This window comes from Dermacentor silvarum, chromosome 8, assembly GCF_013339745.2.
Source record: "Dermacentor silvarum isolate Dsil-2018 chromosome 8, BIME_Dsil_1.4, whole genome shotgun sequence".
Classification (NCBI taxonomy): Eukaryota; Metazoa; Arthropoda; class Arachnida; order Ixodida; family Ixodidae; genus Dermacentor; species Dermacentor silvarum.
This window is the reverse complement of record NC_051161.1, coordinates 93,144,799-93,216,729: the sequence shown is the minus strand read 5'-3', so window position 1 is coordinate 93,216,729 and position 71,931 is coordinate 93,144,799. Positions and strand designations below refer to the sequence as shown.

Sequence of the window (71,931 nt, the reverse complement as noted above, 5' to 3'; positions counted from 1 at the left end):
TCGTCGTCGTCAGCGCCCTCTGGTCCGCCAGCTGCCATCATCACCGTAGAAGAAGGCTCGTCCGGTTCCTCGCCCGTCAGACTGCTCCTTCGTTCCACGGCGGCCGTCACGAGCCTCCGAACTGGGCCGGAGTGCGCCAGCGCGTCCTCGGCCTTCGGGGAGCCCTCGTCTTCGTATTCCTCCCCGTCGTCATCCTCGTTATCGTCTTCATCCTCCTCGCCGTTCTCCTCCCCGCCATCGGGCGTGAAGAAGAACACGGCCCGGATGGGATCCCGGAACTGAACCCGTCGTTGGCGGCTCGATTCCAGGGGCGTGATGTCGGCCCGCAGCCGGGCGTTGGCCTCGCGCACTTTGCGCGCGATCTCGTACGCATCGGCCAAACCTACGATTCAGCGCCATTGGTCGGTGTGATCACTCAGGAAAGCACTCACTCGTACTCATACTGATTTCATAGCCGTAAGCGTAAGGGACGAATATTATGAGTGGACGTGAGTGTAGAAATGGGAGTGCCGGTGCTTCCCCAGAAATGCCTGACATGAGGCGCGTGTGAGACTCCTAGCGCCCTCTCACGGTGGTCGTCCGCTCGGCTAAGCACACTGTATATAGCTTGGAGCTGCTTAACCGAATGATCATCGGTGTTCGAAAAATCGAATCCCTCCGGAAAACATGGCTATGGATTGGTACTTAATTTATATATGAAAACAACCTATTTGGGAACACCTTCGATGAACTTCCCGTGTATTAAAAAAAAAAAAACTCCAGGTTTCCTTGCAGTTAAGTTGAAAGGGTGACCCTTTGAAGCAATCGCCACCCAGGAACCTTGAGCTTTACTGCCACATTACATAAGTTGACGGAAAATGGTCCCAAATAGGCCGTTCTTCTCATATATCAGTCAAATCCTGGGTGATAACTACGTTTATTGGAAACAGAACATTTGTTGAACTCCGATGCCCATTCAGGTACGCAGCGCTGAGCAGCCACCATCGAGAGACGCAACTAGGCGTTTCGCGTACCTTATGTCTTTATGTCTGACCTAGAGTAAGCGGGCGCGAGCCCACTTAATGTGACTGTCGGTGAGTGTAAGTGAACTCAAGTATAAGCCACTGGTAGATACAGAGGCGGATCTACTGACGGATATAGCGAAACTATAGGTTGTAGTACTAAGAACCGAGACCGAATAGCAAATAAATGAAACCTAAATTAAACGGTGGCGCACATGAAGATTTAAAAATGTACTTCCGTCGTGTCTTCGCGCTGTTCTAGTTAAATTTGGTTCTCCCGCGAACTAGGAAAGTGCACACCGCGTTCTCACGATGGGAAAGTGCTGCGCTCGTAAAATACTGACCCTTTTCGCGGAGCAGTTTAGTTCTAGAGAAACGAGCTGGCGCTTTCGGTGGGGTGCTGTGGGTGGCCTCAGCGACAACGCACGAATACAAAACCATTGCCGCTTCTGCCTTGGTTCTGTGCGATAAGCTGTCGGAATTATGCAACGGAATTTTCGCTCACGCACTTTGTTCCAATCATGCAAAATTGAATCATGTGGATTGAGGACGTGTGCAGTAGGTGACTGCGAAAATAGTGACTGGCAAATTAGTGTAATGGAATGAATCTGTGTGGCCATGTTCACGGACCGCTGCTGCAACTGTCCGTACGTGTTACTGGCCCTTCGAGATGTGCGGCTTTCCTCGAGGATACAGAAATTTGCTCATCCGCCAGCGTTGTTTCGCTAACCTTTAAAGAAAGGACTTGGGCCCCGGAACGTCGGCAAGTGTGAGTACCGCTAGTTAAACAATGACAAAGAGAGTAGCGCCGCTTCCCGTCATAGTAATTAAGTTTCGCGCACAGTATCTACACAAATCTACCAGAACTGGCACAGAAACATACACCTACTCTATCGACGACATGTCAACAATAAGTGAATGAACTCAGATTTGAATATACGTGCACTTTATACGCACAATTAATGGCGGTACTACACCGATAGCGCTCGAATGGTTGAAGCTGAATGTTTCGTGACGGTCCACAAGAGTAAGCGAATTACTAGCGATAATACATCTTTGCTACAAGGTATTACAATGTACAAAACAGCTACGTTTTAAGCCTTGTGCGCAGCAAGAACAAATCTTTCGGAACTGAGTACACCCCCATCAGCGATTAGGCAGAAAATAATCAGATAGCGACCGCACCGAGGAACGTTACTGAGTCAGAAACTTTACAAGCCGCTGCTTCAAAATATTTGCCAAATAAAGAACGAAGAGCAATACATACTAATCCTAATTCCATTCACGAGCGGAAAATTTGGATAGCTTAGAATACATATTTATCCCCGCTTTTAGGACAACCAGCATGTACGATGCTCGCGCCGTTTGGACATATTTTAATCAGCTCCGAAAGCGCTTTTGTATGTTCTGAAGCTGTGGCCAAAGCTTCGTGTCGTCCACCCAGTCACCATCTACGATATCTCCCAAAACAGAGGTTTGCTAAGCCGCGCCGGCGTCATGCACATATCCATTATAAACACCTAGGCAACGGAGGCAGTTGAGGCAAGCAATGGCAGCGTCACCACGTGATCAAGCATGGCAGCGCCCACGGAATCGCCGCCAAAATCGTCAATAGCTTAATTTGTCCCCCTTTTTTCCAAGCGATGAACTGCCTACCACTGTCATCGTAGTAGTCGTCGTCATCGTCCGAGCTGACGTCATCTCCGATCACATCGGGCACTGCCGGTCGCAGCCGCCAGGGGTCCGACAGCATGACCACGGCGCGGCGCCGGCGTGGCACCACACCGGCCGACGAGCATCACTGGGCACAAAAAGACGAGGGCGTTGTTTCGCTTATTAGTAAGCACCGACGAATTTAGCTGGTACTATGCAAGAAGAAAGTTAGGGCAGTGACAGAAGACAGGACAACACAAACAAGTGCTACCTTCCTTCCTGCCTACTGTCTCAATTTCCTTTCTTATTCTCTCTCTCTCTCTCTCTCTTCATCTTTGTTTTCTTTCTTTTTTGTATTTAATATTAGAATATATGTCACACCAACATGGCTAAAGCGTTACCCTAGCTTCCCAAGTTGACTCGATGACAGTTGAAATGTTCTCTATATGTGCAAATCGCAAGAAAGTTCGGAAGAACGCGTAGACTCTCCTAAGGACCCCAAAAATATTTAATTAACAGAAATGACCAATTATTAACACATGCTGCCATCATATTACGTTACATTGCAGTCTGGTTGAAGTACAGATCTAAGTGTGTTGGTTGATTTTGATAGTTAACACATGCTACCATCATATTACGTTACATTGCAGTCTGGATGAAATACAGATATATGTTGGTTGATTTTGATAGTTAGTTAGTTAGTTAGTTAGTTAGTTGGTTAGTTAGTTAGTTAGTTAGTTAGTTAGTTAGTTAGTTAGTTAGTTAGTTAGTTAGTTAGTTAGTTAGTTAGTTAGTTAGTTAGTTAGTTAGTTAGTTAGTTAGTTAGTTAGTTAGTTAGTTAGTTAGTTAGTTAGTTAGTTAGTTAGTTAGTCTCAACCTGAGTGCAAGGCTTTCTGCTGGAGGGCCGGTAGAGGGCTATACAATGGAACAATACAAGATAGACATATGGCCAATGTAAGTGCAACTGCTTCAGACTACTAAAACAAACAGTGCAATAATAAGTCTTCCATTGGCAATGTAACAACATACTATTTGAACTGAAAAGGGAACAATGATACTTTAATCATGCACATCGGCAAGTATTCCTGTAAACACTAACTAGCTCGTGCACCAGTAAGCGCGATGAACGCATATCTACTTCCCAGTATTTCGGGTGATAAAGAACTCTAACTGTCCTTTGGATAAAAAAATAATGCAACAGAGAAACAATGACTGCTATAAAAGGTCAACATGCAACGTATAGTATACATCACTCATGCTAAAGGGCTGATCGTTGCGAACTCCGATGTAGCAGCAGAGCAGAACACTCTAGCGAGCCTGGAGCGAGTGCCAGAACGTCACAATGCTCTGCGTTCCCACATGACCACCTCTGCGTCACGACGTCATGTCACACACATCACTCTGAAAACCAAACCAAAACCGGTTCGTACAAAAGTTTTTGAAGTGAATTATGTAGGAGAATCTGTGACTTGCCAGTATATTTTCTAGCCTTTCAAGCTCGAGAACCTTCATTTGACACAAAAAATGCAAATTCATAGATGTTCTGTCACTGCTCCATTAAGCTTGAATTTCAACGAACATAAGTACGCCGGCGAGCTCAGTCGCGCATTCCACAGTGTGCGATCTCTATTGGTTGCGCAAACGATGTAGTCAGCACAGCCACCACCCGCCCTTTATGCCATGTCTCTAAAGATCCAAAAGTAGAGCACCACTATATAGATGAGCCACACTGAAGGGGAGTGACCGGGGACTGTACCTCCCAAGAAGGACGCTTCCTTCGGTGTTTCATGTCACTCAGGCTTCCCGCTCTGACGCGACTCTGGCAGCGCAGTCACCTGGCCCTTGTATATTCAAGTAGGCCGGCTGCAGACTAAAAAAGAAGAAAAAAGAACAATCTTGAGATATGATACTGTTTTAGTAAACAGGGGGTTGTTTTCCCTTTTCATTTTCCCTCCGTTAACTCGCAACCACAGGACGCTACGTAATATAAAGCTATACTTGCAATAAAATATCAAAAAAGACGTGTAGAAACAATTAAAAATTTAAAAATTAAAAGACAAAATTTCGAGCAAGCCACATCATCGCTTCATTATCATCATCCTCACCAGCGAATATATATTCACTGTCGGACGAAGACCTCTACAAGCGATCTCCAATTTTACTACTGTCTTGCGCCAGTTGACTCCATCTTAAGCTTGAAAATTTCCTAGTCTCATCACCCCACCTAACTTTCCGCCATCCTCGACTGCGCTTCCCGTTCCTTCGCACTCGTTATGTAACTATAATGGTCCACCAGTTTTCTGTCCTACGCATTACATGGCCTGCCCAGCTCCATCTCTTTCTCAGTGTCAACTAGAATATCGGCTATCCCCGTTTGCTCGCTAATCCACACCGCTCGCTTCCTGTCTCATCATTTAGCGTTTGCCAAAACTGGAGTGTTTGAGGTGGCTACATGACGGCAATCTTAAAAGAAAAGTTACTAACTCTGGTTTAAGCCTCTAATCATGGATAGTTTCTCGTCGTGTCGTTCACAAGTTCATGGAGAGTACCCATGTCTACCATAATTTTAAACACCGCGCCTAATGTTCCGTCACTGGAAGGTGAAATCAGGGACCTTCCAAAGTATTGAAGGACCCTGGTGAAATCAAGTACCTCCTGAAGTTAGTGACCCAGTGTACATATAGCCCCGCTGCAGACTTGCCAGAGTGCACACTTGGGGCTGTTTGCCCTCCAGGGACACAAGTCCGTTCAATGTCTTGATCTTATCTGCATTTACATGCGAGATAGGCCTATTGTTGAGCAGTGATAACTGGTATCGTGAAGCTACAGAGTGGCTTCCGCGCGTCAAGCAGCCGCTGTATACACAGGATGTTTCAGTGAACGCTTTCAAAAATGTTTAAAGGTTGACTGTGGCAGATAGCACAATTCTAGTTCATGAGCTGGTCTACTCGAAGAGGCCGACATTACTTTCACGAAAAATTGAAATGCATAAGTGACTTATTAACAAAAAAATCGCTACTTAAGTTTTTAACTAATTACCCTACGGCCCATATTGCATTTTACAAATTCTAGCCGTGGAGTTTGCAAGGTGGTCCCACTTGGAACAAATACTCAGGATGACACCAGTGTCGAGAAATAATTTCCCGAACTTCGCGGAGAAATGCATCGGCGTTCCAATTACTTTCTTAACAAAACGTCGTTTTATGCATTCAAGCAGAAAAGTAACTGGAACGCCAACTGTAACGCTAAGTAACTAACGCAGAGGCGCCAGTGAATTAATTGAATTTCTCAAAGTAAAATGCGTCAGAAAAATCGTAATGTACGGCTTAACCACATAGCGTCGGATTGTAATTTGACTGTACGAGAAAACATAATTCTGTTACGCGGAAACTCAAACACAAACTCCTTTTCTAGCACTTCTACCATTCATAAAGCGGCGCGCCCCGCTCAGTTCCTTGCAACAACACCATTCAGATGGCAGCTCGCCTCCGCGCATCCCCGGTAGCGGTGGAGAAAAAAACTGTGGCTCCAATCCACGCTGTGAAGGTGGTTGGACAGCGGAGCTGTAAACGACACCCACAACGATTACCCATTGTGACGTCACGAATTCACACACGTGGCTCTACAAAGAGTGAAACCAGAGACAAGCGAAATGTACTTAACCACACCCTTTATTACTTCACAACGACATTATTTTCACGCTGTTCTTCTGGCGTCTTTACTTTCCGTGGTCTACCTATGGTAGCCTGGAATGAACTGAATGAGTTGCTAGACAGTGGTGACGTCACTACGTGATTTCTATGCTGTTGGGTACTTTTCCACTCGGAGTAGCTTACGCAACCGTAATCTTTACCGGGGAAAACACGCAGGAGAAGGAACGTGCTTCGCATTATTCGCAGACGTCATTAGCATACATTACAGGGTTCGCACTGCACACGAGAGTTTTGAATGACGTCAACCCCTTTCGAAACAGCTGCAAACCTAATCTTTACCGAAACGCGTCGGAGGGTGTTACCATTACGCGCCTTATCATCCATCATGTGGTTTTGATGCTTCTTCTGTGGTTTTTCTTTTGAAAACGAGTGCTGAGCTGTATGCTGTATGCCTGATTTCAAAGGAGATATGATGTTTGTTTTCAATTTTTAGCCTGGCGCTTTTTGCTTACGCCAACGACACGAAAATTTCCTTGGCTTGTAGAGGTATACAGCTTCGTTGTCAAAAAGCTGCAGTTGCCGGAAAGCGTGACAAGCGGTCAGGGAACTTTGAATGCTATAGAGTTCCGCTCTTAAAGGCGAAGCTTAAACGTCCACCAAATTCTTTCTTGTCGTTTTGCAGCCCGTCGCGCCAGCCTCACGTGCGCGCTCGCGCGAGCAAACGCTCATGGCGTGGTTTGTGCAGCTGGGAAGCATTGACTGAACGCACGGAACTATTAATTTTAATAAGCTTCCACAGCGTTGTGCGCTAAGTATAAAATGAAATGCACCACTAAAATGTATGTTTCGAAAGTGCGCGTTAACGTTCGATACAACGATGGTATTTCGGTGTTTGAAGACAAAGCGACGCGGAACTTAAATATATTTAGCGACGCATCTTAGGTACGGATAACCTGTTACTCATGCAACTCTTAAGTTTGCGACGAAGAGGATAGGCCTTGAGCTGATTTTTCCGTGAAGCTAGATTGTATGTGCAATGTTAAATAAATATAATTATTATGAAATAATTTAGTTTGATCAGCTTTCTAGCTGCACGCTATGATTCCTTGTACGTCCACTGTCTGCATTTTCAAGTAGCCCATCTGTAGAGGCGATATTAAGAGGGTGCGCCAAATAAAGATAATTTATAATAATTTATATTTACATAATTAAATTTTTAGGTAATTTAGTTTTTTACAGATACATTTAAATACGCTCAAGGGCGTGTTTGCGCGTTCAATGCACCCTTTTTTTTATTTTTCTCGCGAACAGTTCAGGGAAGTTAGTCTATTTCTACTTCCGCGAAAAGCGGTTGCCGTTCATGCTCGCACGTTTCGTGTTACAGGTAATCAATTATTTCTGGCTAATTACATCCTTCATTTCAGAGTTTTGTCATTCTTTACGTACGTTGCCAATTGAGCGTCAGCTTTGTTCTGATATAGCCAAGCATTGGTGGCAGTTATTCATCGAACAAATCATAATAATGTGCAAGATCGCTCGAGATTCTACACTCTTAATCTAGCTCCGCTTAGGTTCCGGCTATAAGTAGAAAACGTGTGTAAATATTGTTTATTTACCTAAATGAAACGGCGTTCCGCATAAAATCACAACTGAAACCATGCTTGAGTAAGCATGTGGGACAACGTTCCACACGCTTAATCATGGTTCCATGGTCACAGATATTTGGAATAGGTACAAATATGTGAAACGCTGTTCCGGATAATAGTGTTTACTTCATAAGAACATAGTTCTAGACTTTTTTTTTTGTAATGTGAATGTAAAAATAAAACATTGAAATATATGCATCGACATTTTATATATTTTGTAATTTCATGTGGAACTCTATTCCATTTTAGTACGTGTAAAATATTTGCGAACGTTTTTCATTTACGGCTGCAACCGGAGTAGAACGTACGGTAACGAACAGTGATGTCGCTGGGTATTTCCTACGCAGCTAGATGAATAATCGAGGGTGCAGCTATGCAAAGAAGCCTCGCGACGTGTAAGCACGTCCGGAAGCCCGAGCGTCCGGCGCTCTTCGGAAGATTTGTGAACGAAGTACACAATCAGTCGACGACACGACTGCGGCGCCGGTGTCGTGAAAAGATTCCATGTTTTGAGACAACAACAATAAGAATTCGAATCGCGGGGCTAGCGCGTAGGCCCGGAAAAACGCCGGCATACCGCTCGGCTGACAGTCGACGAAAGCGCCCAAAAGCACCGACTTGGGCAAATTCACGGGGAAGTAATAATGCAAAACCCACGTAAAAGTAAGACCAGTTTATTCACGCTTGAGAAATTCTGTCAGAATTAAGTGGCAAAAAGGATGCAACGTCGAAGTGATCGATTACTTTGGTATTATTGCAATTGTTGAGGAGCTTTCAAGACATATTGAAAATATGGACAATTGGCTGAAACCAATGACCTCTTTTTTGGTGTACTTGTAATCAGTTCTATTGTTTTTGTTGTTTTCTTTAGCGTGTCAGGTTTTCTTTACTATGTCAGGTTGGACGACAGGGTTAACTGGGTCATCGGGCGGTAAGAGAAGGAATGGATCAACTTCCGGCCTATACCTCAGATCCCTTCCAGAAACATTGGAACAGGCAAACAGAGGCATACGTAACCGTGTATGTAACTCGAGCTATAACTCGATGAATCTCGATAAACAGTTCGAGGCGCTCTTTAAGAAAAGCAGGTGACCCGTCCAAATATGCTGATCCATGCTTTAACGACCCACTCACCTTGCGTTTGCTGTGACGTAAAATCCACCTACAGCGTGCCGGTCGGACGTTCGGCCAGACGTCCGGGTTTGTTATTGTCCTGCCGGAGGTTGCTACGTCTGCGTGCGCGAACGCCAGTGCGCCACCACCACTTCCCGCGTTTATCTCGCGTAGCCCGTACGTATATGACACCCCGCACAGCGGCTGCCGATCGAAGCGTGGCAGCTGACCGCCTGCGTCCCACCACACGCTATGCAACTATACGAATCGTTCCCCGAGCAACGGGGTGTGCTCTTTCGCTCGTGCCCTGGCCTCTCCCTCTCAGTGTTCGATCCTTCTTTTTCTCTTCCTACCGCTCCTCCCCAAAGCCACCCGTCCTCCCACAAAAGTCACACACTCTTTCCTCCTCATTTCCGTATTTTCTTTAGTATTTTGTTATTATGTTATTTATTTATTTTTTCTTCTCTCAAAAGTTGGCGCAGCTGCCATATCGGCAAACTGACCAGCTGAACCGGCGCAACAGACGCGGAAGTACTGAATAAATGTTCATTGGTTATAAACGTTTAAATTATGGGTATTTTCAACGTTTTTTTTTTTTTTTTTTTTTTTTTTTTTGAAGTAGGCCGCGCTGGAGGCTGTGAGGGATGTCGTGTAGTAGTAGGCTCCAAATTAATTTTCACCACTTGGGATAACTTTACACGCACGCGAAGCACGGTATACGCGAGCGCTTGGAATGTGGTTGCCGCGCCAGCGAGTCGAACCCCCGACCTCGTGATAAGCAGCAGGACGCCATGAACCAGAGAGTCATTTCGGTGGGTATGCTGAAAAAACTGAATGACGCCACACGCGCACACAAAAAAAGGAGGGAAATACAAAGATCTGAAGACGAAAAAAAGAAAGACAATGTAAAGAAAAGTGGGACATAAGGGTTCACACGGTCGTACAAAGGCATGCGGCCAAAGTGATTCGGTACTTCGTGCGAAAAGGTGAGAACGACGTTCACAGTCTGAAACCTGACATAATAGCGAGCATAATCATGACATGACTTGAGACAATGAGTATGACTAAATGCACATATCTGCACGCGAATGACCAAATATTACTTCGTAAGACAAAACCAGGGTACAACGTCACATAATGCAGCAAGCAGGCGTTATCAGGAGCCAAACGTTAGCGATCGTGTTGCTGATGTAAAGTTACGAAATGGCAATAGCGAACATCGTAACACTTCAAAGATATTCGCGATTATTGCAACTCATGAAATGCACATTCACAAGTCATATCACATTCGCACTCATAAGGAGTTATCACATTCTGAAGTGGTTAGCAAAGCGCTTGATTGTAGCTCATTTAGCTCTTCTTTACCCCAGGGTGATAACGCCTGCATGTGTAGCGAGATGACGAAAGTGACACCTTGCGCTTTGATTTTGACTATTCGACATTCCTGTTTAAAGTTTCAACTGTATGACGTAATTGTTCGGGCTGTTTTGTGGGTCATTAGAAATGCATGACGGTTTTGGCATGTAAAACCCTAGAATTTAAGAGGAAGCTTTAGCTAGGGCTTACTGACCAAGTACATCGGAAAGGAAAAATCGTTTTTCCCGGCAACCACTGCACCAAATTTGATTAGGTTTGCTCCATATACACGAAAAAATTAAAATCTATAGTGACTGCTGGCTGCGAATGTTTGATTGAGGTCGCCAATGTTTTCATAAAGATTGACAGAAATCGCAAATTTTTGGACAACGAAACTATCAAGTTATATCGGTCAGTCAGTCAGTCAGTCAAAGCCGGCCAAAACCAACCAAGCTACTAGCACTGGTGGCACGGGGTCATACACGTCAACATTATACAGCGCAAAGGAACCTCAGGCCTATTTGAGGCAAAATATATGTACACAACCGTGACCCGTAGCGTTCACTTAATTAAGAATACGCATTGGACTGGTTTTTACGTTAGTAAATGAAAAACTGTCAGCCCTTCCATGGGGTGGAGATGGAAGACCAGCGAAGCTGTATACTATGGTGGGAATTGTGTATTTCCAATTACGACTATATTAAGTTGTGATGGTGTAATTGGTTATTAAAGACGATAGTCTTTCTTGGGGAACTTAAACGCTGAAAATTTGGTCTGTCTGTCTTTCTGTCTGTCTGTCTTTCTGTTTGTCTGTCTGTCAACCGATTCAGCCACCCGGCCAAAGTTGGAATACTTGCTTACCGCCCACACTACTTAAACTGGTACGGATGTTCATACTTGTGAACGTTATCGATCAAAAAGTAAATATTACGCATATCTGAGGTGCAACATCACTAGGTAAGTATTAGGAGGTGTGTTCCTTTAATAGAAAATACACAGATACGTAACTCTAAAGACCCTAGTTTCTTAAGCTGCGCTGAAAATGCCATGCTATGCGCGCCGACGAACGACGTCTGCCACGAAGGGAGGGAACCCTCTGCACAAGCTCGTGTTTCCCCGACTGCGCGCCGACGAGCGCCCTCTGTCATGGAGGAAGGAAACCCTCTGCACAAGCTCATGTTTCCCGATGTATTGCCAGATGGCGTCCATGTCTCACGCAGCGCCTCCTCAATTTTATCAATGCCAGCCAGATGCGGCCGATTCAACACAAAGGAAGCGCTGTCTGAGGCAGGGCAAAACATAAATGGCCACTTGACGAAATACAACACAGTCTACAAGACATGCCCAGACAACGCAGGGAAAAGGCCGACGACCAAATTGCAGCGGAGAAGCGCCGGCGTGCCGACGCTCGTCGTCTCAAGCGTGCCCAGGAAACGTCCGAGCAACGAGCCGAGCGGCTAGCGCAAGATCGTGAGTCGAGGCGCACCCGGAGGCAACAGGCCAGACCAGGATCAGACCAGCACTCATGTAGTACGGCCGGCAGAAGACTATCGTCTTTCGACGACATTTGCAGCGAAGCACGCAGATACGCGGCCATTTTTTGAACTATTAAGAAATGAGAAACATATATGATCCGGTGGTTTTCATTTATTTATGGGAGGCCGTCCTCGCTCGAGCTGACTTGAAGATCCAGAAGGGTCTCTTAGACCAGGCTGAGCGTACGGCAACGGCCACTGGAGTCCTGGACTAGGGACCCACCCTTCCCGCTCCCTTGCCTCTCTGTTCTTTTTTTATTCAATAAAGTTTTTCACCATCATCATCATCGTCATTTATTTAGTGACCACAGGGACTATGACCTTATGGTCGCTACGGTACACCGCCATAGGGTGTACGGCAAAGGTTGGCACGTTCTTCATAAACACGTCACCAACGCCGCGCGCATTCGGTGCGAACGCGGGCAAAACTCCGCCTTCATCGACAACAGTTCTGCGCGTTGTTGGTGCTGCTCCCCCTCCATCCCTCCCGTCCCCCCACGGCCTTTTGCACGGCGGAAGAAGTCGCGTTTGCTCTCCGCCGTGCGTTCGCTCCCCGTGAAAGCGCGCGTCCCTCGCGCGCTTTCACTCGCACATAAAGCATACGGCCAACGAGATTTTTATTGCGATAGCAATTATATGGACACTCCAAAGCAGATTTCTGCCGTCGGCGTCGCCGTCGTCGTCGCCGTTGCCGTGAGGTTCCGTATGACGTCAATGGAGATGAAATCGTCGCCACGCGCCGCCGAACGCTGTATGTGCGAGTGAAAGGGCGCGAGGGACGCGCTCTTTCACGGGGAGTGAACCCACGGCGGAGAACAAACGCGCGTTCTGCGCCGTGCTTCCTTAAGGGCTGCAGAAGTAGGCGGCTCTTTCCTCCTTTACAATCGCCATATATGTAGAGCAAACGCGCCTTCTTCCGACGCGCGAAAGGCAGTGGGGAGGTGACTTTTAGCTGCGGAACCAAGTGCCTATTTAAATCAGAGGCTCCGGCAACAGTCAGCAACTCCGCACGCATTTTGTGCGAACGCGGGCAAAACGCCGACGGCGTCGACATTAGTTCTGCGTGCTGCCGGTGCTGCTGCATGTCCAAGTTTATACAGCTGATAAAGCTACTATCATTACTCCATATAGCTCTCTACAAGTTTGCTATCGCAATTGATGCTTCGCCTTTCAGGTGAAACTGCGACCACTTTTTTAAAGACGATAGTCTTTCTTGGGGAACTTAAACGCTGAAAATTTGGTCTGTCCGTCTGTCCGTCTGTCTGTCTGTTTGCCTGTCTGTCACCCGATTCAGCCACCCGGCCAAAGTTGGACCACTTGCTTACCGCCCACACTACTTAAACTGGTAAGGCTGTTCATACTTGTGAACGTTATCGATCACAAAGTAAATATTACGCATATCTGAGGCGCAACATCACTAGGTAAGTATTAGGAGGTGTGTTCCTTTAATAGAAAATACATAGATACGTAACTCTAAAGACCCTAGTTTCTTAAGTTGCGCTGAAAATGCCATGCTATGCGCGCCGACGAACGACGTCTGCCACGAAGGGAGGGAACCCTCTGCACAAGCTCGTGTTTCCCCGACTGCGCGCCGACTGAGCGCCCTCTGCCATGGAGGAAGGAAACCCTCTACACAAGCTCATGTTTCCCGATGTATTGCCAGATGGCGTCCATGTCTCACGCAGCGCCTCCTCAATTTTATCAATGCCAGCCAGATGCGGCCGATTCAGCATAAAGGAAGCGCTGTCTGAGGCAGGGCAAAACATAAATGGCCGCTTGATGAAATAATGCGGTAAAATGAAATCTGTTCAAACAAACCTTCATGCCAGGACGGAAATGGTACGAGAACAGCATCACGGGTGGCCGCGGATCAGACCAGCACTCATGTAGTACGGCCAGGCAGAAGACTATCGTCTTTCGACGACATTTGCAGCGAAGCAGATACGCGGCAATTTTTATATCAGAGGCTCCGGCAACAGTCACCAACGCCGCGCGCATTTTGTGCGAACGCGGGCAAAACGCCGACGGCGTCGACAACAGTTCTGCGTGTTGCCGGTGCTGCTGCATGTCGAAGTTTATACAGCTGATAAAGCTACTATCATTACTCCGTATAGCTCTCTACAAATTTGCTATCGCAATTGATGCTTCGCCTTTCAGGTGAAACTGCGACCACTTTTTTTTTCTACACGCGGACATGACCATCGGAGACTGAGCCCTTAACAGCTTCGTAGTAAAAATCAATACGTTAGAAATTGTGTCGAAGAGAAACTACGCGTACAGTGGCTAGACTACACCGTTACTAGATTACTTTGAAAGATGTAATCTAGTAACGTTGTCTAGACTACGCGTTAAAAACAAGCCGACTGAAGCCGCGGCTCTGTAGCCGGCTTTAAGCCAACAGTAATAAAAGGTCCCAACAGATGCCGCGAGAGCAGGGCGAACGCGGCAAATTTGAATTGAATTCTGCAAAACCTCCATCGCATCCATCATGGGAGGAGTGAGAGGGGAGGGGAAGTGCGTGAGGGGTGGGAGGGGGAGAAGAGAGGGTGTTACGTATAAGGGGCGGCAGAAGACTATCGTCTTTCGACGTCATTTGCATCGAAGCAAGCATATATGCAGCCAGTTTTATTTTTATTCGTACGAAGCCAGTGGTGCTGCCGCTACAGAGGAGAATCAGACGAGCAATGCGAACTCCACGTGGCGCGTCATGTCACCTGACGATGTTCCGTATGTGCATCAAGGTTTTGCGCACGTGGGCGTAGTATTGGCATAAAACACGAGCATTCACGTAGTGGAGTAGGCTACCGACTACATTAGCCATGTGCGATTATTCGGTACCTTCGAATAACCCAGCAAACGATACCCTCGAATATTCGATCAAATACTATGTTTATATATATTCGCTTCGGCTCGATTTTCAGTGTTCGAAGCATTCAAAACGAACGAATATACATAATTTTCCGCATTTAAACCGCACCCCCAATTACAGCACACCAGAAATAAAAATAAAATAAGAAAAGCGCCTATAACCCCCGAATATGTGCGACATTCATTCAGCCTCATTCACAGATACACGAATTGTCCGCGTCTACGAGGTGCGTTCAATAAATATTTCCTCTGACTCACTTCTATTTATTGCAGGATGCTGAAACTGCGCATGTGTAATGACATAAGTCACTATATAGGTCACGTGGCCATGTGCAACTCTGAACTAATAACGGTCTTTCTTTTACAGGTGCTGAAGTGGTGTGAGGTGTGATAATGGATGCAGTTGAATACAGAACAGTCATCAAGTTCCTGTACTTGAAAGGCCGCACTCCAAGGGAGACGTTCGATGAGATAAAAGAGGTTTATAGGCAGGATATCCCCATCATATGATGTAGGGAAGAACTGGCATCGTCAATTCAAATGCGGTCGGACTTCGGTGGAAAAGGCTCCGATTGCAGGGCGACCCCACTCCGCTAACGATGAACACACCATATAGCAAGTGGAGGCCGCCATTTTGGAAAATCGCCGCGTAACCATTCGAGACCTAGCCCAAAATGTCAAGATTAGTGTGGGGTCCGTGGAAAAAAATCATTCAGGACCATCTTCATATGCGTAGGTATCTGTTCTCTGGGTTTCCCGGCTGCTCACACCTTTCCAAAAGCAGGAACGAGTCGAGCGCTCCCAGGCTCTTTTGACCATGTGCCATGGAAACCAGGAGGACTTTTTTAACAGACTGATTACACAGGATGAAAGCTGGGTCCATCACTATGATCTGGAGACTAACGTCCAGTCGATGCAATGGAAGCACTTGGACTCACCACCTCCAAAGGCACGCGCCCAGCCCTCGGCGGGCAAGGTCATGCTCACAGTCTTTTGGGACCAGCACGGAGTAGTCTTGATGGATTTCCTAGCAAAGGGTGCCACGATTACTGGGGCATACTATGCTTCACTACTGTGGAAATTGCGGGAGGCCATCAAAAGCAAGAGACGTGGCCTGCTCACCAAAGGTGTCCGCCTTCTGCAAGACAATGCCCCAGTTCACAACTCACATGTTGCCCAGATGGAAGCACGCTGCTGCGGCTTTGAAATTCTACCACATCCACCTTATTCACCCAACCTCGCACCATCGGACTTCCACCTCTTTCCAACAATGAAGCCATATTTGAATGGCAAGTACAGATGATGAGACTCTGATTTCTGAAGTCACAACATAGCTTTTGGAACAACCTGTCGACTTCTACAAGCGAAGTGTTTACAGTTGCATAAAAAGATGGGAGAAGTGTGTGTCCCTGGGTGGCACCTATGTAGAGAATGACTAATAAATCTGCAGAGTTTCGTTGCTCTCCGTCCACAGGAAGTGGGTCTGGGGAAATCTTTATTGAACGCCCCTCATATATCTTCTGTCAGCCGTTCTAGATGTCCCTTGGCGACTCTGCATGATGGCGAGGAGCTTAGCCCTAAAGTGGCGAATATCACCTCGAGGTATATAGTTTCACGGCCCTTGCTGCCGGGAAGCAACTACTCAAGTCGGAATTCGCATATAACCTGTACCCCCAATTTACTGCAATCTTTATAAAAGCGAAGCTTTCTGTCTCACTGATTCGTCCATGCATGTGCGCCGAAAATGCACTGCAGGAAAGCCAACTTACACAATCGAACTATATCTGTGCATCTGCGCACACAATCGTAGAACACTACAGTTTACATTCGCAGTTGTACCGATAAGAACAATGCGAACTGCAACGCCACGCTACCCAGACGAACTGTACATATCTGCATTGCATTACGCGCGTCACGCAATGCATTCCCGGCCGTCACCATGGGTAGGCCGCGGGTGCAGCGCACGGCAGAAGAAGAGGCTGCCTGTACGCGAACGTAAGCGCGAGCTGCGATCGTGCCCGTAAGGCAGATCCCGTGTATCGGCAACGGCAGAGCCTCTGATCGTCTACCACAGCGATCACAAGGCAATACTGTGCAAGTGTAGAGTCGTCCGTGAAAGTGTGAGTTTGTGCGTGTAATCAACGGCTACCTGATCTAAAATAAAGGCTATGCAACTTAACGAACTCTGTCTTCATTCAACTTCAACGTTAAAAAAATACAATCCTAAGCAAGCAATGAAATCACATATGCATCGCATCGGGTCGCTCAGCCTTTCTTGGGTTCGTTGCGTGGTCGTTGGCTTTGGACTTTGAATGAGTTTGCATGGGAGAAAGCTTCCCGTTCAACCATATTTCTCCTAAAAAGAGGCTTTAGTTTTTTTTTTTTTTTTTTTAATTTTTGTGCTTGAATAACGGTACGTGCAGTAGGGGTTAAGCTCGCGTGTAGACGGAAAGCATCAAGCTGAATCTGCGCAGCACAGCATAAACTGCCGGCGTCTGTCTGTCAGTCAGTCAAAAACTTTATTCAGGTCCTGAGGAGTTTTAAGCCGTTGGAGATTCCACGCGGGGAGCTCCTCAGGCCGAAACCGTAGGCGACGCCCAAGTCGGGACGGGAACGTTGTGACGCTCCGCCAGTTCTTGGGCCCTCTGGACGGCCTTGAGTTGGAGTTTGAGGTCCGGACTTTTGAGGGCTTCTTCCCATTCGGGCTCACTGGAGAGAGGGCCCTTTGGTAACGCGGTACATTGCCATAGCATGTGCGAGAGTGAGCAATAAAGTTCTGGGCAGTCTGGGCAATTTGCCGGGATGTCTGAGTTGTAGTGACCTAGTATATAGACCTCGTGACGGATACGATTCCGTTTGTAGCATTCGAAGCGTGGCCACCTGCGCGCGTTCGAGTTGGGCGTGCGGGAGCGTGTATATGATTCTGCCTTTTCGATAGTGAAAGGTGATTTCGGGGTAGGTGAGTAGTGGGTCATTAAACTGAATGTCTAGCCCCTCGGAGCCCGTGGGACCGTCGCGGCAGGCAAGTTCTCGCGCACGGTCGTGGGCCGTTTCATTGAGGTTATGGTTTTTGCGGGTGAATGTCTTTCCCCGTGTGAGCGGGGAACTAGGAGAGGCATCGTTTGCTCTCTTTTGAGCTCGCTAGTAGTATACGCGCTACGTCGATCTTTAGATACGTTGCCGCTTTCGTAGGCCCGAATTGCGGCACGCGAGTCCGTAAGGACATGGGTAAATGTGGGATCTGCCATGGCGATGGCTACGGCTTCTGCTTTAGAGCTGGTTCTGCTTTAGAGCTGGTGGTCGTTTTAACCGATGCGGATGATCGTCACGTTCCGTTGCCGTCCACGACTGCTATCGCGAAAGTCGATGTGTTGCCGTACTGGGCCGCGTCCACAAATGCGGTGGTCTCACGATCCGCATCGGTGCGGTCAAGAATCGCGCGGGCGCGGGCCCGGCGCCTATACCCACGTTGTGTTGTGGGTGGACGTTTCTGGAAAAGGGTGAGGTTTTGTAGCTGTCTCTAATCTCGCTCGGTAGGGTAACCGCGTGCTCGAGATAGGGAGACATTATAGCTGCGTTTAGGATTAGTCTACCGGCTTTGGACCGGTGGCTATGATTAGGAGCCCAAGAATGCGTATGTGGTTGACTCGCGGAATATGTTGTCCATCGTCCCTCGTAGATTTTTTTTTTTTTTTCAACCAGTGCTACGTACGAGAACGTCGGGACCGCGTGGTGATGGACACCGTCATTCTGTCGTTGCCTTTTGTTGTAACCACAGCGAAAGTTTTATCATCGAACGATACTAAATGATGAAGAATTCGGCATGTCGCACCAGTGCGCACCGGGACATCTTAATGCGCCGTTCCACTAATCATCGCGGCTCCGGGGAACCCCAGTGCGCATCGGTGCGATTTGTTGTTGGCGTTGTCGCCACAAAACATGGCTCGCAATTTTCGTTTTTCGAATTTTCGCAAGTTCTGTTTTCGCCAGTCGCTAAAAACCACGACCTACTGAGCTCGTGCAAAAAGCAAGGCTCTCTTTCGGTTTCGGTTTCCTTAAAGGTCACTACACGTAAGCTGATCGACATCGCGGCAGCCTCAGCTTCCACATTGGCCAACATGGCGACCGACTGGGAAGAAGTGAAGCGGCTTGCAGCTGATTTTCAGCGAGCCCAGCTGAGCACGACCGTGCAAAGGTGCCGACTCCAATCGCCCGCGATTCTGAGATCTTGAACATTTTAGTAAAATGCAGTTTCATTCAGTGTTCTTTGTGACACAGCTTCTTGCTCTCTGGTCTGGCATCGCGTGAGGCCGCACGACTCAAGTTCTCGGTTTGCATTTCCTCTTTCCTTGCGCTGCGGCAACTGCAGCTTCACTGCTACATCTACGTTAATTATTGATTGTCGCCTTTGTGGCCTGTTATTCTTGACTGGTGTGTATATCCGAAAATATAGGCGTGGTTCGCACTCCGAAGGAGTTTCGTTTCACGCGACGGAAGCAGCCGACATATGGTTCACTCAGCTGATAGCCTAATCGGTGCTGTCAGCGCAATATTGACGCAGGAATACGTTTGCACGGTCCCACTGCACTCGCCCCGCTGACTTGTCAATTCCTGCGCACTTGCCAATTCCTTCACACTTGTCGATTCCTCCACGCAGGCTGTCGGAGAGGAACTGCATCGAAATAGTGAAGAAACTGATTGAGCTGAAGCTGATCGACGTCGTCTTCACCAACGATGGCAAGGAGTACATCACTCCCAAGCACCTTCAGAAGGAGATTCTCGACGAGCTTACAGTGGCAGGAGGTGAGCGATGCATGAATGATGACCCTCCCACATGAGAATCCTCGAGCGTGCTTGCGTCAATCGGGATGGAACGAGATGCAAATCGAGCGTTACTGTACACGGTTATGTTCAAGCACCCTCGACTTAGATTCTGCTCTGCTACAGTCTCGCTTTGCCAGCCATTATCGAAATTCTCCAACGCGCTGGCACGCTCATTGAAATAGCAGACGCATCGGAAATATATATATATATATTTTTTTAGGTTGCGTGTCAGTGTCAATGTTTTACATTAATGTTCTCGCTTAATGCCTTGCACGAATTTCCAAGTGTGTGCTTGCAATCACTAGCACAGTTTGAATTAATGACACATTCCGCCCTCAACTAAATGCATAAGCTAGCGTTTCACTCAAAAAAAACAATTATGCAGAACGAATGCACATATTGGGATCTATATAAAGCAAAGCTTTCATGAAGTGGTAAATCAAATGCAGTAAGTTTGCCCATTTCGTTTCTCCCTCTTTGGTGTAAAGGAAAGTGCCGTGTGCACATGTGCTGTCATGCACCCGTGCTTGCAATGTGACACATGCGGCGATCATCTCAAAGTACTAGCTGGTGTTGGCACGAAAGAAGTAAACATGCAATTATGGTTAGAGGATCAGGCCATTTTGCTAGAGAACTGAGGTTCTATACTACCATCGGGCACGTGAATGCTTTTCTTTTCTTTTTAAAGGGTGAGCAATTTGACTAGACAGCAGCAGCCACAGTCAGGAAAGTCTGGTAGGATCACAAAGGAAGCTTCACTTTAAAGCGCTATCTACATTCTTTTTACTGTATCAGGGGCGCATTTGTAAGACACAGGTTCTATGTTCTGAATGCTCTAATCATGTCTCTTAAACGGAAAAGCAGCAATCATAAACATCTTGATGATGTTTATGATTGCTGCTTTGATGTTAAACTGCATTGCAGCGTCTTGCTTCAATCACATAAAGTAAATTCAGTGGAGGCCAACCTTAATGAGGAACTCTAGGCAAGAGTATTGTGTCTTGGAAACAAACAAATATGAGGGGGTGAGTAAATACAAGCATATCAAATTGCAATATTATGCGCTGCGCTGCTCCAAAAAAGCTGGATTTTTTGTCGTTAGAAGGCATTAAAAGGGCATGTCCTGTGGCAAGTTGTCCTCTCATGAGTCATTCCATAGTCAAATGGCCTGTGGGAAAGCCGAGGCATTAAATGCTAGAGTTCTGCCAGCAGGTGTGCATAAAGATGTATTGATTGTATGGTCTTCGTGACCTGTGACCAAGAAGTGAAAACTAAGGTAACATTCAAAACAATCGACGGGCTCAGTGTATATGCCAACATTGAACCAGAGGACAGGAACGACCAGTCAAATGTGCCAGTGGGTTCCTCACATGCTGTTTTTGCTGATGTATAAGCATGGTGTGGGAATTGAAAAAGATGCAATGCAATGTCTGTGATTGGGGATAGGTTGCAGAAGTGCGAAAGGTTCTTGCCTAAGAGACAAAAAATCACGCGAAGGTCATGTCTAAAGAGCAAGAAAAATAGGGAAACAAGAGGCTTGATTTGTACACTTCCAGGGCTAACACTTTCCCAGGGCTTGAGTAGCCTGATTGTTATAGCCAGCAGATGAGGAACATCTATTGCCATGGCCGTGAGCAGTGCTAGCTAACACTCCCAGGGGTATTCTTGTATACATACACAAATGCCCAATAAAGCGTGTGGGAGGATGGCCACTGGGTGCTAACTCAGTGGTAGAGTCTGCATCTGTAATGTGGAAGAGTTTAGCTCCTACCTGTGGCAGGCTGTATTTTTGCCTGCTTTCATTTCCCTTTTACTTACCCCTTATGACATTCAGTTCAAAAAAAGAGTTCATTTTCCTTATGCTTCCCTTGGCATCATTATTTATTGGCTTGCATGTGGTCATATCTAAAAGACCTTATGAAATCCACGTTGACCTTAAACAGTCAATTAGAGATAAAACTCAAAGCAGTGAAAAAACTGCTGTACGCCTAATGGCATACATAGAGAACTAGTCTAGCTTGTCACAAGCAGTGCATGTGTAGTGTGCACTTTAGGTGCAGTTTTTCTTCCCAAGTGTAATGCACTGTTGTTTGGTGTGCAGGCCGTATCAACATGGTTGACCTGGCCCACATTCTCAACGTCGACCTCTGTCACGTTGAGGCGAGGTGTGCTGACCTGGTTCGGACTGAGCACAGCCTTCAAATTGTTCTGGGACAGCTGATTGACAGGTGAGCCACTACGGTAACAATAGCTGTAGCAACGGATTCCAGTTGTCAAGTTTTGTGGAGCAGAGTTCCCTAGAGGACATCTACATAAAGAAGTTTCCACTGCTGCTTTTGAAATCTTGAACACTTCAGTATTGAAATGTTCTACAGATGGCACTGTCACATAGTGTGGTAGTGATGCAAGGAGCGCATTTAGTAAACAGAACTGTTACTAATTAGCTCAGGATGTGCGTTCTGGTCTGCTAATTTCGTTAATGGGGCACCAATCTCAAATCAATCTGTAACAGAGTTTGTGGGTGTCCGTGGTGTCCTTAAATTGTGCTCACTATAAGCATCCAGTGCTGTACCTACTACGAAGTGCACGGTGGAACTGTGAGAATTGTCATTCCCATGTAAATTAGTTTTTAAAAAGGCAGACAAGAATCACTCAGTCTTTTGACAAAGTACTAAACTTCGAGCATACCAGGCATTTTCGCTTTCACAGTAGTACTTGTTTCTGGCAGTTTTTTTTTTATTTCACTGTAGGAAAACTTGACATATTTTGTTGGTCTTGTGATTCAAATTAACGATTTTTACATATATTTACACCACCGCTCATCTATTTAAAAAATGAAAGAAGTGTTTTGGTGCATCGGTGCAGAAGGGTGGCACTATGAGTACCAAATATTTACAGTACTAACTTCCTGAATGTTGGGCAAAATCGAGCTGAATCCCCAGTAGTGCTGTGTTCTCTGTGAAAGTTGAGCAAATTTAATTATGAAGCTTCCATGAAGGTCATCTTCAGAACAGCCTGAAGCTGTCTCATGTTTGCGTACTGATTAAAGATGTGATAGTAAACACTTGGCTTTCTCGGTGGGCATAACTGAAAAATTACTGCTAGTATCTTCATTTTGTTAACATGCACACCCACTGTGCATCTTTGCAAAGAACAGTAAACAGCAAGCCAACTGACCTTAGCGTTATGTCCATCAGCAACATTCTGGTCTTTTTCTTGCTACTTTGCTATTCTCATTACTTGTAAATGCAAATGCAAATAGTATTGCAAGCTCGTGGTTTTCAAATGCCGAGAGGTTTTAAAAAACCAGAAGGCAAAATTAAAACAGCAGAAAGCTCTGAATTGAGTTAGGGCACCCCTTCACGGTGGTCTGCTGAAACATGTTTTTCATTAGGCCTAGACACCCCCAAAAATCGAGGGCCTGTTTAAACAATGGCATTGAATATACACCGACACCTTCTGGACTGAAGCAAGGCTACATGAAGCAAAAGGCAGCGCCACTTTTTGTTTGGAATCAGCAAGTCAGTCGATGCTGTAAATTTTTACTAAACAAACAGTCATTGCCTCGAATAGTGTCGCAGTGCTTTCCTCACTAAACCCTCTTTGCGTGTGGTATCATTGCATGCTAATGTTACGAAATAGCAAAGTTCCGTTTCTCACAAGGCTGGCCTTGCATTCTGCATGTGCTCAGTGTGGCTTTACTATTTCTTTTCCTTGCGTGTTGCATCTTTCTTCTCTACTATCAATTGTCTTCAACTGCTGTGACATCACAGGTCCTACCTTGACTCACTGGCCGAAGACATCAATGAGAAGCTTCAGCAAGCAGGCCACATTACGTTTGGGGAGATTACCAAGCAGTACGACCTGCCACCAGACTTCCTCGAAGACGTATGTCATTTTTCAGCTTGTTTCTCCATTTGGGCTTATGCAGAGAGTCCGCACATAGAAGTTGTCGCACTTTCCTGTGTACTGTATTCCCTGGTCTTTAACCAACACTCGGTAAATAGTCTGCAAGGATGAAGTTTACTTAATTTGTTGCCTACCCTGAGCTGAGGCCTTTTAACCCTTTGAAGGTCGAATTATTTTGAAAAAAACTTTCCCAGATGGTCAAATTACTTTATTGCGGATATTGAATGTACAAAATGTATAAAGTCGGGAATAAATAGTGAAAAAAAATTAGAAACAGTATTTTGATGTCGGCATCACTCAGAACTTCAAATGTTCAATACTATTTCAGAGTGTGTTATTCCTTGAAGAACGGTTCTACGCACAGCGCCTTATCGCAGTCTGCACACCAAAAACGTGTGTCTGTTCTCCTCTTGGGGAGACGAGTTGTGTTGGCACACACATGACATCTTCTCTGCGTGCGGCGCCGCTTTGCCGTGCATCTGAAGAACTCCACGGAAACTCAGTAAACAAGGAGAGCGAGAATACCTCGTGAGCGGCGGTGATAAACAAGCTAAGAGCAGCGCCAATCAAGGTAGAAATCAGCTTCCGCCGCATCTGCAAGAGAGTGCCGACAAAGAGAAAACTCGCGTTTCACGCGCCTTCGTTGCGATCATTCCGCGGAACCGAAACCGCGTAAGCGCGTTGCCTCAGAGAGCGAGAATACCTCGTGATCAGCGCTGATAAACAAGCTAAGACAGCGCCAATCAAGATAGAAATCAACTTCTGCCGCCCCTGCAAGAGAGTGCCGACAGAGAGAAAACTCACGTTTGGCACGCCTCCGTTGCAATCACGCGGCGCAACCGAAACCGCGTAAGCGCGTTGCCGCAGAGAGCGAGAATACCTCGTGAGTGGCGCTGATAAACAAGCTAAGACAGGACCAATCAAGATAGAAATCAACTTCAGCGCCACTGCAAGACAGTGCCGACAGAGAGAAAACTCAGGTTTCGCGCACCTCCGTTGCAATCACGCGGCGGAACCGAAAGCGCGTTGCCGCAGAGAGCGAGAATACCTCGTGAGCGACGGTGATAAACAAGCTAAGAGCAGCGCCAATAAAGGTAGAAATCAACTTCCGCTGCCCCTTCAAGGGAGTGCAGACAAAGAGAAAAATCACGTTTCGCGCGCCTCCGTTGCGATCACGTGGCGAAACCGCGAAAGGGGTGTTGCCGCAGTCTGCGCGACTGATTTCTGAAACTAGAAATCAGTTCTGTTTATCTCCGCAAGAAGGTAGCACAAATGTCAAACGCTTCTTGTAAGTCCTAAAAGGTGGCAGCACCTCCCGGTGAGCATGCATCGTCATTATGGCGCTAAATTTCAACTGGAGGATCGAAACCGTACCCGTACGGCAAAGACCTTGCGGGACAGAAAACCGCCGCCGTACAGATACGGCAAAAACCTTCAAAGGGTTAAGAGCTGGCCTTGCTGGGTGTTTCACTGGGTGTATTGCCATGGTGAAAAAGGTATTGGGTGATTTGGACTTTGTTTTTCTCCTCAAAGCACAGACTAGAAGTGAGGGTTTTCCATAACCGCTTCAAGCCTTGTCAAAGAAGTTGTCTTAGGTACTTAGTCTGCATCCATGAAAGTCTGCACTGCATGAAATTTTAATTTGTAAACAAGTAGTAATTTGCAAAATATAGACCAAGAAAGTGTGGTACCCCTACGATCAAGCCTTAATTTTCTGAACTTCAGTTGAACACAACACTGAATTTAACAAACTCTTTATGCACCCCTAGACCACATTCATAGCCATGCATTTCTTTTCTCAAAACCACAAAGCTGCTCAAGGAGCATGATTAACCTTCTTACCACGACACGACTACAAACTTTGTTGTGTTGCATTGACATGTCCTATCGCATGGCAACAGAAAGCAATCAAAGGGCTGCTAGGCTAGTTCCCTACACCAGGTGTTGCAGTGATTGCAGAATCCGAAACTAAGGCTTGTGTTCTGCCAACTGAGCACACATGGAAGTATAAAAGGGCAGTGCTAAACAAGAATAATATTTTTGGGAATGTTAATAATGTTGCTTGGGAGGCAGAGAGTTGCGTACATGCGCTACTCGCGATGGAGGAGAGACGACTGGCAGCACAGCAAACAAGGATTTAATATATACAGAGACGGTATAGGCACAAGGCGCACAACACTAAAACCATAACTCAGCCAAAAATGTTCACTCGAACTCAAACACCAAATTCAGAATGAGTGCAAACTACCAAAAAATAACCTATCTCAGTTTCGGAGCCTAGCTCCGCGTTAAAGGCGACATAGCGACATAAATGGACAGTATGTCGCCAAGAGTACGGTTAAACCATTCCGTCAGACCATTTGTTTGGGGGTGAAAGGCGGTGGTGCTGCGGTCTATAATGTTGCATCGATGAAGGAGAGATTTCAATGCTTCAAAAAGAAATGCGCGCCCTCAGTCACTTAAGAGCTCACAAGGAGCGCCATGGCGTAGAACGTGGTGATGGAGGATGAAGGGAGTGACAACATGGGCTGTGACGACGTGGGCTGTGACCGCTGGGAGGGCAGCGGTTTCCACATAGCACATCAGGTGATCGACCGCGACTATGACCCAATGGTTGCCAGCAGCGGTATGAGGGAGAGGACCATATAAATCAATCCCGACACGGTCAAAGGGGCGGACCGGGCGTGGAAGTGGCTGCAACGGAGTGGCTGGATGAGGAGCCAATTTGCGACATTGGCAATTGGGGTACAAGCGAACGTATTTGCTGACATAATTTACATGCCCTGCCAGTAATATCGAAGTTGAAGTGGCGTGCGTGTAGGTCTTGGACACACCGCCATGGCCAAACTGCAAGTCAGCGCGAAATGAAGTCAGAAGCACAGCGGCAGCAACAATCGCTCAGCTAGATCGTCGAACTGGCCGCGCGACACGAGATGGCGACAGCGCTTGCTAGTGTGCCGATCTTCTTCTGGCCCCAAGACACGCGTTGGCGATGGGACTTTCCAGTGCCACTCTTCCTTCTTTCAATACTGTTTATTTCTCCTGCCATGCCATGCCTTAGTGCTGCGTTTAAGAGAACAGAATAGAGTGATCTTTTTTTCTGTGTCTCTCTGAGTAGAAAGCTTGCAAAGCAATAAATCAAAAAGGCAAGACAGCAGAAACTTGAGACAGGTTTCAAGAAATCACAACAATGCCGTAGATCCACATCTGACATAACTGACATTGGCGATGACTGTTCCTTACGCTGTTCAGGTGATCCACTCGCGACTGGGAACGGTGATTCAAGGCCAGGCTGATCCGCATGACAGCCGGCACATCTTCACCGATGCCTACCTCACTCGGCACAAGTACCGTGTCCGGGGTGCGCTCTCAGCGGCCATCAGGTGAACACTTGTTATTTGCCGAACCACCATATCACTGAAAATAGCATGTGGTCGAACCTCATTAATAATTTACAGTAAGTTTTAATTAATTATGTGTATAAAAAAGTAAATCGAAAGTGTTTCGTGCTGATTTGAGAATGTAATGAATGTATGCTGCTAAGTAATATCAGGTATAATGAAAGTGTTTTCGTGTAAAATGAAACTTCATAATAACGACGTTAGTCTGTACGAGGTGTGTTAGGGAATACTTGCAGTGAGTGGATTGTCAAACACAGCAGAGATGACTGAGAGAATATCTTTATTTCTGTTAGTTAATCATTCACACTGACAGACATACAGTAAAACCTCGATAATTCGAACTCGGTTAATTCAAAATTTCGGTTAATTCGAAGAATTTGAGTGGTCCCGTCATTCTCAATGCAAATTCTACCGGATAATTTGAATGGCCCGCGCGGCTCTATTCGGATAATTTGAAGTTTCCGGCTAGTAGCAACGTGCGGCGGTTAGGTTAGGGCTACAGTCGCCAACCGATTTTCCAAGCTCGTGGGGACAGAAAAATAGTCCGGAAAACTCGTTCGGCCGAAAAAAAAGTTATTAGTGCAGCTTAAAAAAAAACTCTAATAATGCCCTGCCTCATACTACGCTTGGAGGGGATCGACTTGCTTGGATTTGCGCAGCAATGATGTCGTCTCCGTGTACAGTCGACACGAACGTCACCGCGTTGGCGATCTCCGCCAACGGAGTTCGCCATGGAGATCCAAGAAACTAGCTTCGCACCGCTTAGCTCTCGCGAAGGTACAGGAAGTAGCGCCGATCACTGAGACATGGGTCTCCGAGACACCTGCTCAGTGTACACGCCACGTTCAAAATAGCAACCGAAACTTGAGAGAGAGAGAAAAAAAAACTCACTGAATTAACAAGCGTGGTGTCAGCGCGCACGAACGAGCGTGGCCGCCGCAGCGAGCGAAGGTTCGTGCAGTCTATCGCTTCAACGGAAACTGAGCGGCGAGAGCACAGCGCATGCAACAGGCACGGCCGCTGGATAAAAAAAAAGGTTTTTTTTATCCAGCGGCCGTGCAACAGGTCAGAGCCGTCTGGAGATCGCTTTCAATACGGTGCGCGCGAGAAACCGCTCCGGCGCTAAGTACGCAGTTGTTAGAAGAGTAGAAGTCGCGCCCCCCTCACTCCCATGCCCCCACGGCCTTTCGCACGAGGGAGGAAGTCGCGTTTACGCTCTGCCGTGCGTTCGCTCTCCATGAAAGCGCGCGTCCCCCGCGCGCTGTCTCTCGCACATACGGCGGGCGCGGGGCGATGATTTTATCGCCCTTGGACTTTGTATGGAACCTCAGGGCGGCGACGCCGACGGCGAAAATCCGCTTGAAGTGTCCATATAATTGCTATCAGGGCCGTGCAACAGGTCAGAGCGTCTGGAGATCGCTTTCAATACGGTGCGCGCGAGAAACCGCTCCGGCGCTAAGTACGCAGTTGTTAGAAGAGTAGAAGTCGCGCCCCCCTCACTCCCATGCCCCCACGGCCTTTCGCACGAGGGAGGAAGTCGCATTTACGCTCTGCCGTGCGTTCGCTCTCCATGAAAGCGCGCGTCCCCCGCGCGCTGTCTCTCGCACATACGGCGGGCGCGGGGCGATGATTTTATCGCCCTTAGACTTTGTATGGAACCTCAGGGCGGCGACGCCGACGGCGAAAATCCGCTTGAAGTGTCCATATAATTGCTGTCGCAATAAAAAAAACATCCCACAATAAATGGTTACAACGATAGTGCTGAGCACATATTACTAAGAAAAAAGAAAAAGAGCAGTACTCTGGAGCGTTTTGTCAGCCAAGGAAGAGCGGGCATGGCCTCCGAAACTGGAGGATTGCACGAGCTCTCTATTGATAGCGCGCGTTCCAATCTTGGAGGCTGTACAGCGAGCCACTGGAATCCAAGCCAGTGCAAAATCCAACATGGCGGCCTCCAAGATTGGGTAGCGCGGCTCGGAAAGAGCGATTTAGTCCGCAAAATCGAACTTTGGGGTCTCAATTCGTCCGAAAAATTGGGTGCGAAAATGCATGAACTCAATGGGAACCCTGACGGTGCATTTTTGAAGTCCGGAATATCCAGGAGTTCCAAATTTTTGGAGTCAAGCACCACCACGCCCGCTTTCGCGGCAGTTATCGATTCCGTGAACATCGTCCGCAACTTTGTTGAGTGCAGTGCGGGTGATATTTGTATGCTACGTTTTTTGAGCCAGCTGGAGAGCATGGCACTAGGGGCGGCGAACCAGCGCGCCAAGTAATCCCGCGTCGGTGATTACATTGAGTAATTTTTATCGGACATGGCAAATAAAGGTGATTTCTTTTTGCGGCAAGTTCTTGCTTGTTTTCTTTTTTTTATTATTCATTTCGGTTAATTCGAAAATCCGCTTAATTCGAAGAATTTTCGCGGTCCGGCGACCTTCGAATTATCGAGGTTTTACTGTACATTCGATAAATTCGAACCCCCTATAACAATATTCAAGTGCCAAGAAAATCCCATTGCTATAGCAGATAATTGTTATAACCAAATTACAAAAAAAATCGGAGGGTACGAAAATTCTAAAAATGTATTTAGGCAGAAAGAACCACAGTCGAACTCACTTATAGCATTACCATTTTTAACATTATTCGAATATAACAGTAAGCAATTAAACCACCCTGAATTTTTGTTTGTGTTCTATGGTAAAATAAACCACTTACTGCAATGTTCTTATGCTGCATTATTGGCTATAACAGCTAAGTCTGGCTATTGGGTGTCTGTGGCAAAAAGAAAAGGAATCCGAAATCCTGGAAAAGAAAAAAGAAATGAACTCGAACCGGTTTGCCACCCCCACCTTTGTGCGCCTCTCCAGTCTCCCCTCCGCCGTCATCGGTGAGGAGGTGGAAGGGAGACAGGAAAGAGATGCAACGAAGGTGTGGGGTGCGTTGTAGAAATAAGGGTGTGGCAAAGCAGCTCCTGTTGGTATTTTTTAATTTTTCGTCGAAATGCAACAAAGGTGTGCCCTGCAGGGGGAGGGGGGGGGGCTACGCATGGTCACACCACGGAGGTCACTTTTGTCACACCACAAAGGCTGGTGTGATAAAAGGGCTTGGTTTTCTTTTCTTTTTTTTTTCAGGGGTGGTTCGAGGACTTTCTGTTCTTTTTCCTTTCGGATCACACACCCCATAGCCAGACGAAATTGTTATAACCAATAACGCGGCATGGGAGCACTGTACTAAGCTGTTTATTTTACCATAGAGCCCATTATGAAGTTGACGGTGCTTTGGCTGCTCATTGTTATATCCAATATATTGTCAAAACTGGTATCGTTATAAGTTAGTTCGACTGTAATAACAACTGCCTTGATGGATATAATAATCTAATAAACTTCATTATTGCATTATTCATTATTTAACTTCATTGTTGGAGTACCCGTGATTATGCTGCTAAAGCCAGCCAGCTTGCGAAGCATTCCTGTTAGATATCCTATGGCTAGCAATCCTCCGGGTAGCACCAGTTTAGGAAAATGTGTGCCCAGAATGTACAGTGAAATGTCTTGTGGCTAATAATAGTTTTCCACAATGCAATTACCAGCTGCAGTTCTTTCTGCAGTATTTCCTAAGCCGCCATATGCTTTCTTTTCTTTCTTTTTTTTATTGCAGACAGTCAGAACTGGTATACTACAGATTTTTACAGAAATAACAGAAATTGTGACATAAAAAAAAGGTTTTACTATATTAAGGCATGGGGAAAAGGATAAAAATAACAGGTCATTAAGCAATTTGCCACCTAATCATGGTGAGTGGTGCCATTCATGGCAAACACAGAAAAAATAAATGACCACTGCCTCATTACAAGATTAAAAATGTCTGTGATTTGTTGATAAGGTGGTCTGTAGCAAACTATCCACTGCTAAGCAGCACAACCCATGCTCGAAGCAAACTTAGAAATTGCATGTCACTAGTACAATTAATTGTGCCTATTAGCCGCTCAGGGCAATTGTCTTGCACTGCTGGCAATAGATGCCACAATAAGCACTGTGAGGTAAGTTGATTATGCTAGTCTGCTATGAATTTATTGTACTTTATGTAAATACAACACACTTCCGTTAAGTTGACTCCGGTTAATTCGATTTTTTGGTTGATTCAATCCGAACTGAAGGGCCCGGCCAGCGCTCATGCATTTCTGTGGGCCAATATTTTCGTTATGTCGATCCTAAAATTTTTTTGTTTGTCTTCGCCAAGAAAATTGGGCCCAAATAGCCTGTGCGGTGCAATTGGATACAAAACCAAAGCTGCATTTGCAGCGTTCGTATGCTTTGCCGCATGACACCGCTGTACTGCGGCGAAGCCGAGTTCAAAAAAACTGCTGCCCTTGTGCAACCTATCATAGATTCTGGCCCATTTGTCTTATCAAAAATTGAGTGCCAATTACATTTCTACTTCGAAGCTCTAGTGACATTTATATGTTAGTTTTGTACTTTGTACAGATAAAAAGAAGGCACGTGCTTGATTTGAGGGCATGTTGGAATAGGGCAAATAACTGCCATATAAATCAGGGCGTGTTTTGGCTTTCTTTTTTACATTTTGTTTAATTCGACCCACCGGATAATTCGATCAATTTCATCGGTCTTGTCGGGGTCGAATCAATGGAAGTTGACTGTATTCTAGAATGTGCAAATTACGGCTTGTGCTTTGCACATTTCGTGTTCTGTCGAGCCACCCACACATGTAGCTCCTGTCTCATATGCTATGTTCTTCCAAAAGGAAATGACACTTTCACTGTCTTAATTTTAAGAAGCAGACACATTTTCATAGTCTGAGCTTGTTCCTAACAGATCCCCTTCTTTCCTTTCTGATCATGCACCGTACAGGCCTGTGACCTTGAGCAGCCTAGTGAGTGCATTCAACTTTCCAGACAAGTTGCTGTACGGTGAGTGCACCTTTTTATTTTGTTGATGATGTTTCATGTTCAGTAGCTGGAATGGCAGATGAAATACTATGCTTTGTTTCATACATACCATACATACAGCGGGCTTCTACTGTAACACTATACTGACGATACGACGCCATCGTGATGCTCGCTTTTCGTTTCCGATGCCTCGCGCTTGCGCGAAACGACACGCGTCCACGCATCCAGTACCTGGTGTGACATTCCAAGGATGAGTGCTTCGACGAAAACGGAAAACTTGTGCGCATTACAATCGAGGACGCGTTAGAATCGAGTAATTGTGGTAAGCGTTTTTTTTTTTTTTTTCGAATTTTCGTGCCGAACTTGCATATAACGAAATCCTCTTTATAACGAAGTTTTTCGGGAATTTGTCAATTTCGTTATATCCAGGTTTAACTGTAGCACAAAGAGCACCTCGAAGGTGGTAGACATAGTCAAATATACCATCACGACAATTATCAACAAAAAAAAACATTAAAAAAATAACGACATAATAAATCATGATACAACAAAATGTATCAGTGCCTTTGTAGGATGTTATTTTTTCATTGTAGAAGTTTAAATTACGAAAGAGTTTAAAGTGGTAGAAAGTGACAGATTCATTCTCAGCTGACTACCACTTAATTCTCATGAAAAACTCGGCAACAAGTCGTGAGTCAGTTGTTTGAAGGGCCGTTTTTGAGACTTGTCCCCGTTGCTTGTGCTGCAGGCATGATTGAAGAGCTGCTAAAGGAAGGTCGTCTGGCGGGCACTCTGGTTGGAGGCCGGTCAGAGCGTGCCTCGTACGTCCCGGACCTGTACTCCCGCTCGCAGGCCAACTGGGTGGACGCCTGCTACCGACAGAACGGGTTTCTTGGTGAGGAAGATTCCTTCGCGCAGTTTGAAATGCGGAGTGCATTTCTAACGGCACTTTCAACTCGTTGCATTAGCACACTATTTAGCGCTATAAAGCTCTTGTTACAGCAGCAACTTGGCACAGTTCTGGCCTCCCTGGGGCCTCACCTGCCAAAGGAAGGCATCGCTCCAAATAGTTCGCAATGAGTGTGGCTGTCACATTCATTGTCCGTCATCAGAGTGGATATATATTAGAGACTTTTAGATTCTTTCTATGAGTATAGCAGTCTACGGAATATCTATGATGTGGAAGTAACAGTGCTGGTAGCGGCAGGCTCTTTCAGTTTGCTCAACTGCAACGCATCTGAAACGTTTTTGCGTTTCATTCTCTTCCCGTCAAACAAAAAGAAAACAGCCAGTATACACTAGTGATTGTGCTGCTGCCAGTGCCTTTTTCACCAGTAACAAGTAGCACAGAAGTCATCATAGCCGTAATAGTTTTGTGCACTATCAACATTACAGGATGGCACGACCAACACGACTACTCATGTCCACGTTGCTGGAACCAACACCGCAAGCGAAATTGGCAAAAGCTTGGAAAATGTTGTGGAAAAAATTTGTTGTCATGAAATTTACAAATATCCATGAAACATGCGGTTTTGTGGCACAGAAATTCTAGAAGTCTGTGAGCCGGCACGTGGCGACGACGTCATGATGACATCGTCAGCACGCGCATTGTGTCAAAGGCATCTATTTTGCAAGTTACCGCCAGCATGGGTGCATGTTCTGTGGCAATGTGTGCACCATCCGATTTAGCAAAATTATCATGATGATTTATCATTAGCCTGATGATTTTGTCATTGCTTATTTCTTTGCCAACGACGACATGATTGCCTGTTGGTTGACAAGGCAACCTGTCAGGTTGCTTTGTTCTCGTCCATGCTTTGACTCACAGTACTGGCAGGATGCATTGATTATGTATTTATGTTTTCAAACAATATAGGTCAAGAAAAAAAAACGGTACACGCTCTGACCGATGAAATTCATTATGATTGCTGCAATAGGTTGCTGCACTCTTCTGTGCAGAGTATGATGCCATGACGAGGCTGGGAATCCCAGACCCCAAGGCCTACATCCGTCGACACTTCAAGGACGAGCCACTCGTGTTCCTCAAGACAATCTGCATTGGACAGATGCTGCTGGCACAGGTTGAAGCTGCCATTGACGAGGCTGCCGCCACAGGCTCCTGGGTGGATGTCGCGGTGAGTGCTTGCGTCCTCCCGTTTCATTTAAAGCCTCTTGCATCGTTGTCAGCATCAGCCTTGCAGCCTATCACAGGATAAAGGCATCACTCAAAGTTCCACCCAAAGGCATCACTGCACGCGTCAAGCACTGACTACGAGTGGGTCATTCACCGAATGTACCGAATGCAGGGAAACCTCGATATAACGAAGTGTACTTGCAGCGAAAAACTTTGTTAAATCGCGAATTTTGTTCATTTGAAGTTTTAAAGTTTCAGCAGTGAAAATAATTCCACAAGCTCACAGAACATTCCTGGTGGATAGTATCGCGTCAGTAATCATTTATAAACAAATCGCAAGAAGGTCGGGCCAGGATTTCGTGGTTATGAGCGCCAGCACTCGCGGTACAGATCGTGCCGAGAGCAATGTATCGGCGTGGCTCACGGAACTGAGATTAGCATTTTCCACCACACGGCGCTGTAAATCTTAAATACCATGGCTGATCACGTTCTCGCAGCCGTCATCAAATACAGTGCAGACCACATATAACGATACCACATATAACGATATATCGGTTATAACGATGAGTCGAGCTAAGAGTATCAACTTATGCGTTAGGGCTATGAGAAAAAAAAACATATATAACGATATGTTATTCACCGCATCTCGGATATAACGATTGACATTTTGCTTCTGGGCGGTGTTTTTCACGCAGAAAAATCATGAAAATTGCATTCCTAAATTGCCCTTAACCGAGACGGGGCGAAAAGTTTGCCTACGCGAATTCGTATCTGCCGCCATTACTGCGCAGCGCATCCCGCCCGCGCGCCGATTGCGAAAGCCACGGAGAGCACCGCAAGTTGGTGCAGCATGCACAAGATGGCGCCAGCTGCTTCGCGCCCGCGTCACGGGCGGTCGTGGGAGGAGGGGGGGAAGAAAGGCAATAAGCGAGGGCAACGCCTCCTCTGGCGAGGGGTGCCTGCGCTCCCTGCCGCATGCTCTCTCAACGAGTGTGGAATCGCACCGTGGAAGGTGTGGGAGATGCGCCCTTTGAGACGAAACTGACTTCGCAAGACTCGGAAGAAGTACGAGCTCAGGCAGTCGATGATATCGACGATTATGAAAACCGGGAGCACCAGGATCATGAAGCCTAAAAGCAGTGGCCATGTCGATCAAAGAAAAAGGCTGGCTTTGTGCGCCAAGACGAAACTCCCATGGGTGAAACTAACATGGTGGAAGCCACTGACATTAGAGTTTTAGATTAGGGGCCCTAATGCTTGCATCCCCCTTATCTAAAACTATATTATCAAACTCTGGGAGCACGTCTCTACTGAGGATGTAATGGCCGGGTGGTGCTTCGATGGAGGAGCTTCCGAGTGCAAATAGTGCTGCCTCGTTCTACGAAGAGATGTCCGACGGGGCGATCGTTGTCGCGACAAACGGCGGTGTTGTGCGACGGAGGCGACGACAGCAGCAGCAATGACGACGAGATGGACAATGGACTGTCTTTGAACTGACCCTGAGGTTCAACCAAAGTGCAACGTCGACGATCGAGTCGCTCATTGAATTCATACATGCAAAATTATAGCCGCCAGTGTTCGCCCAGCAGATGGACGCGATGCAACCGGCGGTTATGAATCCAAAACTTCCGCGAAAGCAAGTGCAGATTTCTATTTCAGCGTGACTAACGATTGAGACGCTATTTAGAGGTATAAATAAAAGTTTTATTTTTCATGGCCTACTTTCAACAACGTCGATTTTTGTATCACAAGTGGCAGTTTCGGTTTTGGGACTGCAAAGGTATATTCGGCGTTTTTTTTTTTGGCAGTCCAGATATAGCGATGATCGGTTATAACAATCGTATTTCTCGTTCTTCTCGATATCGTTATAAGTGGACTGCACTGTAGCACTTAAAATTATAAAACAAAAGTGCTAGAAGCTATTCGTTCTGAAAAAAAAGCTTCTGCCAGAAAGATGGAGCATTGACGGCGATAGCGAAAACACAACTGCATGAAGTAAGGTTCATAGCTTTATCGATGTCATGTGGGCTCAAGCATAGTTGCTGTCGCAATGCAAGCGAAGGCTTTGCACCGTGCCTCGGCCACTTGAGATGACACGACCGCTAACACTAGATGTGCGGTAATAAAATGCGCATGAAGGCACCGACCATCTCGGCTCGTCCTTTGCGCTTGTTGAAAATTACCTTAAGATATGGCGTGCGGCCTGCATATGGACAGCCATGTGCAGCTACAGCAAGGGTTGAGGAGAGGAGTCGTTTGGGGAAAAGGTGGATAGGGAAAGTCTTCTTCCCACCTCTAGCGCATGCTTGATCACGTTACCGTACGCTCGCCCCTTCCCCACCCCCTTTGCGCTAAACGAATCGTTAGCTCTGGTGTTTCTCTGAGCACTTCTAGCTGCCGCGGCCGTGCTGTTTTCCTGCATACTGCGTCCCGGCGCAAGCGCTTCGATGGCGGTATTGTTGCTCGAACTTTTCATGGGGAAATACGCTTGCGAATAACTTTTTCCTCGGCCGACATTATTATAGTTTTTTGCTAGATTTACCAGCCATACAGGCTCAAAGTAGATGCTTGAAATGGCCAAAAACTTCGTTATATCGAAGTCGTGTCACGAAAGTGCTTCGTTAAACCGCAGAAAAAATACATGGGTTTCAATGGAACTAAGATTGGGAAATAAAATAGTTTGTTACGTCGCAAATTTTGTTAAACTGAAGTTCGTTATATTGAGGTTTCACTGTATTTCAAAAACCGTATGATCGAGAAATCGAATGCTAGATGCACTCGATTCACAAATTGAATTATTCAAACATTTACTATTCGATCCTAAATCAGAGATTCAGGTATCCGCATACCCCTATTTTAAACCCTAGAAAAAAATACCAGCAGGCCTCAGCATAGCCTAAATATTTAGGTATGATAGCTTTTCTACAAACCAGTTTCAATTTCAGCTCCCAGGAGCTCTATATGTCACGACACAGGAAGCGCTTCGGTCACGTGGGAGCAGGACACGACGACGTTCGGGCACTCGCTGCAGTTCATGCTGTCATGCTGCTACATTTAGTCACGTTACAAGTAGCAGCATCACAGATGACAAAGCAAGTCAGAACGAGTGCCAAGACATCGATATGTCCTGCTCCCACCTTGCTGTCTCCTGTATTGTGGCATACACAGCTCCTGAGAACCAAAACCGAAACTGATTCATAGAAAGCTATTATAGTAGTTTATTCAGTCTGCGTTGAGACTTTCCGGTATTTTTCTGAGGTTTAGGTGTCCAGGACCTTCGTTTAACACAAAAAGTGAAAAGTAAACAATGCCTTGTCAATACTCCTTTAATCACCATCAAAAGTGGAGAATCGAAAGCGACAGTATGTTGTGAGCCTGCAATCAGGCTTCCAAACTGGCAGCATCTGTGTACAAGTGTATTGTTTGGAACAGGTTTGAACTTGGTATGCTGCTTTCAGTGGTTCAACTACCTATGACGCTGAACAGTACCCCCTCCCACACGTAAGATTGGTCAGTCTCGGCGAATCTGTGTATGACGTCTCTCTCTCTCTCTCCTTTTCGAAGCAGTGGCAGGAATTTGTGTTGTGGTGCATTAGAAGACACTGTCAAAGCCTGCTGTGACCTTCACTTTTCTCCCACAGCCCCTGCTGCCTTCGGTGTTCAGTGCCGAGGATGTGTCGGGCATTGTTCAGTCGGTGCTCAAGTCGCGACCACGGAATGTGAGCCAGTCGGTGCAGCAGCTGCTGGACACCATCATCGTCAGCGATGCCTTTGTTGACAGCTGCGTGCACTCCTTTGACCCACTCATGACCGCCAAGGCCGAACTGGTAAGGGGATGCTGCATGCAACTGCTACCCCTTTCACACGGCTACCGTGAAATCAGCTGCAGACAATTTTGAGTGAGAACTGCTTGGAAGTAAAGTCATATGACAAAAGCTAATTAGTTAGTTGTTTTAGTGAACTACCTGTACATTGCAATTTGTTGTGCAAGCAATGTCCGGTAATCCACCTGAACTCTCCAAATTGCGCTATATGCTGCATGCAATAATTTAAAAGCTCCGAATTCTAAAAAAGCACCTGGCGTATGCACCTGCACATTCTGTGGCCTGAACTATAAGATAGGGCCTATGAGCAAGGACTTGTATAATTGGGACGAAAAGAAACCACTGAAAGACAGACATGCTAAGCCCCCTGAACAAACTAAACGTCTTTTCTAACAACCACTTGAAATGTGCTCCAGTCGTTAATAACACGAATGACCAATTCAAGACCAACAAATGTTCACAAAATTTATAATATTATGGCTCAAAAGCAACAGAGTTTGTTCGATGGGCTTGAAGGCAGACACAAGAAAGGGTAGTCAGCGTATTCAAGCGGAGCTTGTATTGCCTCACAGGTGTTGGTGCCGTTGTAGGTGTGACCGCAAAAAACCCGTCTCACGCAAGTCAAGGAAAACGGCGGGAAAGGCTAATAATAGACCGCTGGTGAAAAACATGAGGCGTGCACCCGTAACACGTGATGGGAGCACCCAATCAGGAGCAGGCATGCGCTGGGGGAAAGGCAAGGGAAGGGAAGGGCCTCGCGCACGTTGCGCCGGGTCTCCTTTTCAGTGCACACTTGGCAAACTGATGGGAAAGCCTGGCATTGTTTGGTCAGCGGTGGAACAGGCTGCTTTCGACGAGAAACGCCATCAGCGTCGCCAGGAGCAGGCTCGCACTTGCCATGCAGAACCTGCATTCAAGGCAGCCCAAGCCCAGGCTCGGTTATAGCAGCCGGCAGCGGATCCCACGTTAATCCCATCTCCTTCCCGGTAGGAGAAGGGCTAACAAATTTTTTCTCCACTTCTCCCTGATTCAATACGTCCATTACTTTTCTACTGCTGATACGGGCGCATGTACTGTAATAATATGATCAGTATCATACAATAGGATAGGGCAATCAGTTACTCAAATGCTGCGTTCACATACATCTCCGAAAGAAGGAGCGCTCATATATTTCCATGTAGCATTAGTGGACACCCATTGGAGAGTGCCTGCCTGTTTAATTGTTTAGGAGTTACATTAACCCATTAAGGCGCCATGTACAGTAGAACCTCGTTGATACGATCCCGTTGCGTACGATTTCCTGGCGTTAACGTTTGCAATCGAGAACACAAAAAAATGACCCAGAAAAGTTATGCTTATTTTTCCCCTGTTCATACATTCCCGGAAAATGATCTTTCGGCACCAGCATTCAGTACATTGCCAAACTGTGATTGTATGATACATTTTCCGGCCGCTAGATCCTATGTAAACATTAAAATGCACGAGGCTCAGACGATCGAGAACATTAGTTGCCCGCTGCAGCAGCTTCACCGCAATACTCGCCTGCCCGTCTCTCGTAAAAATGCCGGCACGCACTCAGTTTCTTATTCCGGTACCAGCAAATCATTTCCCGAGTTGTTGTACGTTGCATTCACAGCTATCGCCGCCAACCCTGTTGCGATAAGCATCTTCACTTATCTGTTTTACAGCACGTGGGGTGTAGTGCCGTTCATAGCATACTACACGCTTTTAGTAGGTGATCACCCAAGCGCACCGCCGTTCCCTGCTGCAGGCAGTGGGATGTGAGCGCCACGTTTTGCTCCACCGGCATCCACCAGTTCTATTTCATTTCGGTTTCCCTTCTCCTATGCAATAGGATAACAACAATACGCATCTTGAGCTGCTGAAGCCTCACTAGCGCGACGCGCGTCAGCGCCTCTTGCTCGTCTCGCAATGAATCGCGCAACGCTTCACATTATGTAGATGTCAACTACAGTTGAGTCTCTGAAATTTTATCGCGATATCAATTATATGGACACTGCAGGTGCATTTACCCCGTCGGCATTGGTGTTGCCGTGATGTTCTGTATAAGGTCTAAATGTGATAACATCATTGCCTCACACCATATGGTGTATGTGCAAGTGAAAGCCTGCGAGGGTGCGCCGATGATGGTGGCTCAATCTCGCGCGCAAGGGAGGAAAACGGGGAAGTGGCGAACCGTCTTCCATCGTGCGCTAGATATCGGGAGGGGGGGGCGGGGGGGCGGTTTTACTTCGGCGGCGGCTGTGTATGGCATGGCCGTCACCTTCGATTGCATGAAAAAAAATTTTCTGATTATAACTACAAGTAAGCATGCTGAATGCATTCGGCACTTGTTTAGAATAGCGCCTTTTAGCATACTGCTATGCGCACCGTCATCGTGTTAATTCCCATCGCGCAACGCCCATCGCCTGTGAGATCTGTACTACAAGTCCCGGGTTTCGATAGGGCACATATTGCGGAAGCGGAATGGCCAGCGCTCTATCCTGACATGTAGCAAGCATGCGATACGCTGCGCGGAGGCGTGATATGGGCATGCAGCGGGGAGCTGGAATATTTGCTAGGGAGGTCGCGTGGACTGGCATTGCTGCTGAGGATCAGCCCATTCTTATTGCAGCTGGATTCTATTGTGCAGTCGCCCCCATCCCCTTTTTTCGCACTATAAGTGCACCCTCGCAGTCCAAAAACACGTGCCCCTTGCTACTGAGAGGCTGGCTTTCCCGCAGGGCTTAGGCGTTCAGTGGGTGAGCCCTCTTGAAAGGCGAAATTTTGCCAGCAGCATGAAGTCATCAAAAAATTAGGCACAAAATCAGACACATATTTCTAAATTAAATAGAAACACTAAGAACCATGTTTGCACCCACACAGCCAACAATATATTCAAATTGTTTCAAATATTCGTATCGAATCGAATATTAAAAATTGTCAAATACCTAGTATTTGAATCGAATATGGATATTGAAAATATAATCGAAAATATTCAGAATTTTCAAATATTGGCGCATCCCTAAGCATATTCTTTCAAACATGTACGATTGAATCAACACAGGTCACCATATGAAAATGAAAACTTGGTCAGTTTGAACGTTAAGGCTCCCAGTGAACCCCGGTTCCTTCGACTGTCTTGCTTTCTGCATGTTCTGTAATAGCAGCATATGTGACTAATACTGTAGGGAAAATTTGCGCTCAGTGCAAATTTCGTGCAATTTCAGGGCGAGTACTTTAGAAGAAGAAAGTGCCAAGCAAGTATTTACCTCATGCACCAGGTTCTGACCTGTCCACCTCCTTTGTTTTATTCATTCTCTTTTTGGTATATAAACATAATGCGAGGCAGACAAGCTGTACATGTCATGCTCATAGAACCCTCTGACAAATCACAAGTTGTGCAAGAACTGCTAAAGTCATTTTAATCATCAAAAAACTGTGATCCCTAAATAAATGTGTTTCAAATGGCATGCACAGTGGGCACCCCCCGCCGTTTTGGTTTGATTCTGAACATGCTGTGCACGCGTGTCACTTCATTCATTTGCTCCGTACCAGCAATACAGCACTTGCCAAGTCTTTGTAATTGTCTACAAGTTTTCTGAATCCTGGCTACGCTCTTGTGCCTCGCAAATATGACCCATGACCCACCAAAAACTGGCCTATTGCATGCTGTGAACTTATCATCCAGCATTTTTTTTATTCAAAGTGTTTGCTTTTTGTATAGCAGCTGCACCACAGTCGACATAGCATCTTCATCTGTGGTTGCTGCAACGCTGCCGATGGGTAAAGTGTGTGCATTGTCTTACATAGTGCAGGCTTCTGATATACTGCAACCGATGCAGCTGCTATCAACCATATCATTCATTTTCCTAGTTGAACCTTTGACCTGTGCCCTGGCTTCATTTCAGTATAGAGCACAAATTAGATTTTCAGCTTAGTAAGTGTCAAAATTGCCAATGAGCTGCTGTAGTATCACGCAGTTTTTTTTTTTTTTGCAGAGAAGGGTTTAGAATTCAGTAAAAATGATCACTTTCTCCAAACCAAAAATTTAACAGATGCAAGTGTTCTTGAAATCACACATTGCTATCTGCATAGTATTGCCAAAAGAGAAGGTAAAAAGTTCAGATTTCACGCAGTTTGCAATGACTTCACTCTGTTCTATAGCACTACCAAGACTGGTGTAACAGTTCATACAACCTCTACAGTGACCTTGACAAATTGTGCGAAGGTCGTGGGTTCAATCCCGGCCGTGGCATCCACATTCTCATGAGGGCACAATACAAGAACGCAGTGTACCATGTATTGAACCCGAGGTGGTCAAAATTAATACGATGTCCCCCACTACAGCATGCCTCATAATCGAATCGTAGCTTTGGCACATGAAACCCCAGAGCTTAAATTTATGCTGTATCACTAAACAGACCACTAAGCATTAATCCGACAATGAATGTCATTGTGTGAATGGTCATGGAAGTGTAGACCTTACTTTTAAGCCTAAAGCGCAGTGCATTGGGCTATCTTCGGGTGTAGAAGCCTTTGCGGCCTGTCCCCTACCCTACCCTTAGGTCGCTCTCCCTATTCTAATATTGTCCTGTTGGCAGATAGTAAGAATGTTGTGTGTAACTCGAGTAAGGCCCCATATGTATTTGCAACACATTGATCTTCATATTTTTCCCCCATCTTGCTGCAACAACGTGGCAGGACTCTCAGAAGGGCGTGGTGTTCCTTGAAGCTACTCCAACAGCACCGCAGTCACACCACCGCCAGGCAGCCACTGCCACTCCCACACCAACTGCAGCCGAGGACAAGCAGGACAAGAAGGATGAGCGCCGCAAGAAAGCAACAGGTACTGGTCTTAAACAAATTCACAGACAGTGAACACTCAAGTTTCAGCTGAGAAATCCAAGTAATGGCAGGTCTATGCGGTCTGCTCGCACCACTGCCTACCTTTCTTCATTTTTGTATCAAGACATCGCAAGATTGGTATGGCCGTACCCCTGACTTTGTGCTTCATTCTAGTATTGGCGAGTTCATAGTGACGATTGAGCAACTGTGCAGCATTTAATGCTACTGTGGTAGCCTGCCCTTCATGTAAAATTCTTTCACTGGGGCCTTTGAGGTGTTTTCAATGAATAAGTTCAGCACTTAGCTGTGTATGTGTTAGGAACTAGTTGGTTCTCGTGAAAGTGCAGCCACATTTTTGGGACCCTGCAGGTTGTATTGATGACGCAAATCCAATCTAAGGATCCATTTTATTATTTATCTTCTTTTTCTTAGTCATTCTTGAACATTTTCTGGCTATATGATTCCAGTGTGCACTGCAGTAGTAAAAGCATTTGAGTTGCTTCATGGTATGTTCACGTCAGCTGCTGAAGGTATAGTACAGTCAATGTCTGATTTTTTTGGACTCCCTAGGGGCTGCAAAAGCGTCTGAAAAATTGGGCAGTCAGAAAAAATTAATGCATACTTTTTACTGCCCCCAAGGAGTTAAATCACTGCAGGAACGTCTGAAATAGCTCTGAAGGCCTGCCATTACAGTTATTAGTTGTATCGGTTTTTGTATTGCGGCAGGAGACAGCGAGTTCACGCCTCCTTAATTAATACAGTGGCCGCCTTCCAGTCTTGGTATGCTTCACCGCAATACAACGCGTATGCTTCACCGCGTAGCATTGCTGTATTGCGGCGAAGCTGATTTTTGGAAACCAGCATTATGCAACGCTTGACCCTTGCCGTGCTTCAAAGCCATTAGGGAGGATGATAAAAGCAGAGTCCGCACCATTGCTAACAAAAGTGAATTGTTTCAATGAAAAGCACAGCATCAAAATTAATTAATTAAACATGGACAGAAATAGAAGCCTCAGCCTACAGCCTATGTTTCTTATGGGGGACTTGTTGAAAGTCCTGGCAAACTTCAACAGTCCGTTCAAAATGGTGGTTCTGTACTGAGGCTTCACTTAATACAACACAATGTCACTCCACTACTGTTTCATTTTTTTATTGAAATGAAAGTAGGAGAAAGAGATGTAGTCGCCTTATAATGGTGACAGCTACTTTTCACGTACGAGCAATTTCAAAAGCTGTACAGTTGACTTCCGTTAATTCGACTTCGGTTAATCTCATTTTTCAGTTAATTTGATCCAGACTTAAGGTCCCGGCCTGCACCCATACATTTCTATGGAACCAGGCTTTTGTTATTTTGATCCTGAAATTAGTCATTGCCGGATAATTCGAACTTGGCTGACCATCGCCGTGCTTCTACCCAACCTAATGGTGACCACAGTTGGTGACTCCCCTAGTGGCAGTTTCAAACACATGTCAAAAATGTTTTGTCGAAAATGCCTATTTTTGGCCTAGTCTAGGATGATTTGCAAGCAAAAATGATAGCTTACAAAGAATTATTACAGTATTTACCCGATTCTAATACCACCTTTTTTTAAAAAAATTCATTCATAATTTGATTGGCCAGTGCAATCCGATACTAAACCAAACCACATTAAGGGGGTTCAACCGTCAAAGCCAGCCTAGCTAACGTCATTGCCATCACAAGATGTGGACCATGGATGGCGACAAAACGAGTTTTCTTGCATGGCATGACGACAAATATGATGACGCGTCGCTTTCATACAAAATCATATTCAAACGATACATCATTTTACATGATATGCTAGCAGCAACAAGTTGTGTCATGTGTTCTTGGCATTCTGGAGAATGCTTTGCAGCATGAACTAGCGAAGTTGTTAGTCTAGGTGTGGGCCCCATTCCGTTTTGCGATTGTTACAGATTCGTTTGATAATGCAGACGCTATGGACCGTACAACAGACAACATGTAGTGTCTCACAACAGGCAGCGATCAAGTGCTTTCCTAGAGTGATGACGATGGACGTTAAGTAAATAAATTTCTATTCTGTAAAGTTTAAGTCCACTGGTTGCGACTTTTTCGTATTGCTGGTATCGGAGGCATGCTACGTTTTTCTTGCTAAAATATGAGGTGCGTGTTCAATTTGTACTTTGTTTAGGAGTTCTAATGTCATTTCTTTGTTAGTTTTCTACTTTGAACCAATAGAAAGTGGGTGTGCATTTTATTCAGGGGCATTTTAGAATTGTAGCAAATACTGCCGATCAAGCAGCAGTGTCTTTCACTGTTTTTTCTGCCTCTTGTTTAATCCCACTAGATAATTCGACCAATTTCATCAGTTTCTTCAGGGTCGAATTAGTGGAAGTCGACTATGTTATAATATATGAAAAAACATCACAAGCTCAGGAAATAAACAGTGGAGAGATCTAAAGAGAATAAATGCTGTCCCGATATAGCTCGAAATACACAGGAGCATATAGATACAAAAGACAAAGGCAAGTTGCCACCAAGCGCCATACCGAGTCCCAAACAGGCGCGTGAAACGGTATGCAGTCAAATTGAGCAGGCCCACAGATGAGGAAAACACAGGGCAAAACAGGTTAAAGTGGGCTGCATCACACAAGACTGACACAAGTACATCTGGTGAGAATGGGTCACACAAAACTCTACTCATGTCTTCACGCAGTGTCACGAAGCACGCAAGGGAACAAATTTCATCCGCCTAACAGTAGCGGGCATCTACGAAGGAAATTCATGCTATAGTTGTTGTTTTTTTGTTTTTCGTGAAACTTCCTCCACCTTGCAGATTTCTACACAACTTCTTTGCCAAATTCACGGTCCTTGTATTTCAAGTGAGAGATTAATTCGCGCTCGCTCTGCGATCTGCTAGCCTGCTGGTTCGCTCGGATGGTAGAGCCATCACTCTGGAAGGGTCTTGGCCCTGGGTTCAGTCCCTAGACCAGGACGAATATTTCTTCATCTTCAAAGAGCTTTCCTTTGTTAGATACCCATACGGGATTTCTTTGTAGGCTCCTGCTACCGTAGGGTGGATGAAAAATTTCTACTTTTATGAAACTCCCTCCATGCTGTATATTCCCACAAAACTGATCTGTCATATTCAGTGTCACAGAGCACTTTCCCAAATTGCTGAGTACATTGTCTGAAATGGTGTTCAAAACACATTCGTGCAGAACGAAGTACATGTTTAGTGTGCCTGCTTCCTCAAAGAAATGTTCAAGTACATTCATTGTTTTTCCCTGGGCTGTTTCAAATTAGAACTATTGCTCTGTTTCAAATTAGAACTATTGCTCTCATACACCGGGCAGGGTACCCCTTTATTTTTATTATTTTATAAGCTAACTACTATTTCTCTGTTCCCATACACCTGCAGGTGGCAAGTCAGGCGGCGGGACACAGGGTCGAGAAACCAAGACCAAAGCCGTCAAGCAAAAGAAGCAGCAGCGGCGCGGCCGCGGGGGAGGCGACTCGGACTCGGAGGATGATGCTGGAGACGGACCGGGGCGTTCCCACCGCACCCAGCAGCAGCAGCAGGAGCTGGAGTTCATGACAGTGGACGAGATGCGGGCACAACTGGAACAGCTTCCGCTGCTCCGTGACTGCCCACCGGAGCTGAGTCAGAGCATTGCTGAGAAGATCCACAGGTGAGGCAGGCTGCTGGCTTCCTGATAAAAACTTGCAAGTTTCAGCTAACTTGGGAAGCAGTGACAGCAGTAGCATGCTTCTGTCCTTCATCAACCACATGCTGAATTATACAGTAGAATCTCATGAATTTGAGCACCAAGGGGACCAAAATTCTATTAGAATAAAACGTAGTTAAAGCTAGAGAGAGAACCTCTGAATGTAGCTCCCAATCAATTGTGCAGTGCAGTGCGCAAAATCAAAGCACTCGCTGCGCTCACATTGAAAAAATCTTATCTTTCCTCCATCAGCATGCGACATGTGCCAGAAGAAGCCGTAGTGTTGTATAAAGTCTGAGTGTGGTAAGATTGTGATTGTACGCTACATGCTGTTGTTTGCTGTGGGTGCGCTGAGCATGGCTGTCTGCACGGCTGAGCACATACGCGGGCCATGCGCCGTATCTTGGAGGTAAACTGCGGCGGGTGCAAAGCTGGGCCAGCCAAGATGGCTGGTCACTTCACATGCACTGTCTCGTCCCACGCACCTGGTATTTGAGGTCGTGTAATCTCAAGTGTCGGACGTGCGTTGAAGCTAGAGGCAGCCCGAAGCATTTCATGCCCGGGCTCTTCATCGTGCTAGCATTGTGACGACGAGTGTTCGTGGTCATCGAGTGAGATCTGTTCATGTTTGCCTGTGTGCACGTGACACCATGCTCGTTAATTTGATTAGTAAGTGAATAGTTACCGCAACTCATATGGCCAATAAAACTACGAACATTACTTTGTTTAGTTGTTTAAGGCTTTGCTGTCACTATCAATGTCTCTATGGGTAAAACTGCAACCTTTATTTTTCCTCCTTTTAAGCTGCATGCGAAAGGGGGTGCACGCTGCTCTGGCTGCTCCGGTTCAGTCTGTTCCCCACATGTCTTTCCTCACAGTTTTTTCGGGGGGCACGCAATGCTACAGTTGCTAGCATCGCATCGAACACCTTCGCCTTTGGCTAAAGTTTGTCTGAAAGCTGTTCCACGGAAGCGGCAATTTTGTTGGAAATATCTATTGCGTTCGAATTCACAGGTTTTTTCCTTTTCAAATACATAGGACTTTGCTGGGACCAACAGAACAGTTCCAATTACAGTCGAATCTCGATAATTCGAACTCGAAGGGGCCCAAAAATTTGTTCGAATTAAAAGAAGTTCGAATTAATAGAAGGACGTATTTTTGAAGTATTCGAGCACCATAGCAAGATGAACTAATGGTGCGAGTCGTGAAATTTCGCGACACGCAAGCGCATAGCGAGTTGCGCCCACGCCGGCCAACGCTCAGTTCCCGATAACGGCAGAAAACAAAACTTCAGGGAGCCGACGGCGCCAGCGGAGACCGTCGAAGGTGAGGGAGGAGGGTGCCAGGAAAGCGGATTTGGCCTCGGCAACTCCGCCGCTTCGGTGGCAGTGGCTTTGGTGGCTCTCCTCGCCCTCTCTCTCAACTCCCTCGCAGCTTCCTCACCTTCGACTGTCGCCACCGGTAGAGCCAGCTCGGAGCAATTTAGCCCGCTCCTTGAAGTTTCGTTTTCTGCCGTTATTGGGAAGCGAGCGTTTGCTGGCGTGGGCAGTTATTTGGCCGGACTGGGCCTCTGCCGCTGCATGAAGGGGTCTCTCCTAAGCTTTTGCTCTATGGTGGTGTTGGAAAAATGACGCTCGGAGGCGCCGCCGTGTTATTTGGTGGGCTGCTGAGAGCATTTTCGGTCTGCGGTATGTTCGAATTAACCATCACAAATGCTTTCGCGTTCGAATTACCGAGCGTTTCACCCATTGAAATACACATAACTTTGACGGGACCAGAGCGTCAGTTCGAATAAACCGGCAGTTAGAATTAAGCGTGTTCGAATTAACGAGACTCGACTGTATCTGTCAAGTTGTAATTAAGAGATTTCGAATTATCAGTGTTTCATTGTTCTGGCGGTGTGTGTGAGGGACATCATATTCTGAGCGTTACCTAAATAGGAGTGCCAGATATGTGTGACCCTTCAAACTAAACCACTGGTTTGTTCTTACCGAAATTTTGCAGGCATGGCACTTCGCAGCAGGTTCAGTTTAATGCCATGTTTACATGTATTACCTGCCTTCTTCATCTGCAATAAATCAGGAGTGCGTGTTGTCTGCAGCGATGCCAAAAAAAATTCAATTTTGGTATAATAGAACTGCGGCACCAACTGTTATTGCTACAGTGAAAGGTGTCTTCATAGCAATGACAGGATGGCACCTCCATTGCAATGCGTAATGAAATCAGCAAGTTGCCATTGCCAGCAATATGTTCTGCTGCCGTCTCGTGATGACCAGGGCAATAATGCTGGTTGTAGGCTGTTGTGAATGCCGCATATGGGACTTTGGCTTCGTATCCGATTGTCTCAGAACTGACGGCATGCATTATAACTGGGTAAATGGGGTAAGCGTTTCTTAGAGGCCTCTTCAACTAACATTATGTAACATTTTTAGTGACCGGTCCCAACCTACATGGCATTGTGCACTTTGCTGTGCTTCACATGCCCTCCTTCCTTGCACATGCAGGCCATTGACGCGCAAGTACCAGGAAGTGGCGCGGTCAGTGTTCCTGGCGTCGTCCAGTGCGTCTGGCGCGGCGCGACGCAAGACGTTTGCCGAGCTGCAGGAGAAGGTCTCATCCCTGCTGCTCAGCATCCAGCAGTTTGACCGGGGAATCAAGGCTCTGCCTGCAGGTCAGTGACCTCTCTTCATGTGGACTCATAGATCTGCCTGCAAAGGATATCGCAGAGAAATCTAGCGCAAATTTCAGCAAGGCAGGTCAAGAAGAATCCTCTCCAGGTATGTACAGGTACGTACATACCTGGAGTTGTGTACAGTCATACCTTATTTACATGATTGTAAGTCGACAGCCCCACATCACATGTCGGCAAAACAAATTAAGAAGGGCATACCCATGGGCGCATTCCGCCTATTAGTCGCTGGACTACTCGTCCTCACTAGTGCTGCTGTCGTCATCGCTGCTGCAGTCCCACAGCATGTCGTCGTCCAGCGAAATCCCACACTTCGCTAACGACCACACCACGATATCACGTGGTATAACCACGCATGCCAAACTGCATACAGCTGTCAGGAAGGCTCCCTCAGACGACAGGTTTGTGTACAAAGGTGAACGTATAGAACAGTGAGGAAGACCTACGAGTTGCAGAGTGTGGGGTTAAACATGTAAAGAAATTTGTTGAGTGCAAGGTAGGAGTGGTACATAAGGTCCCTCTTGGGGAGCATTATACATAGGACAGACTGGGCAGGTGCCTCAACAAAAAATGCTCCAAGAGCGCAACAACCTGTGTAGTAGAGTGGTAATAGAAGGGAATATTGCTCCCCGCTGCTCTAGGTGCCAATGTACCCCACAGTTCAAAGACACAGCAGTTTTGGCAAGCAGCAAAGACAGGCTTAGAAGAACAATTGTAGAAGTATGCTTTCGGGAAAACCTGGAACTTGCGTAAGTTCACCGTCGATCACGCTCACAGACGGGCAATTGTCTTTTCTGGGCAGCCAGAGAAGAAATCAGGAGTGCGCACACAACTAAGAATTTCGCTCTATCAGTTGCATTGGATAGGTAATAGATAAGATACACGTGTCAAGCACAGTTCGCGCATCACTCTTTGTGCATGGCGTGGTTGCCCACAATGTTCACCCCCTGTATGTTTTAATAAACAGTTTATAAATGCACTTCGTCTGCACTGTTTTCGCCCCTGTGTATGGTTAACTTTGCAGCACTGCTTTATAAGTACAAGTATGATATTCCAACTAGCCCCAACACCACCCTTTATTTATTCTGTTCCTTAGATTTTTCTAAATAGGGTATCAGTGGCTTCTGTATGAGTCGAGGAATTCCGTAAGACCAACCTCATTACTCTGCCTTACCTAGAACACGAGTTGCGAGGTTCTGAATCTGAAAGTCGAAAGAGTGTTTTTCTGGTGCTTAACTTAGAAGTTTTAGTTGCTCTGCTTGTTGTTCACAGCGGAGGAACTACAGTCCCAGCTGGCCAAGCACCTACTGCGGACACTGTGCTCGGACTTGGTCAACTTGGTGGTCAGCTACCTGGCTGCGGAACATGCCAAGGAAGCAGAAACACCAACCAGCATGGCCCCTGAGGTACCACTCCTGATGGCGATGAACAATTTCAGCGCTCAGAGCATAATAGCATCAACAGTGCATAAAGCCACCAAAGGGGACCTATAACACTTAAAAAGCATGAGTAATGCAAAGAATAAGTTTAAACCTCCTGAAAGGGTGTCAAGTCTGACCAAGAACATTTTTTTTATATACTTTTGCTTTTATTTTCTACTTATGGTGCTCAAAACTTATAGATATATGTAATTTTATTTGCTTATTTAAAATATTAGGGCCATTTTGTTTTTCTCATTTTGCCCTATACTTATGGAAGCATCCCTTAGTTCACTTTCTGGAAACATTTGCGAAAAATTGGTTTCTCAGGTTTCACTAAGGAGGGCATCAACGGCTTCTGCATGACTAAAGAAATTTAATAACTCCAACTGTATTGCTCTTTCAACCCTAGAACAAAAGTTGCAAGACTTTGCAGAAGACTTCCAAAATTACACTGTTCTAAACTCCAACTTCAAGGTCTCACAAAATCTGGTGCAGATTGTTTAAAATTAACATCTATGTTCAACCAGTTTGTGAAGGCTTACGGTGAGTTTGATCTGTCAGAAGTCTGAAGTGAACACGAGGCCAGCTTGTATTTGGAATTGAAGCGCTGTGCTTCACTGCACTGTCACGAGTCTGTATGTATCATTACAAGTCATTACTTGTTGAAGAATGGGTTGTCAAATGCATCAGTTGTTTGCTCAGACATGCAAGTGGCATTTTATCATAGCTGTCACACTGTAGTCTGAGCAAAGGCTTGGCAATGCTTATTGCCGTGCAATTTAAAGTAACGAGCTTATGCATGTCCAAACAGGTGCGGCAAAAGCTGATCCAGAAGCTTCCAGGTGATGTCAAGGGTCCTGTGCTTAAGCTGCACCAATCACTGTCAGCCAAGGTAGGCAACACTGAACCTTTTGCTGATTAACCCACCACAAGAACCCAGTGGCTCAGGTGTTGCGATGCTCAGCTCAAGGTCGCGGGATTGATCCCAGCCGCGACGGTTGCATTTCGATGGGGGTGCAATGCAAAAGCGCTTGTGTAGTACAGTGGAACCTCATTGATACGATTCTGCGTAATAAGTTTTTCGGGTTGATACGTTTTGCTTTTGTTTCCAAGCCAGTGCGCCCCATAGGAGCAATGTATTTTCATGATGTTGATACGATCGCATTTTCACCTGAAATTGGATGATACGACTGCAAACTGGTATTTCTGAAACTCGTAGCTTTATATTCAAGTGTACTATATTAAATTACATTCCAACGACCCACGAACAAAGTGTTAAGGGCCGGCGACACTAGCGGAAAAACGCGCGCCATAAAAGCTGCCGCGAAGCAGGTTTTTCGTGCTGTGGGAAGGATCGGTTTTGGCCCGGTTTAAATTGCCACGCGCCCCAGCCTCAAGCGAAGCAGTCCAATGAGAGCTGCCCCCTTCAGCTTCAGTGATGTACACACGGGAACGGCCGGTCTGGAGTCGAGCTCTTGCTCTTTCAAGAAGGGAGGGAGCGCACGCTTCCAGACCGGCCGTGGCGCGGGAAACTTGTGTCATGCGGGCCCGCCCAGCCACTACTCTCGCACTCGTAGTATGTTCTGCTCGCGTCAGCTTTTGCTCGCGCTTGCTTTGGTTGGCTTTTCAGCCGAGATCCTCATGCGGTCACATGGCTGATTGAAACGCCTGCCCTCATTCGCCAGTCGTATCGCTCATTGTGTCACGCTGCTCTACGGTATTCCTTTGCTTCGGAATTATTGGCCTCGTGGTGCCGTGACCTCCGTAGCTATCTCAAGGAACTCGTTAGCTTTCAAAGAACTTGTTCACGGACTTTCGAAAAAAAAAGTTCAGCGAAGACTGACGAGCTGTTTTAAGGTTGCTCAATTGTGCGTGTGGGGGGGGGGGGGTGTTGTGATGCTGCTCCGCATAACACGCGTGTTATGCGGAGCAGTATCACTCGACCCCACAGGAAGCTTTGCAAGCCAGTTTGTCACCAAGTAAACCTGTTTTCTTACGTTTTGGGGCTTGCTTTGGATGATACGATTTTTGGATGATACATTTTATTTTCTGGTTCCCGCAAAGATCGTATCAACGAGGCTCCACTGTACTTAGATTTAGGTGCACTAATCTACATTTAATAGGGTTCCTTAATGTGCACTTAAAAAGTGGTGGCCATAATTGATCCGGACTCCCTCCACTCATAATTAATCATGCCTCATAATCATGTCAGGGTTTTGGCTCATAAAACACCTTAATTGAATAAATTTTTTTAGATACATTTTCGAAGTTGTGCTCTAGCACCTGTTTCTGCTCTAGCACCTGTTTCTCGTACGTAAAAAGATTACACCTAGCAAGTATGGAGGATTGTAAACACTTTAATTTGGCACTAAAGTTGTTTTGAAATGCCAGACCTGGTATTATTAACATTATCATGATGGTACGGAGCAAAATTTGCTGATGTGTGGCAGTAAGTATGATGGTGAGGCTCATAGAAAATAAACAAGAGTGCTGCGTGCTTTTTTTATCACTGCTTTCGTGTGGCAGCTTCAGAGATCACAAGAACAGAGTGGGCCAGTGTGTCATGACAGTGTGATGCATCTGTCTCCTGGGTACTGAAATTGCTTCGCAGAATGAAGTATTACAGTAAATTATTTATAGTGCCCCCATGCTTTGCAGTATTTGTTCTAGGGACTCTAGGGCTTAGAGGGCTTGGACCTTTATTTAATGAAAAATTTATATATAAATGTCATAAATGTCATGCCAGTACTGCTTTAAACACAGAACAGAGCAATATGCTGCATGACAGGGGTGTGTATAGGTCGCGAGACAGAGTTCTCGGACTGTCTCTTTGTTGTGGTTTAAAGGCAGTGGCAATGAAATTGTGCGGAGCCTTATTTTCAGTGGTGTCGCCATAGTTTCATATTTGGACGCACAGGCTTTTCAGAAAGGTGTCTGCATTTTGCCACAGCAGACTGCTTTTGTTTATTTGTGCCTTGGTGCCTCATGAAACAGCCAAATGCTGCGTATTAAGCATGTGTTCTTTGCTGGAACAAAATGTTTAGGTCTTATTATTTGGGGCAGGAAGCTAAGCAGTTTATATCTTGTTTGAATTTATAAAGGTTTACGTGCCGTCATGATAACGAGTGGTTTACTAGAGTAACAGACTGCCAAGTGATAGGACATGCTGTTGAGGGTGGTGTGATGGTAAGAAATTTCCAGGCATAGGATGGAGTAAAGTGATGCAAGATAAAGATGGGGGGGGGGGGACTGGAGATTGCTGGCAGACTCTTTCGTCATGCAGTGGAAATGAATGAATGATGGGGATGATGAATCGTGTTTTTTACACAAAAGTGTTTGAACATTCAAATCAAGAGGTAACTGGAGCATTTTGTTGCACACCAGACACTGGAAGACTTCCTGGCCGATGTGGACGTGGTTTTGGGACCAGGCGTGTGCGACATGATCATCCGCTCCGACAAGAAGAAGGAGAGGCAAGTTATTCTTCTCCATCCATCTTCTTCAGTGTGTGTACTAAACCAGCTAATTTCTAGCAGCAGAAGATCATTTCAGGCGAGAGCGTTTTTGGCACTTTGTTACAACAGCAAGCTTGGCATTGTGCCAGAAATGCTGTCGCCTGTAGATACTCATGCGTTCAGCGCTAATCTCGTTAAAATGAAGGTATCCCCAGAAATGCTCACCTGAGAATATACTCCCTGAATAACCAAACACCTCAGTATGCTGAAAATTGGAGACAGTGTTGGGAGCGATAAGGATGATGCATGGGCAAAATAGCAAGCGCTGAGGATAATTACATGGATTTTGGGAAGTTGTAATAGTTTTGGCAATTGCTTTGAGAGAACGACTGGCTATGGCACGTAGAAACCTTGTGTAAGTAATTTTATCGTCTTCAGGTACCATTTAAATCAATCCATGTGATTTAGTTTCATAGCATTTCTTGCATCTTCAGAATCGTGAAAAGTGTACAGCTACAGAATGGATTAAGAATTTTCAATTCTTTAGTGAGTAAAGTCAAGTTTACAGAATGTGAACTCCATGCAATAATTCTGTGCAGCAACGTCAGACACGAGAGCGTCAGCCCTAAACCCTATCCATTCACTTAAAAAATATGACTGATGTCAAATGTTGCAAAAAACAGTGAAAGAAGTGAACCCGCTACATGATGGTGTACTGACAGTGAGCACAAGCATCCAGTTGTGTGCATCATAACCCGTTCTACTAAAGCACTGTCAAGTGGTTCAAGGTGTATGCAAATTGTTTTTAAAATGATTATGTTTATCGGTGCTTTTGCTTTTGATGCACTATTTTGGCATGCATAATTGCACGCACGGTGCCTGAAGGGGATATCAAGAACATGCTGGCCAAATTTTAAGGTTGTAGGGTGAATGAGAAAAAGTTGCAATGTAATGTCAAAGCCTTACTAATGATGCTGAGGCTTGCCAGGATTCCAGAATGCTTGCCATAAAAGAACGACTCACTGTATCAGGTTGAGACGTTTGTAGGGACAGTGTGTGTGCTTGGATAAAGATGCTGACAAGATCTCAAACTTGTGGAGCAGTTAGTTCTGGCACGCCAAGGCAACAAAAGTCTGCATAAGTTGGGATAACGCCCTTTTGAATACAGTAAAACCTCGTTACAAGAGACACTCAAGGGACCCAGGGAAAATGTCTCTTGTAACCTAGCTCTCATGTAACCAAAAATTCTAAAAACACCGAGGAGTCGGACTAGATCACTTTATTATACATCAGCATCAAAGTGTGTTTAAACACATCTACAGGATGTGTTTAAAAAGCTCAGGATGGCTTAAAAGTCATTCATAGTAGTTTGTTTTTTAGTGACTGCAGATTGTATTTGCTTCGTTCCCAACTTCTGGAGGTAAAGCACTTACTTTGCAAGCCTTCCTATTGCTCACAATACCTTTGAAGTGCTCTTAAATATTTGTCAGCCTCAACTGCCAACACTTCCTGCCCTAATCGCAGAAAGCGTAATGACAGAAAGTTCGGTGCAATTTGTAGTCGCAACCATTAGAGGAATGATATCTGGCTGCGGAACGGAACAGAATCGAGGTAAGGGAATCAAAATTGTAGCACATGCCGGTTGGTACGACGTCGCTCGTGTTGCGTGAGCGAGTCTAGTGAAGAATTTACTCAAGGGACCTAAAAAAGTTGGCCTTAGTAATCGAGTGTCTTTTGTAACCATGTCTCTTGTAACGAGGTTTTACTGTAGTGAAATAATGAAAAATTGTCTGTGTAAGAAAATGTACGAAGATTTCAAAATGAAATATTGCACACATATAAGTTCAAACCCTGTGCACATTGAAGCATGCATAAAAAGCTTTCTTTTGAAATTTGAAAATGTTAATTTATGAGCGTTTATTCCAAGAAAGTGCACTTTCAAAGACACCACCATCAGAAAAGCATCAGTGGTGCGCCAAGGGAGAATCACGTTTGCAGTCTTGGCTGGTTCACTCTTAAAAAGTCTACAGTTAAATAGCAGTACGTGTGCACAACCAGCCCAACATCCAGCTTAGAAGCTGGATGGTGCGATTCTGCAAAGTAGCACACATCTTGTGGCTTTTTTTACCTGTTATTGCTGAAGAACCCTGGCTTGAATGCACTTCCTGGCTACTCTCCAGCAGTGCTCATACAAAGCTGGGAAGCGATAGCTGGATCATTGCAGTACATGTGCACAACCAGCCCAACATCCAGCTTAGAAGCTGGGTGTTGTGATTCTGCAAAGTAGCACACATCTTATGGCGTTTTTAACCTGTTATTGCTGAAGAACCCTGGCTTGAATGCACTTCCACGCTACTCTCCAGCAGTGCTCGTACAAAGCTGGGAAGCGATAGCTGGATCATTGCAGTACATGTGCACAACCAGCCCAACATCCAGCTTAGAAGCTGGGTGTTGCGATTCTGCAAAGTAGCACACATGGCTTTTTTACCTGTTATTGCTGAAGAACCCTGGCTTGAATGCACTTCCAGGCTACTCTCCAGCAGTGCTCGTACAAAGCTGGGAAGCGATAGCTGGATCATTGCAGTACATGTGCACAACCAGCCCAACATCCAGCTTAGAAGCTGGGTGTTGTGATTCTGCAAAGTAGCACACATCTTATGGCTTTTTTTACCTGTTATTGCTGAAGAACCCTGGCTTGAATGCACTTCCAGGCTACTCTCCAGCAGTGCTCGTACAAAGCTGGGAAGCGATAGCTGGATCATTGCAGTACATGTGCACAACCAGCCCAACATCCAGCTTAGAAGCTGGGTGTTGCGATTCTGCAAAGTAGCACACATCTTATGGCTTTTTTTACCTGTTATTGCTCAAGAACCCTGGCTTGAATGCACTTCCTGGCTACTCTCCAGCAGTGCTCGTACAAAGCTGGGAAGCGATAGCTGGATCATTGCAGTACATGTGCACAACCAGCCCAACATCCAGCTTAGAAGCTGGGTGTTGCGATTCTGCAAAGTAGCACACATCTTATGGCTTTTTTTACCTGTTATTGCTGAAGAACCCTGGCTTGAATGCACTTCCAGGCTACTCTCCAGCAGTGCTCGTACAAAGCTGGGAAGCGATAGCTGGATCATTGCAGTACATGTGCACAACCAGCCCAACATCCAGCTTAGAAGCTGGGTGTTGTGATTCTGCAAAGTAGCACACATCTTATGGCTTTTTTTACCTGTTATTGCTGAAGAACCCTGGCTTGAATGCACTCCCAGGCTACTCTCCAGCAGTGCTCGTACAAAGCTGGGAAGCGATAGCTGGATCATTGCAGTACATGTGCACAACCAGCCCAACATCCAGCTTAGAAGCTGGGTGTTGCGATTCTGCAAAGTAGCACACATCTTATGGCTTTTTTTACCTGTTATTGCTGAAGAACCCTGGCTTGAATGCACTTCCAGGCTACTCTCCAGCAGTGCTTGTACAAAGCTGGGAAGTGATAGCTGGATCATTGCAGTACATGTGCACAACCAGCCCAACATCCAGCTTAGAAGCTGGATGGTGCGATTCTGCAAGGAGCACACATCTTATGGCTTTTTTTACCTGTTATTGCTGAAGAACCCTGGCTTGAATGCACTTCCAGGCTACTCTCCAGCAGTGCTTGTACAAAGCTGGGAAGCGATAGCTGGATCATTGCAGTACATGTGCACAACCAGCCCAACATCCAGCTTAGAAGCTGGGTGTTGCGATTCTGCAAAGTAGCACACATCTTATGGCTTTTTTTACCTGTTATTGCTGAAGAACCCTGGCTTGAATGCACTTCCTGGCTACTCTCCAGCAGTGCTCGTACAAAGCTGGGAAGCGATAGCTGGATCATTACAGTACATGTGCACAACCAGCCCAACATCCAGCTTAGAAGCTGGGTGTTGCGATTCTGCAAAGTAGCACACATCTTATGGCTTTTTTTACCTGTTATTGCTGAAGAACCCTGGCTTGAATGCACTTCCAGGCTACTCTCCAGCAGTGCTCGTACAAAGCTGGGAAGCGATAGCTGGATCATTGCAGTACATGTGCACAACCAGCCCAACATCCAGCTTAGAAGCTGGATGGTGCGATTCTGCAAAGTAGCACACATCTTGTGGCTTTTTTTACCTGTTATTGCTGAAGAACCCTGGCTTGAATGCACTTCCTGGCTACTCTCCAGCAGTGCTCGTACAAAGCTGGGAAGCGATAGCTGGATCATTGCAGTACATGTGCACAACCAGCCCAACATCCAGCTTAGAAGCTGGGTGTTGCGATTCTGCAAAGTAGCACACATCTTATGGCTTTTTTTACCTGTTATTGCTGAAGAACCCTGGCTTGAATGCACTTCCAGGCTACTCTCCAGCAGTGCTTGTACAAAGCTGGGAAGTGATAGCTGGATCATTGCAGTACATGTGCACAACCAGCCCAACATCCAGCTTAGAAGCTGGATGTTGCGATTCTGCAAAGTAGCACACATCTTATGGCTTTTTTTACCTGTTATTGCTGAAGAACCCTGGCTTGAATGCACCTCCAGGCTACTCTCCAGCAGTGCTTGTACAAAGCTGGGAAGTGATAGCTGGATCATTGCAGTACATGTGCACAACCAGCCCAACATCCAGCTTAGAAGCTGGATGTTGCGATTCTGCAAAGTAGCACACATCTTATGGCTTTTTTTACCTGTTATTGCTGAAGAACCCTGGCTTGAATGCACTTCCAGGCTACTCTCCAGCAGTGCTCGTACAAAGCTGGGATCATTGCCATTGGCATGTACAGTGGAAGCCCGGTCATATAACCTCTAGTTTTGCAATGTCCCTGGTTTTACGACGGATTAGTGCAGTCCCAGCGGACTCCCCATAGAGACAATGCATTAGAAACCTCAATTATATTGTCACGAGACTTCAGAAGTACTCTTGGGGGTTTAATATACCGCAGAGCAGCTGGCTCCTGGAAAACGCGCCTGTCGGGGCTGGCTCTCGAGCAGAGAAGACGCGCGCGGTCTTCTTTGTTCTTTTGGGCTTGACCCACTCTTGCCATCGACCCACTGTAGTGAAATAATTGAAAAATTGTCTGCGTAAGGAAATCTGCGGAGATTTCAAAATGAAATATTGCACACATATAAGTTCAGACCCTCTGCCCATTGAAGCATGCATAAAAAGCTTTTTTTTGAAATTTGAAAAGGTTAATTCATTACGTTCGTCCCCTCTCATATGACGACCCATGTGAAACTGCGAACCCAGCGGCGGATGCGTGAGAAGCGTCGCCAGCTTCCGGCAGCTCCCTCATTCATGGCACCATCCTCTCCATCAGGAATGGGATAGCGCCCCTTTCCTGGCTCCCTTCCAGCCTCCTTTTTCCTCCCCTCGCATTGCTTGCCCTGTCATTGTTCATTTCCCTTCCCCTTCCTCATGTCGCTGAACAGCAGCCCACCTTTGTCCCTTCATAGTGTTTTCTTCGCGTATCCAATAAGCAGATCATATTGGATACGCGTGTTCATGCATACAGTTTGGAGATTTGTTTTCAGGCAAGCACACAAGACTCCTCACGCATTTATGGTTGGGTTTCTAGTTTTGTGTGGGTCATCCTATCATGCCGACAGGGCTAGCTGCCACCTCAGAACATGGACAATGCTACAGATGAGGTCATGCTTGTGCCTACGTTCGCCGATGTACTGCATAGCATAGACGACAACTTTCAGAGATTCGTCTGTGCAGGCGACACCACCGTAGGTGACCTGCTTGCAGACATGGCGCTTGAAAAACAGCTCTTGCTGCATGGCTCAAAGAAAGTCTATAAGAAGTTTGCCAATTTTTTTAAAGTCTGTAATTGAGAGAAGAATGCTTTAGCATGCTGGTGGGTGTCGATCGCAGTACACTAAATCTCCAATAAAGCATGATTGGCACCTGCAATGCAGTATTCATTTCTCATTTACTTCTCTGGCAGATTTTACTTACAAGTCCTGCAGAGTATTAGCCTATCACTTAAATTGGAGTTCCTTGCAACTCTGTCACACAAAAACATGAATTACAGACATAGATTTTATTGGTCGGGTTAGACAACACCCGTATTATAACAACGGTGTCACAGGATCCCGAGAAAGTCGTAAAATCGGGGTTCCACTGTATCACGCTGGTCTGTACGTTATGCAGGCAGTGGCTGCTGAGCCACCGTCAAGCCCTGCTGTCGCAACTGTCGGAGGCTGAGGACGCTGCACTTTGCCTGCACCTGGCTGTGCTTCTCGTGGCCCAGGCTCAAATCCAGAAAGCGCTGCACGCCTCGGGGCGCTTTGTGCCCCAGATTCTGTCCGCGCTGCGGACGCAGTTGACCCCGGACACATTCGCCGTGCTGCACCAAGCGCAGGGTGAGTAAGCTTATGCATCACTTACTACAGAGAGAACTTTAAAGGAGCACTGCAGGTGAACATCAAAGCGATTTAGAATGTTAGAGTACTGTTTTAGAAATCTTGCTACATTTATTTTGTCAGGAGGTGACTATGTTGCATAATTACAACACTGAAGTGCTATATTATATTTTTTCCACTATTCAAATCGCCTACAACAAATGGGACCACTTAGGTGGCTGTGCTGGTAGTCTCCAAGATCATGCTCCTCCAGGTGCCACAGCCTCTTTGAGTCAAAGGCTCACACGAAGAGGGTATCACATTCTTGGTTTCTCACGGACACATACGGTTGCGCATGCATGTACACACACCCCTCTCCTTAGCCGTGGCTGGTAGGGGCGAGGGGAGGGCTAACACTTGAACTGTTCTGCTTGAGGAGAGGAGCCATCGGCACCTGGTATTCCCTCCAAATGCCTGACCAGGCACGATACTACCTATCTTCACTGATGCATCATGAGTTGATGATTCATCAGAAGACACGTGTGCGTTAACCCTCTCTTTCCGTCTGTGCACTTTTGCAGAGCTCGTCATGAGGCACCTGACACTTGACGACTCGTCCAACGAGAAGGAATCGGTCACTTCAGCCCTCAAGGAGCTGGTCCCAAAGCTTAAGGAGATTGGCACCACCTACAAGAAGCAGGGCCCAACTGAGGAGTGAAACTGCTGTATGCCTTGCACTGCTGTTCCAGTGCCTTGGATGGATAGAAAGGGGTCGCTATGTTCAAGTTGGTTGGTGGCTTGAAAAAAAAATACTGCAGCAGTGTTAAAAGAATGGTCTGACAGAATATGCACGAAGTTTCAGAGTTTGGAATTTCGTGCTGTTGTGGCCTTTTCCTGTCGTTAATAGAATTAGAATTCGCATTATGAAACCGGTTTGCAATAAAGGAGGAAGCTTACTGAAATGTACCTGGGTGTCCTAATTCTTCATTTTTTGTGTGCCCGATTCGTTGCAGGGCCAATGCCCAGAGAATATCAAGTGTGCTTAGGCCACTTTTATTACACGATCTCTATGACAGTAAAACCTCTTTAATTCGACCCTTATTAATTAGAAACTTCAGATAATTGAGACTCATCCTCTAGTCTCAGCTGACGTATGCATTATTTAATGGCATCAAACCCTCGTTAATTCTGACTTATATGTGGCTGCACACTAGTTAATTTAGACAACTCTCAAAGCGCAGGGGCACCACAAACAGTAGTTTCGTTTTGACTCAGTGCAATGTGTGCGCAATGTCAAACACGGCGGCAGCTGCCGAGGATGAAGAGTGATTCTACCACGGCCCAAATGCTGGCATCAAACCCGCCGGCTACATCACGATGCTGTTGCCAACTAGCACTCTGGCCAAAAATAATTGGGGTGTGCACAAGGTAGTGAAAAGAATGTTGCGGATGAAGGCACGGGTCTTGTGCCGCAGCTGCACTGCAAAGCAACTTGCGAGGCCTTCGTCGCTGCGAGTGCTAATCAGTCATACGATGAGAATTGCAGCTTTTGTCGACACTGCTTTTGTGCCAAGTAGAAACAGGATTTGCCGATTCATTGAGTATATTAAAGTGTGTGGATGTAGTAAGTGCTTATCCTTCTTTTGATACTCTCGATAATTCGACATGCATTTATTAGGACATTTTTTTCATCCTATTAAATCCGAATTAAAATTTTACTGCATTTTTATGTAATGCACAGTTGGCATTACCACGTCACACAGTGAAGTAAGGGCACCAGCCTGCAGTGAAAATAATGTGGGAGCACTGGCCTGCCCCACTAACTTGCCATTTGAAATGAACAAATGCCAAATTAAATCCAGCCGAATTCTACACCTCGGATGCTGAGTACAGTCCTGGCTGTCAATCTCGTAGACATTGTCCGTGAGTCGAGGTGAGCCGGTATATTTTGCGAGGTAGGATCTGTCTCAGGCTACCACCTTATTTATACGAATATAACTTGAAATTGGTAATTACCGGCTTAGGAAAGCACCTCAAATATACGGAACAATGTTTCAGCTTAAGCATTATTTTTTTTTCCAGTCTTTTACGTCATATTGCATCGACCTTACACACCAGACAAGTCAGTTGTGCGTGGAAGCCACAATCGCCTGGAGTAATACAGATTCACAGGCGTGTAATGTGGCACATGTTGGTGAGGGAGCAAGATTTCAACAAAGTTTGTAAAGTGGACAACAGGAACGACAGGCGTGATTGGTACACTGATTGTATGCTTTAGCGCAATCCGCTACTATGCATCCACATTTGCGGATGCATCATTTATTGTACCACGCCATGCTGCCCTGAGGAACCAAATGCATGTGTCGGGCAAACTGTGCTTGCACATATGACACCGCACAGGTAAGCTTTGATTAAAACTGAATTCCGGGGTTTTGCGCGCCAAAACCGCAGCAATCTGATTATGAGGCACACCGTAGGGAGGGACTCTCAATTAATTTTGATCACCTAGAGTTCTTTAACGTGCAGCCCCGATGCACAGTACACGCATGTTTCTACCTTTCGCCCCCATCGAAATGTGCAGCCATAGCCAGGAATCGAAATCACGACTTTGTGCTTAACCCCTTAAGTGCTTTAGACGAGCAGAACTCGTTCTGCCCAAACTGTCCCCAAACTGCTTTGGACGAGCAGAGCTCGTCCTAGCGGAATAGGTACACCCCTCTAGCGTTCAGGACGAGAAGCGCTCGTCTACGGCTTAAATTGCGTGTAATCCACCTGATGGCAGCATTTACTCGATGATTTAGTTTTGTTCTGCGGTAGGAGCGCGGTTTTTGTATGAAAAGATGGCATGCGGTGGCGGCAACCCATGCATAGCTGGTCCGTCAACGCGAAAAAGAAGCTTTTCATTTTTGTCATCTTCTTCGAGTGATGATGATTCGGATACAGATGTTTATCTTGTGTCCAGAAGTGATGACAGCGATGACGGTGAATTGAGCAGCTCCTCCGGTGATGATGAAGACAGAGCGGAAGCGAACATCGCGAGTGCTCGCCAGTGGATCCTGCTTGATGTGGACAATCCTCCTGTGAAGCCTCCTCGCTTTCCCTTCTTGGCCATTCCAGGCAAGACTTTCAGCTTGTCATCGCCAGATGACCTTATGGAATATATTCAGCAGTTTCTGGACGATGAACTCATATCACTAGTGGTAGACGAAACCAATCGCAAAGCGGTTGAAACGCTCTCCTCCGAGTGAACACTCCCACCTAAAAAAATGGGTGCCGGTTACAAAGGAAGAGATGGGGGTATTCTTTGCACTCCTGCTACTGCAGGCAATAGTTCACAAGCCTCGACAGCAGTGGTACTGGTCCAAGAACAAGTTGTTGTCTACACCTGTTTTCGAAGAGGTTATGTCCTGCCACCGGTTTCTGCTAATTATGCGAATGTTGCACTTTGTGGACAATACCAGCATCACGGATCTTAGTAGCCATCCACAGCCGAAGCTGTGCAAGATATGGTCATTTCTGGAGCGATTCTTGAAGAACTACTGCTCGGCATATATACCAGAAAGAGACATATCAACAGACGAAAGTCTAATGCTCTTCAAAGGAAGACTTGGATGGGTGCAATACATCCCGCTCAAAAGAGCAAGATTTGGCTTGAAATTTTTCTTGCTTTGTGAGGCATCTTTGGGATATGTGTGGGATGTCTTGATCTATATAGGAAAAGGCACAAATCTAGGCACGCCAGCAAATCTTCAACCTTGTGGCACCAATGGGTACCAAAGTTGTTATGAAGCTCATCGAGCCTTTGCTAGGCAAGGGGTACTGCCTGACGATAGACAACTTCTATACTTCGCCAGAACTCGTCGACCTCCTCATCCAGCACCGCACGGATGTGTATGGCACCGTGAGACCAAACAAAAAAGACATGCCTCCAGATTTCCAGACGAAGAAGCTGAAGAAGGGAGAGGTGCAAGCCTACCAGCGCGGTAAATGTATTGCTCTCCAATGGCGAGACAAAAAAGTAGTCTCCGTCATGAGCGCAGTGCACACTGCAAGCATGGAGACTTTCAAAGATTCGAAAGTGCGAGACGTCACATAGCCCAGCATCGTGCATGATTATAATCACACGATGGGCGGTGTGGACAAGTCGGATCAGATGCTGTCTGACTACCCTGTCCCTAGAAAACGGCAGAAGATCTACTACAAGAAGATCTTTCGACACTTGATCGATGAAGCGACGTTTAACTCTTTTCTCTTGTACCAAAAAGACGGAGGGAAGATGAGCCACCTTGACTACCGCCTCGCCCTAATTGAGGCGATCCTGACTAGGTACCTTGATCCTTCAAAAAAGACAAAGCGCGGCCGATCGTCTGATGTGCTTGACGCTGTGCGTCTCAAGGAACGGCACTTTGCTTCTTACATCCTGCCAAGCGAAGCCAAAGCAGCGCCAACAAGAAAGTGCTTCATTTGCTGTCGGAAGCGAGGAGAAAACAGGAAAAAGTTGAGAAAAGAAACTTGCTTTTAGTGCAGGAGCTGCAACAAGCCGCTTTGCGTTATTCCATGTTTCAAAATTTTCCACACAGTCTCGAAGCTTCCCGAGTGAAATAGCCCAAGGGTACTTAGCCTACACAAGGGAACAAAGATGTGACGTCTGCAACTGTTCTTTATAAGGTTTTTATTTATATTAGCAGCAGGTAGCTGGTCTCCTATGTATTGTTCCGAAATAAACTTTATTGTGTTGATTTGACTAAGTATGTGGTGCAAATATTTTTTCAACATCGGCTAGCTGCTTTTTAGTACAATCAGATTCGAAATCAGCAATAAAAAAATAGGCACTTTTGGTTCGGAAATTGTCAAAAAAATAGAGCACTTAAGGGGTTAACAGAACAACGCCATAGCCGCTAGGCTCTAACACAGTTGTGTGTATGCTTTACTTTGCCATGATGGGCAAGTCTGAGGGACCATGTGCACATGAGCAGTGCACCCGACTCATGCGGCGCATTGCATGGACAGACTGATGGTGCATTAAGGAATGAGCTGGGCTAATTGGAACAAGCCATAACAAATACTTAAGTTGACACAATTGCCTAGCCAGCTGCCCTGTATAGCAGAGAAGTGGGTTTGCTCTTCATAAACACTTGCTGCAAATCGTGGAAGAACGGTGTTAGTACACACTGAAAATTAAACACCCTGTTGAATCCCTCCACATTGTGATGCATACCTTGAAAAGTGGCACTGTACAATAGGGAGTTTAATTAGAATCAGAAGTTGTAACGAGGAACGTGATGGCAGCTGGACCTCGCAGGTGAACGTGGCATCAAGGTAGAACGGTACACAGCTGTTTGAGCTGCATCTCGACTGGCGGGCAGCTTGGGTGGCACAACAACAAAAACTGGAGAGCCAATTCAGAATTTTGACCCATGTTGAGACGCAATTTGCAAGAAATTTGCACTAGAATAAGGAACAGTTGCATCAGCAGTTCTTGTGTGTGACATAATTTTCTTGTAGAAGAATTTTTCTTGACCAGGCAGGGGTGGTAAAGTGTGTGAGTTAAACCCCCTAATGGAGGGGTTTTTGGGTGGGTTATCCCATTTTACTATGCCGCAGGTTGAAACTTCATGAAAACAGCTATTAAGCTAAATTATTGTTTTCGTTAGTACTTATTGACAGTATGCTGAAAGATGATAGCTAAAGCCTGGGCTCTGCACAACGTCGGTAATAATATTGAACAGGTATCTAAACTTGATTTGAACACCGTTCACATTGTCGTTTTCTTTTTCTGGAAATGACCATTGATGGAGCATTCTGCTATGTGTATTGGCCGATAGGGTTACTTCTTGGGGTAAGCAGGTGCGTAATGAACAAGACAACCGCCGCCTGCACAATAAACAGATGTAGACAGAATAGGTTAGAACCAACACTTTTTATGGGAAAGTATTTCTGAAGGAAGGATCGGTGCTCTCGTATCAAACATGGCATACAGACAAAAAGGGGGGGGGGGGGGAGGGGTAAGAGGAAACAATGAAGGTTCTTTGGCAAAGAACAGGACATGGAAACGAGGAGGGGAGGTAACACCTGTCAGGCCACTGTTAGCATATAGTGTTGTACTAGAGTTACTGTATATATACAGTAACTCTATGTTGTACTAGGGCTGATCTTGCATAATATTCATAAATCATAATAGACATGGCCAAAAATGGTTACTGGCTGTTTCTTATTAAGTGAATTTGACTGTACTTCTTGACCTTCAAAAGCAATGAGAGGGCATACACGTGTTCGTGCATTTTTCTCCCCAATTCTGTGCAGGTTAATCTGAACATGCACTGGTGATCTCTGTGGAGGTGAGCTGCTTTCCTAAATGTTCAACTGCAAGCTCAGCCTGTTCAGCAAGCCAAATGTCAGTCTGCTGGTCGTCTCTTTCCTCTGAATGGTTTATATACAGGAAAATTATCCCATGTGAGGAAGCAGGGACAAGTTTGATGTAGCAAGTAGCTACAAACCCCATGCACCAGTGGATGTATCTTCCAGTGTCCTTCTGAGAACCCTCCAACTATTAGAACTGCCTCCGTGGGATGTCGCTTTGAATGCATACTGGTCGGCTGAGCCTGTGAACAGAATGCCTGTCACTCCAGTGAGGTGTCCTGCTGGATGGAATGTCACGCAAGTTTAATGCATCTCCAAAAGTGATATATAAAGAATACAGCCACATAACTCAGTTGTCCCTCTGACCACTTAACAACTACAGTACACTCTGCTTGAATGGAACTCGAATAGAGAGAAAAATGTGTTCCGTTTATTCGAAGTTTCATTTGAGCGATGGACACAAAAATCGCAACAATTGTTTTATTCTAAAAGCATCTGAGTGCTTTGATAATACTGTGGTGAAAAGAAAGATACTTTACTGCACTCTGCTTCTATTATTGTAGCTTCTTTTGCGCAAGGTTGTGTTCATGAATGAAAGAACCTACAACATTTCTTTGCAGTTGGCGCATTCAAAATGCCACTGCAGACTTACAACTGCATCTTCTGCCCTGCCTGGTCCGAAATAGTAACACGCACAAGAACAGTAATATCTGTCTTCATTAATAGACTCGTAGTCTTCGCCACGAACTTCACTAATGTTTTCAACTGTCCACTCAGGGCAGGTAACGAGGGCATCATCTGCGGTTTCATATTCCTGACGGGGTGAACAAAGCACTAGTGGCAGCCTAACTGCAAAATCCTGCCTACTCCGCCTCTCTTGCTCCTCAGGGATCATTACTTGTTTAATGAAGCCCTTGGGATAAAAACACAGTTGCTACTTTAACATTTAATTTCCATTAATTCTGTCTCAAATGCCTGATGGCATGCACTTTCTTCCCTATATTTATAGCATCGCCATTTGACAAGTGTTTGTCGGACTTTTCTTGTTTCATATGCTGACGAGGTAGGTGGTAGTTTCGGTTATAGTTACGTTATACCGGAGTTTACAAAAAAATTGGTTGTGTTTAACCCAAGTTTTCACAAACTCCATTTGTGATGTCCCTTTCCCTCTTTTTCTGTCCCTGTTTACACGCCTAACGTTTCTAACTTGTTAACATTGTGCCTAGGTGCTGTCTACCAAAGCTAATGTCATTGTTTCATTTATCTGGAATGTTTGTTAAGTGAGTTTCGTTTATCCGGAGTCCACTGTATGTCGCTCCCATCAAATGAATTTTTCACCGCACTAGCTGGCAGTGCAGCCTAATAACATATCTTCATTTCTTGTATAAATTAGAATTGTGTTTATATTAATGCGTTTACTTTTTTTTGTACTTTATGACTTGTACCCACTCCTGCAATAGCCCTTCCTGGGCTGCAGCATGTTCAGATAAATAAAGACAAGAGTTGGAAAGACAAATGAGAGAAGAGAGAGAAAGTTTTTCCACATGCTACTCTGCATAGGCAAAGTGGCAGAACGGCCCCTAGAAGAGGAGGGAGGCAAAGGACGAACAATGCTCAAACAGTTTCTGCACTATATGGCCTTTCTACATAAGATATTACCGAGTCTTCAGTTATTTGCTTAAAACTGTGGCATGAAGTGTTCTTGCTTTCAATGCATTTCATCTGTAGCGTTCTTGAGAAAGTTATGTACTGAAAACGAATATATTTCTGCGTGCACCAGTATCTCAATGATGATTCTGTAAGCGCACATAGAATTCATACTCGCATGTAGAACTGTTATACTTGTCATATAAACTACTGTTCAAGGTTTAGCATTGAATCTGAGTCAAATAACCGAAACAAGGATTCTCATGAACAACATAATGCCTGCTCCTTGAAGGTTAAGCAGAAGCACTGTACTATCTGCCACTCACAATATGCAGAAAATGCAGTTCAAAATGCTTTACACTGCATGCGGTATTTGTTGCATTTGCAAGATAAAAACCAGCAGAGTTTCACTGCAACCTTTCAGAATTGCAGCCCAATTCCAAGTGAAGCTGTGTCTTATGAGAAGACCATGCACTCCAAATGTTGCCCATGTATAACTCACCTTGTTTAAAATGTTGCCCCATATAATGCTTTCAAGCGCTTGATTAAGGAATTCTTAACAACGACCGCACTTCATCCACATCTGCCACAAATAATATTCGCTGCCATTTTCACCAAATTTGATCTTAGTTGCTGTTATAGTTCTCTGAGGACAGTACGGAAAATTTTATACCTTTCGTAAAACACACCTAATGATCTGAAGCTTTGCGTACGTAGTCTACAGCAAAGGCAGTAATTAACCCACACTTTAAACTTTGCTTATACGTCAACCATAAGCTGCCCCTTATTTTCACCAAATATGAACAATAAGGTGCCTCATTTATTTCCCTGAGGCCACCAGGAAAACTTATGTGCTTTGTATTGAGCATGGAAATGAATAGAAAGGAAATGAGTGTTCAGTAATTATTTTCAATGCTCATAATCCAGAAACGTACGTTAGACTTACTCTACACATCACCCCGAACAAAGCACCCCATTTTTCAGTGAATGTGAACTTGGCATTGGGAAAACTTGGCTCCTAGGACATTGGGAAACATTATGAATAATGGCTGGATAACGCTTTCAAAACATTACGTAAGAATTTTTTTGCAATTAACGGCTGTAAGTTAGCCCCCACGCACATTTACCTTCATATGCACATCAGATGTTCCCTCTAGCTATGTTCAACAGATTAGATCTCAGTGGCAGTTAGTTATAGTTCTCCTAGAACAATGGGCAATAACTTCTGTGCCAATCACAATACTTAATTGGCTATTCGCTCGCATTAGCAACCATTCTCAATTGTTTCCACAGAATTTTTTTATGTGATTAGCACTCTTTGCCTACCAAGCATATTGATTCCATCTATCTTGCATTTCTAATTTATTGGAAATGCTAAAATTACGCACTGACGATATCTAAAAAAAAATTGTGACCTTTAAATTAAGCTTATTTTGTCCCTAAACAGAAATCGTCATCACTCCCACGTGCTTTTTCTTTCTTTAACACTGCCTATACCCAGTGTTTTTAGTGTGTAAAAAAAAAAAAAAAAAAAAAAACGTTCACAACCTTTGGCGTATATCTTGTCTGCAAATAATAAGTAGCGAGTTTCAGATTATGGTGCCCAAGCGTTGGGGGGCGCGAACCGCCGAGCATAAAAAAAAGAAAGAAAGAATGCAAAGTCAGCACAAAAGAGTGCAAAGGACCCACAATATGTATGTGTTCACGTCCCCCAACACTAGGGTACGTGTATATTGAGTACCCTATTCTTATCATCTGCGTTGATTGCGTTTCCTTTAAATTGTCCTGAAAAAGCTTTCAAGCTACAAGTTGAAAAAATCCTAATGCAGGAAAATATACATTTTGACAGTTAACAGTCACAAAAGAACAGATACACCTGCACACAGTTGTGGCATTTTTCATATTGTATCTATAAATCGTGTTCGTTTTTTTTTTTTTTTTTTCTCTTTGAACGTTATTGGATCTTACGTTACCGTAGTAAGGCAATACGACAGTAGCAAAGCTGGTTATATTAACCATACCAATTCTGTATGCACTAGGTTCATATTGTTCTACTCTATTTTTACTTTGGACAGAGTGATGGTTTTTCGGTATCTTAGATTTTATGTTTTGCATGTTGCACCGGGTACCGTGAAAGCTGTTTTTTGTTTAATATTGATTTATATATTATTGTATAAATATGAGTGCTATGCGAACTGTGTACAAGGGTCTTGGGTCCTCTGTCAGGCATTTTGCCTTTAGTCCCAACATCCTCTTGTTCTTCTTTTTTTTTTCTACAAGGAAATAAAACTGAAATTAATTGAAAACTCCGCGCTCGCCACTTTGCTGTCAGTAATGCTAGTACACTCTAATAATGCTATGCGACGCCGCAATAACGCGCATCCGTTTCTCACATGGAAGTACCGGGTGCGCAGTGCTAAAGAAAGGAAAGGCACGTGAAAAATGGATTACGAATATTGTTTGGAGACAAGATATGCCCGAAATAGTGTAAACGTTTTTTTTTTTTTTTTTTTTCGTTTTTTCAGCTATATAATATCAGGACGAATAACAACATATAACAACAGGACCAATGAATTAGGGACGCTGGGGGGAGATATTGTGCACGTTTTAATTATTTACGGGATGGCATTTGCTCAAATATTCGACTTCCGCATATGTATTTGGCAATGTATTTTCGTCAGATGCGCGAGACGTCATCCCACTACAGTGTAATCTTGCTGAACATGTCGCTTATTTGTTGAGTGACAACCGTAGCTGGTGGCCCACAGACCTCAGCAAGGGCTTTCAGCGACTAGAACCAGTCTGCTTTTAAGTGGAAAGAGAGTCATTTATATAAACATTAATCTTACCGTTAACGGTACTACGTGCTATCCGCAAAAGCTGCAGCCGGCCCGAAAACGTCATCGCCACAGATATCAGCAGCAAAATGGAAACAAATTGGTAGCCGCGACTGGCCGCGACCACTTTCAGGTTCCGTATTTAGTGACCTTCGCGCCTGTCGTGGTGGGCCTCAAAATTGTCGAAACAGGAGCTCTGACCTAGACTCGGTAAGTTGCAGCGAATAGCATTTTCTGACGCACAGCTTTCTCGCAGATGTTGTGCGACTGAATCCCTCGTGTCGTTCGTGCCAGTCCCACCCAAGGCGCCTCAGGATTTTGGCGCGAGTCGCCCCAAATAAGCGCGCCACGAACGGCCCGCACTGGACCGAGAGACGTGGACAACGAAAATCGAGCGCAATTTCTGGCGTTGTTTTGGTTTTGTGCGCTCGAGTCGGCGCGCCGGCCTATATTTCTCTCTTCTCCTCACCGCTTCTCTCGACCGAGGCGTAGGCCAATGGGAAAAGACTTCGTGTCCCTCAAGGCTTGTTCTTGGCAGCAGCGCGCATATCACCTGTACTACCGCGAGTCGTTTGACATTCCGGTCGAAAACGTTCGTTCCGGGAATACCTGCGCGTGCCTGCTACTTAGTGTTTAGTATTCCGCGATTGTCGCTGTGGTTGCCCCGATAGTTGTCATCGCACTGTCAAGGTGAGACCGACGCGCGCGTCGTTTGAGTGTGCGCATCCTCCGCGCTTTCGAGATCTGTTTGAGAGCCGCCGCCGCTTTGTAATTTCTCCGAGCTTTATTTCCGCGCTTCC

At 45.6% G+C, this 71,931-nt stretch overlaps 3 protein-coding genes across 4 annotated transcripts in view; 2 read left to right on the top strand and 1 right to left on the bottom strand.

The window, feature by feature from the left end:
* The window catches only part of LOC119462284 (germ cell nuclear acidic protein), a 24,366-nt gene extending 18,275 nt beyond the window's left edge, over window positions 1-6,091 (bottom strand). For both annotated transcript variants that reach the window (XM_049673241.1, XM_049673243.1), the window contains exons 1-3: window positions 4,411-6,091; window positions 2,658-2,802; window positions 1-382 (exon numbers count right to left, since the gene is read on the bottom strand). The exon at window positions 1-382 is cut by the window's left edge and continues 58 nt beyond it. In XM_049673241.1, the coding sequence (XP_049529198.1) occupies window positions 1-382; window positions 2,658-2,754 (479 nt within the window). In that variant the 5' untranslated portion in view covers window positions 2,755-2,802; window positions 4,411-6,091. The remainder of the gene's footprint in view (window positions 383-2,657; window positions 2,803-4,410) is intronic.
* A 12,783-nt stretch (window positions 6,092-18,874) lies between these two features.
* LOC119461587 (E3 UFM1-protein ligase 1-like) lies at window positions 18,875-61,253 on the top strand. Its single transcript, XM_049673240.1, has 17 exons — window positions 18,875-19,020; window positions 19,483-19,628; window positions 21,751-21,877; window positions 23,423-23,537; window positions 26,811-26,941; window positions 31,828-31,886; window positions 32,614-32,760; window positions 33,825-34,000; window positions 37,641-37,826; window positions 42,528-42,672; window positions 46,073-46,343; window positions 48,884-49,050; window positions 50,341-50,474; window positions 51,301-51,381; window positions 53,874-53,966; window positions 60,101-60,308; window positions 60,869-61,253. The coding sequence occupies exons 1-17, from the start codon at window positions 18,944-18,946 to the stop codon at window positions 61,003-61,005; spliced, it is 2,400 nt and encodes a 799-aa protein (XP_049529197.1). The 5' UTR covers window positions 18,875-18,943; the 3' UTR covers window positions 61,006-61,253.
* Window positions 61,254-71,026: 9,773 nt separating this feature from the next.
* The window catches only part of LOC119461585 (dnaJ homolog subfamily B member 9-like), a 16,156-nt gene continuing 15,251 nt past the window's right edge, over window positions 71,027-71,931 (top strand). The window contains 1 exon segment of the mRNA XM_037722938.2: window positions 71,027-71,341. The gene's annotated coding sequence lies outside the window, so the exon portion shown is untranslated.

What these genes read in the sequence shown, in the direction of transcription:
- LOC119461587 (XM_049673240.1), top strand. Translation starts at nt 18,944, where the DNA reads ATGGCGACCGACTGGGAAGAAGTGAAGCGGCTTGCAGCTGATTTTCAG. An exon ending in CGAGCTTACAGTGGCAGGAG is followed by an intron (nt 19,629 to 21,750) that starts GTGAGCGATGCA and finishes TTTGGTGTGCAG; the next exon opens with GCCGTATCAACATGGTTGAC. An exon ending in CCGACAGAACGGGTTTCTTG is followed by an intron (nt 32,761 to 33,824) that starts GTGAGGAAGATT and finishes TCTTCTGTGCAG; the next exon opens with AGTATGATGCCATGACGAGG.